This window comes from Peromyscus maniculatus, chromosome 22 (assembly GCF_049852395.1).
Source record: "Peromyscus maniculatus bairdii isolate BWxNUB_F1_BW_parent chromosome 22, HU_Pman_BW_mat_3.1, whole genome shotgun sequence".
Lineage (NCBI taxonomy): Eukaryota > Metazoa > Chordata > Mammalia > Rodentia > Cricetidae > Peromyscus > Peromyscus maniculatus.
In genome coordinates, this window is record NC_134873.1 from 51,319,835 (window position 1) to 51,391,923 (window position 72,089).

A 72,089-nucleotide genomic window follows, 5' to 3' on the forward strand; every position below is an offset into this window, starting at 1 on the left:
ATAGACATAGAGGCCAGAAAATGGTGGCACACATGCCTTTAATCCTAGCATTCCAAGGACAGAGATCTGTCTGGATCTCTGTGAGTTCAAAGCCACAATGGAAATAGCCAGGCATGGTGACTCATGCCTTTAATCCCAGGAAGTGATGGCAGAAAGCAGAAAGGTATATAAGACATGAAAACCAGGAACTAAGCTGGTTAAGCTTTCAGGCTCTTAGCAGCAGTTCAGCTGAGATCCATTTGGATGAGAACTCACAGGCTTCCAGTCTGAGGAAACAGGATCAGCTGAGGAATTGGCGAGGTGAGGAAGCTGTGGCTTGTTCTGCTTCTCTGATCTTCCAGCGTTCATTCCCAATACCTGGCACTGGGTCTGATTTTATTAATAAGAACTTTTAAGATTCGTGCTACACAGAGGGGATGGAGGAAACCAAGAAAGCACGGCCCTGTAAATGAGCAGGATGATTACAACATATGAAATCACAGAGACTAGGGCAGCATACACAGGTCTGCACCAGATGGGGTCCTAGAGCTGAAAGGAGAAGTGGACACATGCCCCCATCCCCAACCCAGAAGCTATCTCTGATTGATAACTATTTGCAAGTGAGCATTTAGTTTTCTCCAAGAGAATCGCACCGGAGAAACAAACTACTCATCAGGGAAGGCTGTGAGCCCACCAGTAGATGGCCAACAGAAAATGAACTCAACAGCATCTTTGGAGGCTCCTCATCTCATAATGTGTCAGTGTTTTTCCTTTTTTTGTTATTTTTTATGTTTTATTTTTATTTTATTTATATTTTTCTTATCTCTTTTTTAACCTGAAGGTTCTTTGTATATATATATATATTGACTCTGAGATGTGCTCTTTGAACAGGGCTCCCAGGAGATGCTTTTCCCTTTTGTAATAAGTACCTGTCCATCTTATGAACAAGTAGATGATTTTCAATTATCTTTGGAGCAATTGAATTACTTAGCTTATCCTATTCCCTCCTGCATTGGCCAGCAGAGCATCTAAGTCTGACCTGTGGCCACCCAACAGACTTAAGCAGGTGTGTTCCTCTTAGATGCAATCTTATTTCTTTATGATCCTTCTCTCTCTCTCTCTCTCTCTCTCTCTCTCTCTCTCTCTCTCTCTCTCTCTCTCTCTTATCATGTTCGCCTTTTTCACCTACTTCAATTTATGTTATCTTTCTGCCTTTTCTATCTGTGCAAACTACTGTATAATACTTTCTGGAACAAAGCATGATCTAGGTAGAGAAAAAGATAAATCCTTATGGGCCTCTTTTTCCTTGCCTCTAAAGTGACAATTCAGACTAGGTGATCGCTAATGTATGATCTAGTCAAAATCCTGAATGGCTAGCATAGATTTTCGGTACAACAATGCAGTGTCCTCCTAAACATGTCATAGTTTTGAGACATTATTGCAACATTTTTCTAACCAAGAGCTTAGTCATAAAAGTGAAGAAATATCAATTTCAAAAAGCATTTGTTTCTAGAACATGTAATTGCTTTTCCCTCCATCGGGTTTTAGGATAGTATTTTATGACTTCATAAAACCAATATAAAAACAGAGTCCACATAAAACAAAACTGAACAAAAAAGTCTACTTGAACTTTAATCAATTTTGTTTATTTTTTTACTCTTCCACTCAGGTCTGTTTGGGTTTTTAATCTAACTCATCATCTACTCCTTTCACCAATAAATGAGTACATGAGATTTTTATTGTAGTCAACAGTTAGTTTCCAAGTTCTAATAGTATGAAAACACTGTGAGTGTATTTAAAGCCACTAAATCATACATTTGCAAATTACTAAAATTATATTGCACCACAAAATTAACAATGACAACCACAAGAAGGGGCTACCTTTTTCCTGACCCAACTAATTAACAATTTTGTCCTCTTTTTCACAACTATTCTTGTGCATACACAGGAAGCTATACAATTATAAAGTTGATTTATAGATTATACTCTTCTTTCAATATCACTGCAATTTAAGAAATATAAATAGCATTTTACAAAATGCAGATGCCAATGAAATACTCCTAAAAATGTATGAAGTTTTCTTCCTCATTTGTTATGCATAACTATTAAAGTTATTTAGGGTTTGTTGTCTAGGCTATGCATTCATTCTTAAAACATTCAAGCATCCCTGCTGCCTGAACAACATGGAAAATATTTTGCATCCTCCCTGTCCAAAAACAAAGCCCAATTGCACTCCTAAGAACATGCATTCTTCATCCTACCTCTAAAGAAACAATGAACATAGATGTAGAAATATAAACTGTTAGTGCCAAATTGAAAAGCTGATCATGTAGGAGAGCTTGAAGAAGAGAAAGGAATTTAACTGCTATTTACCAAGAATTCTAGTTTTTGTAATGATTTTGAAAGTCTCGTTGAATTCTCATCCCTCTCAAAAACACTATGGCATGGGAAATGAAGACTTGCATGCCGCTCTCCTTGTCCCCTTCCCACTTTATTTAACTTTGCTACCATCTTGCTAGTTGTAAATTCTTGGTTGCACGTCTTTCCTTCAGGCCTCGCATTTGGTCTCTGCTGGTAGGGAATGGGAACCTTCTCTGTAGTGCAGAGAAGGCATCACAATTAAGTCTCGTTCCCGCTTCTTGCTGACACTCAATGATTGGGCGCATTGCACTTCCCAGGCAAAGTGTTCATGTGTGGATGCTAGGAGAAGAAGCACTCTGGTCCTGGTCCAGACAGCACTGATGGACATAAAACTAAAGCCTCTCTGTAACAAGCCCTGGTCTGATGGGACATTTTTTGGGGAAACCATAGAACCAGAGGAAGTAGCCACTAGTTTCTGTCACAGTGTGTTCAAGGGTCATAGGAAGTTTTGCAGATTTGACCTAGTTCATCCCAAGTATATGGTACATATGGAAAGGGTGAAGAGGCTCTTTAGAGAGTACAACAGCACAAAACCCTTTATGCACATAATCAAGTCTTCTCCTAGCTTCTCATCTTTCCTAGACAACTGCTGGACAAATTCATTGAATATCTCACTAGCCTAGTTTAAATGTGGGCACTTTACAAACCCACAGCCTACACTCTGAATAAATTTAACCAGCTGTCAAAGTTTACTTTATCAAGTATCACAGTCAGAGAATTCATTTTAAATAACTTGTAATTATTACTAAGTCCTAATAATAAAGCAACTCTCCAAGCCAGGAAAGACAAATGGCAAAGATGGACAGCTTTCACCAGTTTATAAAAGCATTTATACTGATACATTAATCAATACAATCTAATTTAAATCACTAACATAGTACAATTAAAAGCTGTTGCAAATAAGAAAGATGGAAAAACTATCGTTTTTAGAAATGTTTATTGTTTCCCATTTTCATGATTTTGAAATGCAAGACTGAACACAGTAATTTAATGCCTTTTACACTGTCACCTAAATATCATGTTTCCTTTAAAATTATAACTCCTCTTGATCCTAATGAGTCATGTGTCCACTGCTGTTAAACCATGATGCTAATTTCAGGTTAAAGAGCACCGCATAACTGATATACATTTTTGTGTGCTCCATTCAGTTGCTTTTGCTGTGGGTTTTTGTTTCCACTTAACATTCAGCTGTTTTATATAGTTAGAAAAGTGAGTCAACTCTTTTAAATAAAAGGGTTTTTGTTTCAGAATGTCCACAGCTCGCCTTAGTCATCATCATGAAGTTAGTGCCTAGCACAGAGCCTGGCAGTGGCTAGCATCCAGTAAGCACTGTTTTTAGTAAATAAAAAAAGTAGTAAGGTACACAGCCAGTTCATCTCTATGTGTGAGCTGATACTGTGCTGGGGTTTCTGATGGGTTTTTTCCCCTCTCCCACCCACAAAGGTTTTGGCATTTTAAAATGGTCCGTTTGTGTTTGTTTTTGCTGGTTTCTGGCCTCTAATCCTTTGCATCCTTCAGTTTAACGTTAGTGGACAAGTAATAATTATGCATATTGATGGGGAGTAGTCTGATAATTCACTATGTGTTATCCTGTGTAATGTTCAAACCAGAGTAAGTAGCATTTCTCTGTATCGAGAATTCCTCTGTGCTAAGGACCTCAAAGTATGGGTTGAATCATAGTCACCCTTCTAGGCTGGAGAGAATTACAGCTCACTCTCATTATTTTAGTACATGTTACATCATGTTACATAACTCCTCTCTCCCTTCCTCCTCCCATCTTCCTCACCCTCTAGCCGTCACTATTGCATCCCCTGATTCTATGAGACCAACGTTTTCTCTTCTCATGAGTGAGAATGTGTGGCATTTGATTTCTTCCACCTGGCTTATTTCACTTAACACAATGTCTCCAGTTCTATGAATGTTGCCACAAATGGAAGATTTTACTTGGTCGTGCCGGAAAAAAAAAAATATTCCATTGTGTATGTTCACCACACCTTCTTTGTCTGCTCCTGCACATTTTAATTCTGTATCTTGGCCCTTGAGTAGTATGAAAATAAGCCCAACAGTGTAGATATCTCTTTTGCTGCCCTTACTTACTTGAATACATGCACAGTGGAGGGATTTATGGATTATTTTTATTCTAAAGATAACATATTTTTTCAATCTCATAGCCTACAGATAACAAAGAAAACACTCATTTGACAAATATTTCTTGAATGCAAAAAAAAATGTGAACTGCAAGAGCAAATGCATATACCAATTCATGGTGTATCTCAGTCTTACAAAGTATCAGAAAGTTAGCAACTAATGTCTTGGAAAAGGTGAGCAATGGAAAATGGTAGTGACTTGTCTTGTTGTTATGATTTCTCTTTGCAGATTTCTCAGTCCTTGAAATAGACTCAAGACAGGATGTGTGCTGTGATGTACTGAGGTTGGTGTTCATTCTCCTAATTCTGTCTGGAAAAAAGTCTGAACAGTGTAAGATCATCCGCAGTATTTTTCCAATGGCCACTGCTCTGTGGATTCTTAAAAACAAAAAATAATAGCAAACCTCAAGTGTCTCATGTAAAGGATGAAATGTTTTCCCAGTGTAGGTAGTAAGTACCCCTATAGAAAGGGTCCTGGAATGTTAACACTGGAAATGTATATTTTATATAACATAATCTTTTTATCTGAGTAATTTTGGAACAACTTAATTTTAAATCATTCAGATTTCTGCTTTTCTATAGCCTAGTCTTAGAGACTCTTTTGAAAGCATAAATGATTCAAACAATCACTAGGTTTATAAAGACAGGTAAAATGGCCTGAGAATAAAAGAGATGGCTCTGTCAGTAAAGATGCCTTTTGCCAGCCTAATGACCTTAGTTGGACACACATGCCTCAACCCTGGACCCACATCATAGAATAAGGAGAGAACTGACTCCTGAAAGTTGTTCTCCAAAATCCATCCCATGCCATGACACACACATGTACACATTATTAATTAATTAGTTAGCTAATTAATTAATGAAAAACTTGTAAATACTTGCCTGAAGCTCATCTGGAATCGAAGATCACAGAAAGAGGAACAAAGGGTTAAATACAAACCAAAGGCCTTCTATGCATTCATTTCTGGAACCTTCAATGTCCTAAAATTAACATCTTAACCAGGCACACAAAGACAGCTCAAAATTCTGTCACTGATTCTCCCAAGCAAAAGGCTTGATTTATGCCCAGATGATGGTTAATTCAGCCTTCAATTCTTCTCTGTCACATATGAGACTTCTGAATTCTATCTCCCTAATGAGAGTGCTCATATATCAAGGAAGTGCACGTTAATTTTAATTTTTTGGCTAAGCAAATCAAAGAAGAAGATAAATATAACTCTGCAAATAACTTAGGGTATTTCAAATTTTCTCAATTGTGTAGAGTTGCCACTGTTCTTATTAGTAAATATGAGTAGGAAAACTATAGCAGTTGGAAGAAATAGATACATTTTATCACCCATCATATATTTATTTAATTCTGTTGTTTATATTTCAAACTGATCAGTTAAAATGATTATGTTTGCAATAAAAAATAATTATCAAATGCTTGTTGTGGTGGTTTGAATAAGAATGACCCCCATAGGCTCATAGATTTGAAGGTTTGGTCATTAGGGAGTGGCACTACTTGAAAGGGATTAGGAGTTGTTGCCATGCTGAAGTAGGTGTGGCCTTATTGGAGGAAGTGTGTCACTGGGGGGTGGGATTTGGGGTTTCAAATGCTCAAGCCAGGCTCAGTGTCTCTCTGCTTGCTACATGCAGATCTTCATTTAAAACCTCAACTCCTTCTCCAGCCCATGTCTGCCTGCATATTTTTTGTGTATCAGTTTATAAGGAAGGCTATGGTGTACAATTGCACAGTCTCTGTATCCCATGAGCATGCAGAAATAAGTATTCACAGAATATTTATATTCTATTTTTTTCAGAGATTCTTCTATTTAGAAATGATTTTTGAATGCCATGAGTATCCCTGCTAAGAAGTAAACATGGAAAGAGATAACGAACACTTAACTCTATTGTGACATTTCAAGTAAGTCAGGTGAAAAGTCGGGGCACTTGGAGTGGGTCGCTCCATCACTAGTATCCACAGGGTTTTTTGGTTTTTTTAAAGAAATTAACATCTATAACTGGAAAACAATTAGCCAGGAATTGGAGAATAGATTAAAACTTCTTTGGAAGCAGAAGGCAGGTTATTTCCTGTTGTGGAAGAAATGCACATCCAGAACTAAGCAGTAAAGCCTCTTGAGAGCAAAGATTACTAGATAGAAAGGAAAAGGGAGAATAGCAGGATGGGTATAGGCACTTGCTGCCAAGCCTGATGACCCGAGTTCAATCTCTGGAATCCACACAGTAGAAGAAGAAAACTGACTCTTGAAAGTTGCCCTCTGACCTTCCTACACATACCATGGCAACTGTGCAATGTACATACACACACCACACACAGGCATAATTATTTTTAGAAAATTTTAAAAATGAAGGAAAAGAGTGAGCTTTTAATACACATGTTAAAAACTCAAGGAGAAAAAGGAGTACGAAACACTCCATGAGAAAGAATTTCTGTATGAGAAACTGATTTGACTCAATGGTTTGCTCTAAAAGAGATAAAATTTTAGAATTTATTCATTCTCTGACTTAGTAGCAATTTTAAGAAAGTCAGTGTAACTTTCACTGTACACTGTGGTCAATTCTTATCTCAATATGTGTCAGTGAGAAAAACCAACTGAAGTATTCCGTCACCACAGGGACACTGAACCTGTACAATAGTAATGACACCCACATAAGAAAATTCACCCATTAAGTTAGATAAACTAGAAGAAAGCTCATAACATGGATAGTGGGCTTAATAACTGTTCGAGGCATTTTGCAGAAAATTGGTTATCATAAGAATATGTATGTACATGTATGTACTCTGCATGAATATGTATATATAATATGAATGCAGCAATATATTCTATATATGCATGTATATAAAATCAATATGCATATATAAAAACACATATCACAAATCAAATCATTTACTAAGGCACACTTAAATTAAATAAATACCATATGCTGTTCCCACTCACTACATTCTGGCTTACCATCAGGATCATTTAAAAATATTCACACAAACATAACCAAAACAGTGTGAAAACTTCTCTTTCATGAAACATGAAAAGAAGTTGTTATTCAAAAATTTTGGTCGACATTTATTTTACGATGTTTGTACACCTAAGTTTTTAACTCATGTTTTGATAATCTATTCTGTATGTAATTCTGCTATAAAAATGTGATTTTTGCTTAGTATAAGAATTTATTAGTTTTTTGTTTTATTAATTGTAGTATGAATCATTCTTTCAAATACAGAATCTCCTAATCTCACTTTATTTCTTTTTAAACCATTTTGCTTTATTTCCTCAAAACCTCAAGACTTTGGAGGAAAGAGTAAAAACCATTCACAAAGTGAGGTGATGTTCTTCTTGGCCTGGGGAAAATGTATCAAGTCTGGACTTGAAATGAAGCTGCCAGTCAATTGTTAAGTTTTTCATTCATCCACCAAGTTTGTCTGAAGGGCTTCACCAAAACATTAAAATGATGTTAAAGCAAAGTTCTAGAATAAAATGATGATGTTTGGTAAGAGTGATGTTAGGGTTGCATTAGTTACTTCCAGGTCATCGTGATGAAAAACCCGATATGAATGACATGAAAGAGGAAAGGTCACTTATTTTGGTGCATGGTTTCTGTGCATCATGACAGGAAGGGCCGGGGAGGAGAACAGCTCACATCATGGCAACCAGGAAGCAGGGAGAAAGCATGTCTGTGCTCTATGACTTTCCTCTTTTTCCCCTCTTGTTCTATCTGAACACCCACACCATGAGTTTGCACACACACACACACACACACACACACACACACACACACACACACACACAATCAATCAATCAATCAATTCTCTCTGGAAGTAGCCTTACAAGCATGAGTTGCAGTTCCCTATTCTCCTAAGTACTTTTTCAACCCAACCAAGTTAATAACCGATATTAACTAGTACAGACTTTTTTATTTCTTTCTGAGCTGCCTGCAAACGTCGATGAACTTCTGTGAGAAAATTACTCCACCTAAATTTCTTCATGCAAACCTTAGAAATGTATAATAAACTACATACTCCTATTAGTATAAAAGCAGTCTCTAACGGATTTTGTTGTCTCAAACATCTTAGCACACAGATTTTTGCTTTGATTCCAGCATCTCTCATCCAGTCAACACTAAGACCATGCAAATCCCCAAACCTCCAGCTTAATCTACATAAACTTACCTTAATAACAAAATGAGACTATAAAATGCTTTGAAATAAAGAGAGTGGACATTCATGCAAAGCCTCACAAAAGCATAATCTCCTAGAGAGAAAAAGAGAGGTTTGCCTCCCAGTGTCTGCTCCACATAACATCATGTCTCACTTTTCATCCATTAGCAGAGAAGGCAGGGTCTCATTTCTTAGTCAGCTACTCAATGATTCATCTGTATGTCTACTCTCACAAGAGTATCTTGTACACTGAGACACATACCCCCATCCGGGTACCCTTACATTTATTACAGAGACTCATTCTATCTACCCCAAATCAAACTGTTCAGCTTTCAAAGCACGGTGGAAGTAGCCAACTCGGACTGTGCTATAGTTCATCATGACCATCTGATAAAATGGGCCTCAGAACTGTAAGAATTTGACCTTGGTTGCTGCTCTCTAGTTCAGAATATCTAATATTTCTATCTTTTTTATTGCTTTTTTAGATAGAAATGTGTGGCACAGACCATCCCTCCTTCCCTTCTTCATTTTTCTCAAGAGAACACTGCAGCAGTGTGAGCAAGTATTGCCAGATTCCTTTCACTTGGTGTCATGTGGGAATAAATATTGAATGTTGGCATGTAGGATGTGCTATATGAACTTGCCTGGAGGGGAAGCTCCTTCAAAGGCCATGAATGAGATAGAGGGTAAAGCTCTCTGTACTCCTGTTGCCTAGGCTGTAAACATGACGGCTGGCACACCTGCTACCGTCCTAATCTATGACTTAAGAACAGAAACCAAGCTCCAGATGGTAAACATGCAGGCATGCGCATGCCTGGCTCCCCGGAGGTGGTACAATAGCTACTCAGGTCTTGAATGGCATACCTCCAGACATCTGTCACTAGAAAGAAAGTTCTATTGTATATCTCTCTGGTGCTTTGATTTTTCTCTCCTGCATAACTGAAGCTGTGCTGTACTTTTTATTCACTTATATTAAAATTATATTAAGCCCACTAAATGCTAGCTGTACTTGATAAAACTATTGTCCAACTAAAAGGTACATTCACATAAAAGACTGGAGAGTGATTTCTGCAAAGCTGTATGGGACTGCAATATTGACTTAAGACACATGATTTATAGTTCCTTAGAAAAATTGCTCACAGAAAATATTAATGCAAAAGGCAGAGATTCAGACTCCAGATCCTCATCTGACAATGCTGAAATGAAGCTAATTCATTTCCTGATCATCGTCCATACCTTCCTTCTTGTTTTAGTAATTACATATTTTCATTTTAGCAGTGAACCGACACACTGTTATCTCTCGATCCTCTTTCTTCTTTGCGGATGCTACTCCAGCTAAATTCTCAAATGACTCCTGAGTCACATAGACCTAACTTAACCCAGCTACAGCAAAGAAGCAGGAACACACTGCTCACTTACCAATTTGCTTACATGAATTTAAGCTCTGTGTCCTCCTCCAGAACATTTTCCTCCTAGACAAAGGGGCACGGTGAGAAGTCCTTTTATACAAGGGATGTGAGGGAAGGCAGGGACCCAGCCAGAAAACAAAACACTGGAAAACCAAAGTAGTTTGTTCAGAAGTGACTTGACCTTTGGAAGCAGGAGTTGCCATTTCCCTCAGAGGCACTTGACTTCCAAACAAAGCTTCCAGGATGAGAACAATGAAGATCCACAGTCTTTACAGAGTGACCTCACACCTTGAAGGTGTGTGATTGCCTCGCATTTTCTTCTTAACATCCAATACTAGAAAATGAGGCTGGTTGAATTTGAGTGGCATAAGCTATTGATGCATGAGAACTAGCAAATGTACATCATTCTGGGTACTTGGAACATGGGACATGTCAATTTAATGTCATTGTTATTCAGGGAGCCAAGAGACCACTTTGTCTCAAGTAGGAACTCTTCAGTCTGATTTTATAAAAGATCTAGTATCCAGGGCATCTATTTCTCCTGCCTCATAATTCAGCCCTAATGTGTTCAAAATGCCAGAATTCAGGTACTTCTCCACTCTCCTCTATCCATCAATGTTGGGGGAGACAAGAAAAGCAGAAAAGATGGAGCAGAAAAATGGAGGGTATGTATGGTCATACTTCATTGCATACAGGCATTAAATTCTGAAGAATAAAAATAAGTTTTAAAAATGAAAAAAAAGCTGGGTGATGGTAGTACATGCCTTTAACCCCATTACTTGGGAGGCAGAGGCAGGTGAATCTCAGTGAGTTCGAGGCCAACCTGATCTGTACAGCGAGATCGAAAACTCCAAAGCTATACAGAGAAACTCTGTCTTAAAAAAAGAAAAAAGAAAAGAAAAAGGAACAACTCAGGAGGATGGATGGTAGACAACAGACAGACTTACTACAGGGAAGTCTTGGATATGTTCTTAAGTCTTTCTGAATGACAAAATCAGACTCAAACATGTTGAGGGATATTGGATCACACTGTGACACTCAAAGACTGTTAAATAAAGTTTACCTTGAATCGGAGAGTGGAGCTAGTGACTAGCTGACTGGAACTGACCAGAGAGGAGCCAGCAATTTGGGTAGAGAAGATGCACAGGAAGGAAAGGGTGGGGGGTTAGGTTTGGCCCTTCCTTTTGGTTTTGGGACAAGTGAAGAGATGCGTCTCTTGCTGGTTCTCCAGCCAAAAAGCAAGGTCAGCTGGTTGCTTCTCAACTTCTCTGATCTTGCAGGCTTTCAACCCCACATCTGACTTCTGAATCTTTGTTGGTGACTTACTTTAAGCCTACATATTCATGGCCGCAGGACTGGAAGGCCCTCCAAGCGGCAGCCTGAGTGACAGAAGAACTACACACACAAATTATCTGGAATAATTTAAAGTCAACTGAAAATATACTTAAATGGCAAAAAATAAAAATCTATGCAGAAGTGAAGTAAGGAACACACAGTCTTATGAAGACCAAGCATTCAGAATCTACTGTGCATTATAGAAATAAAAAGATAGGTGATAATGTTGGGTGGATTTCATTTAGTATGCTAGCATTATTAAAAAAAAAAAAGATTAAAATGCTATCTCACTCAAAAAAAACCCAGATAAGTATTTGGACGACTGGGCACTATAGACACACCAAGGTGGTGGGTTTTAGAAGCCATCATGCCTGCCCTTCACAAGCTCCTTGACACCATCTCTGAAGCAGTAATGTGAAGATTTCTACCCCTGTCAACAAATTTTGACAGTACAGACAGCTCAAAACTATTAGAAAGTTTTGACCTCTCCTCCCTGTCTTTCATGTTGCGGACTTTCAGGAACTTAATGTGCAACTCATCTCTCATCCTTTCACCCTTTCATGCTTCACCCTCCATCATTCAAGTGGAAACCTGGGACGTATATGTCTGGTACCTCACCACACTCATTAAACCCAAGGCAAAGGGAAGAAGGTTCCCCAAGTCTTCTGGTAGAATTTTCTCAACTGTCACTTAAAAGCAAATAGGAAGAAGAAGAATAGTGAGAAGGAGAAGGAGAAGGAGGAGGAGGAGGAGGAGGAGGAGGAGGAGGAGGAGGAGGAGGAGGAGGAGGAGGAGAAGAAGAAGAAGAAGAAGAAGAAGAAGAAGAAGAAGAAGAAGAAGAAGAAGAAGAAGAAGAAGAAGAAGAAGAAGAAGGTACAGATTCATCTAACTGGGTTGATTTCCCCAAAAATAAATGTCACATAGAGATGGAATATAGCTTCCTTCTTACTCCTTCTTTGACATTTATCACAGGTAAACAATGCTCCTTCCCTGGTACCAGAGGTCCTTGAGGCTCTTACTCTGTCTTTCCATGATATCCCAGTGGTATTTTTAGCCCAAAGTTTGCATCTTGAAGCACAGACAAAATCCCTAAAGAAATAGGACTTTACTATCAATAAAAATACATCATGTTAAAGGTTTGGGTATTTAATTATATGTCTGAGATTGAAGAGGTGTGGAGGAAGAAAGGTTCAAAAATTAATAAAGGAGACTAAAGTAGCAACGTGTGTCTTCCAAGACACAGGCTCAGATCTAATTTGTTTCATTTATTAATTTCCTAATCTTTAACAAATGTTTTAATCCTCCTCTGTGCTCAGCTTCCCTACCTGTAATGACAGATTTCGAAGTTACTGAATTCACTTACAGTTCCATTTTCTGACCCTGTGAACATGGATCAAATTATGTTCATGGATGAATAAGCATGGGTGAGAATACAGCTGTAGTTCTGATCATAAATGTCACTCAAAGCCCAACATTTTGATGGTTTGGTTCCATCCTGTGAAGTTATTGGAAGGTGATGGGGCCTTTAGGATGTGGGCGAGTAGAAAGAGTCCAGATCGTTATGGGTGTGGCCTTGAAGATGTTGAGATGCCATCTGCCTCTCAATGTTGAGCTCCCTGCCAATGTGAGGTAAGCATCCTCCTTTCCATTAATTCCAGCCATGCTATTCTCTCTCACCACAGCCCCAAAGCAAAGAGACAATCAAGCATTATGTCCAAAGCAGCAAAAAGCAAACTCAGTCTTCTGGGGTGTTGTTGTTGTTGTTTTTGGGTTTTTCACCTATTAAATTTTGTACTTTATTTATTTATTTATTTATTTGGGGGTGTGTATACACAAGCTTGTTGCAGGTGTGCATGCCACATGTGAAGGCCAGCAGAGAGCATCAGTGTCCTCCATTATAACCCTCTGCCTGTTCCTTTATGACAAGGTCTCTCTCAGTCTGCCCCCCCCCCACCTTCTTAGCTGAGCTGGAATCCAGCAAGCTTCAGTGATTTTCCAATCTCCGCCATTCAGTCTACCCTGTGTTCTCCAGAAATGAATTTACAAGTGTTTGCAGGGATTCCTGGCTTGGATGGGAGTTGGGATCTGAATTCCAACCCTCACAATTCTGAAACAATCACTGTCGACTGCTGAGACGTATTTCCAGTTCAATATTTTAAATGTTTTGTTTTATTTTTAATATAAAGCATTAGCTTTTTAGTATAAAATAAACTCCTATAGACTTTATCCACTCTCTCCAGCTCTCCATATATATGTTTGTTTGTTTCCTACTTTTCTTGCTTCCTTACAGATTTCACACGGTACATCCTGATCCCGGTCTTCTTCCCATCCCCCCCCCCACACACACACACATCTGCACTCTGCCGTTGCAACCACCCCCCAAAAAAAAAAATTAAAAGAAAAACCAAACATAGCAAAACAAACAAAAAATAAAAATGGGCTCTCATGGGGCTCCTATTGTATATCCTATTGTCGGCCTGAATTGTGGGCATCCTGCAGTTTGGGGTTCATCCCCTCCGCTTGCTCCGACAGTCCCTGCCTGATTTCTCTCATCTCTCATCGTAGGGTGAGCGCTCTAACACTGCTTCAGCTAGCTCACCCAATGCAGCCTGCAGCAAGGAGCAGGGCCACTTCTTTTGCTCTCAGGCCCTAGGGTCCGGCTCACCCACACTCACACCACCAGGGCCAACTCCACTGTCTTATCCTGGCAAGGTGCAGGGCTCGGTTCTCTCGGTTCTCTCTCTCTCTCTCTCTCTCTCTCTCTCTCTCTCTCTCTCTCTCTCTCTCTCTCTCTCTCTCTCTCTCTCTCTCCCTCTCTCTCTAGCATATGGAGGAGGTCAGCTCTCCTGCTCTTATGCCCTCAGGGCTGGCTACAACCCCAACAACAGAGTTGACTATAGCATGTGTGCTGCAACTTGTGAGGGGCGGGAATAGGCCTCCCACTCCCGTCATGCATCAAGTGGTGGGATGGGGAGGGCATCTTTTTCCCTCACCGATGCCACCGCATGGCGTTGTCAGCTCTGCTGTTCTCACACCCTCACGGCCGGTTTCACCTGTGTTCCCAAGGACTGGGTCAGTTTTAGTGTACTGCCCAGGTGAGATGCATGCCCGAGATGAAGGGGTGTGGCCTTCGGTGGCAACAGGGCCGTGGACATCAATACAGACCCTGGCTGTGGTAGAATCACAGACCCAGACATGGTCTTAGGCCACAGCCAGGGCTCAGATATCACCATGGCCCCAGGTAATGGCAGTCCACCCCATTCAGCTTGACCCCTGCAGCATGGCCCTCGGACACCAGGTAACAGCCCAGACCCCTGACATCGGCACAGCCTTCAATGGTCTCAGGAGCTATGGACATCAACTCAGACCCTGGGCATCCATGTGGCCTTTGGTGGCACCGTGGGCCACCGGACATCAACACAGCCCCCAGCTGTGGTAGAACCACGGACCCAGACATGGTCCTCAGCAGCAGCCTGGGCCCAGATGTCCCCATAGCCCCAGGTGGCAGTACAGGCCACTCAGAACAGCATGGTCCCCGCTGCAGCGTGGCCTTCAGACACCAACCTGGCCCCAGGTGGCAGCCTAGACTACAGGACTCTGCATGGCCCTCATTGGCAACAGGAGCTACAGACATCAACTCATGCCCCCTCAGCTGCTTCAGAGCCTCAGACCAAGATAGTCCCTAGGCAAGAGCCCAGACCCGAACTTCACCTTGGACTCAGGTGGCAAGCAGGCCATTCACATTAGCCTGTGTCTGAGCACCCTCACCTCTTCAGACCTGCCTCTCTCCCCACCCCATGAGCTGCTCCACCTCTCTCTTCCACCTCCACACCATGTACTAGCTCACCATAATGGTGTCTGACTGCCCGGCACCATAGGCGCTTGGGTGAGTCATGCGCTGGCCAGAAGCATGGCATGGCCCGGAGCTGTTGCCATTACTGTATCCTGGCCCTGGGCTAGAGTCCCCAGGCAGCTTCTACTTGAGTCCTGCCCCCGCCAGTCACATGGTATGGTGGGGAGCTGTTGCTGTATCCTGGCCCACGCCTAGAGTCCCCCGGTGCAGCTCTGGATTAGTCCTGCTCCTGCCAGTCACATGGCATGACGGGAAGCTGTTGTTGTTGCTGTGTCCGTACTGTGAGTAATTTAAAGGATAAAGTAAAGTTCAATGGGAGGAAAGGAGAGAGGAAAGGTGGAGAGAAAATGAAACCAATGAGGAATGAGAAAAGACAGAGACGAAACAGACGGGTAAAATGCAAGCAGGCTAATGTGAAACGGTAGAAACGCTGGCAAGCTGGGAAGTTCATACAGCGCAGCCACAAAGGGCAGCCACCACCCACCCCTGGCCTGCTGCTGCCACAGGCACTACTGTGCTGTTACCAGGTTTCCATTTTTCCCAGAGAACGCTGAAATCGGGATTTTTGTATGACTTTTTCCAATTTCTCAACGTGAGCCCGGAAATTCAAATGCAAAAAGACAATATGCAGAGCAAGCATACTGTGTCTGCAGGAGCATCACCATTTCAGTAGGGGGCAAGTTAGACGCTGCCCTTATGCGGTGTTTGAGGGGGCTCCCAGAATCTCAGCAATCAAGAGCAATGCAGATTAAATTCTTTATTTTTGAAGGGGGAAATGCAAAATGACTAAAAGCTAAATATCAAAAGTTTAACTCAAGACAAAATCCCACCCTCCATCAACACAATACACATCTCCAATTCAGTTTACACAATCCAGCTCTGTCCTGTAAAGTCTCCACATTGTAGACTTGCTGGTAGGAAGTGTGAAGGTGTGCAAGCCCCAGTCCTTAATCACAGGCCCAAGGTTATCTTCTATAGCCTATGAGAAACAAAATCCAGGCTCAGATTGAGGGGTTTCAACAAGACTGAGCCTGTGACAACTTTATTGTAAGCAATCAGATTTTTTATACCTTTATCAAAAACAGGATACGATGAGGTTGCCAGGATCAATACAACTGGAGTTGCTAGGATACAATGACATTTGTAGGCTATACAGGATACACAAGAGCAGTGTCTAATTGTCTAGGCAAGCTGCTGTATGCGTCACTGACTTTGAAGGAACACAGAGAAACATGGGTAGCCTAAATGCTTCACTGCCTGAGGGCATCTTGGTTTCTCAGGAACAGAAAGGCACACAATGCCCAGGGAGCCAAGGACTTTAACCTGAAAAACCTATAACACAAACTTCTCAAGGCAGCTATGTAGCAGGAATCTTAGAAAATCTTATTAATAAAAACAAACCCAGGGCCAGGTTTTGGGGTGAATGCTGGAAGATCAGAGAAGCAGAACAAGCCACAGCTTCCTGGCCTCGCCCCTCAGCTGATCCTGTTTCCTCAGACTGGAAGCCTCTGAGTTCTCATCCAAATGGATCTCACCTGAACTGTGCTGCTAAAAGCCTAAAAGCTTAACCAACCTAGTTCCTGGTTTTCACGCCTTACATACCTTTCTGCCATTACTTCCTGGGATTAAAGGCGTGAGTCACCATGCCTGGCTATTTCTAGTGTGGCTTTGAACTCACCGAGATCTGGATGGATCTCTGCCTCCAGAAGGCTAGGATTAAAGGTGTGAGTGCCACCATTTTCTGACCTCTATGTCTGTCTAGTGGCTGTTCTGTTCTCTGACCCCAGATAAATTTGTTAGGGTGCATGATATATTGGGGAACACAATATCACCACACAGCTAGACCAAGACCAGGCCAACTCCATAATTTCCCGCAATGGTGTCATAACTTCAAAGAGCAAACAGGACAAAAGCAGATTTAAGGGTAGAGATGATGGCTTCATTAGCAGCCATTCCATTTGAGATGCTCTGGGGCCACCAAGGCAGAGGAGCATTTAAGTGCATCACAAAGGGGAAGCGATATCAGTAAAAGGAAGAATGACTAAGACTTTTTCCCTGTCTAGTATATGCCAGACAGGATCCAAAAACCATCTCTTTACCAATAATTCTCAGTATGACTCTTTAATGAGGAGGCAAAATCTCAACTTTCTAAATGAGCACTGCAGTCACTGCTTCAAGGTCCTACAACAAGTCAATGTTCCATCTGACTTGGATCTCCACATGACTCTTAAGTCCATTCTTTCCAATAAACTATGCTGCCTAGAGTTTATCACATGTATTTGAGCATCGTCCATAAGAGAGAATGTTGGAAGCCCCGAGGTTAGATGAGATAGATTCATGGAGAGCTTAAGTGACCCTTGCTATCAATCAAGGCTGTAACACTATCCTAGTGACCCCTCCAGGTATAAAGATCCTACTAAAACTTGTCTTCAGAGTGGAATTTTACTTTGTATTGGAGCCTTTCCACCAACCATAAAAACTCCCCCTCGACCCACCTGCTCCAGAGCGGGAATCTATGCTCCATCTACATCTGAAGTCTCTAAGCTTCCTTTCACACTCGCTCAGCATTGCAATGCCGCTAAAATACAACTAGTATCCACACTTTGGGAGCCTGCTCACTGACCACACCATTGGTTATAATTAATTATAAATTACAAATTGCTAACACAATGTGTCACTAGTGCCCAGTGCTGCCACCTGCTGAACAGAGCACATATTGCAGGTTTTAATCTCCCAATATACCCTTTACAGAAACCTGTGAATCAGGTCAAAGCTAGCGGTGTATCAGGACACTGCTTGGCTAATCTTATTTTCACAGTATCCATTACATAGATGATTTTCTTTAAAAAATATATACCTAACACTGAGCAAGTGAGATGGCTCATCAGATAAAGGTGTTTGCTGCCAAACTTGATTTGAATTTGATTCCCCCAAGACTCCACATGGTAGAATGAAAGGACTGACTCCACAAAGCTGTCCTCTGACTTCTACATGCATGTTGTGGTGCGCGCGCACACACACACACACACACACACACACACACACACACACGCACACGCACGCGCACACGCACGCACATGCACACACACACAATTATGTTTTGTAATTTTTTTAAAGATTGTTTCAGAGAGATGACAAGTAATGTTGCAGTGTACACACACACACACACACACACACACACACACTAATTTTTTTTAAAGATTGTTTCAGAGAGAAGACAAGTGATCCTGCAGTAGACTCCTAACAGAGAGATCATCCAGGGAAATGAGAAAATACATCTCAGGGTGTTTCAGATAAACCTACCAACAAGGATCGAATGCAAGGCTTGGACATCATGGGAGATCTTTGAACCAACCTGGAAGAGGACCACAATTCTATCATGACCATGTCAGAGAACAAATCAAGAATCCCACCAGCCATCTACCAGAAACAGCGTGGGGTAGTCCACAAGGACAAGTGATGTGGCCTGGAAACCTAAACATACCCAAAGTGGAAACTGACAAATGCCTCTGGCACTCCCCCTTTTATTCCTTGGCACAGTGGGCTCTTTTTCCAGGGCTGACAGCTTTGGATGAATGATATAGAACTAAGAAAAGCCTTTGATGACAAGCCATTCCCAAACATTATGTAGGCATGAGAAAATTAATTCTTCTTTAACCCAGTTTTTCTTTCCTTGGGTGAATGTAAAGGCTTGAAGACAAAAGATATGTCCTAAAATAAAGGAAGTTGGATGGTTTTCCTTACACATCTGAGTGATGTTCTAGTATTGATGCATATCTATCCCCTTAGTAAGTTTACAGTGAATATTTGCCCATGACTTTAGGAAGTGGCTTCTGATACAAAACTAAGGGGACTGACCCACAACTCACTCCTTCATCACTTTGTTTTCCTGTCTGTTCAAAAGTAGGTTAAAAAAAATAACTAAGTAAAAGAGAGAGATAACTCTGACATGCGTCTCACTGCTATTCTGCACTGCTCAGCTTTGCTAGGGAGAGGGAAAGTGCCAGATGAGGGGATTTCAGACGTGAGTTATTAGATTTGCAAATTGGTATAATGAAAATTACCAAGGCAGCTCCGCGGATGTAAATGAACTGTCTATTATTTTCTTGAATCTTAATAGAAAATAACTTCATTTCCTCAAAGAAATAGTTAAGATTGCTTATTCTTTTGCATAAATCAATATGATCTGCACAATAAAGCTAATAACCCAGGGAAGTCTATAAAACGTAGCTCTGTAGCTTTGTTCCAGGGCTTTGTTCCAGGAGCTAAATAGTGGTTTCTATTTCTAGTCGACTGCCATCTTTATCAAGTTACTTCCTTGACTCAGTGACAGTTTTTAAACAGCATCTTCTAGAGTAAAGATGTAGTTCTGCTCTTTGCTCCTTGGGTTTAAGAAAGTGGTTGTTAAAATTATAGGAGCAATTGACCACTGTTCTATTTTTGAGTTATTTCATAATATTGTGGTTAATTACATGTACATAAAATTAGTTCTGAAAAAAACACTCTTACTATCTTTTATCATAGAAACATCCATTTATCTCCCATAAGTTATCATACTTCCTTATCTGTCAGGCTAAGTTCTAAGATATGCAAGAAAGTAGTTTCGTCTACTGATGAGGGATTTGTATTTTAGCATCATGCTCTTACTCACGTAATCTTTCCAACATGAGATGCAAAGATACAAACACAGTAGAGTGTAATTAGAGAAAAAGTTTCTATGAAGCAGGGAGGATGGCAGTCCAGCAATTTTAGATCATTATGTGAAATGTATTTTATTAAATGTAAGATGAATGCTAATGGACATTCACCCCTTAGTTTCTATACTGAAGCAATTTTTTAAAATGTGTTTTTAATGAATCTAGCATAGTGGTTTGCTTATCTGACATCTATTTGAAATCAAAATGGTTTAGCATATTACATAACAAGTTTTAACTTTAATAACTCACAAAGACTTTAATGTTTAATGAGATAGACATGTTTTCTATTTAATTACAGTAAAATACTGTTTACTTTATTTGAACTAAAGATCAGCAGAACAAATTGATCACTGTGTATTCTGATGCTGTCGAGTCCTGTAAAACTTATGCAAGATTTGTTGTATTGTTGCCTAAGTAAAGAAATTGAACTCACTGGGTCCCATGATTTCCAGCATTCTCCAACTAGCAACTCCATTTTTCCTAAGTTTGAATGCTATAATTTAGTCATACAGCTATTTGTCTTGAAGTTTTCTTAAAATATTGAACACTCTGGCCTGTGAAATGGGTTGGCTACCAATCTACCAAGCAAGACACGCCTGCTGTAGTACAAATAGAAGAATTGTTTGTGAGGGTACCCAGCTGCTCCCTAATTGGACTTGAGGCCCATCTCCACAAGAGGAACTTCGTATCTAGCAATGTAAATCTGGTCAAAACTTATAAAGAAAGAGGTTGTAGGCCTTAGGAGAACCCTACCCCTGCTGCTTAGCTAACTTGACATAGCATTAAGTGCCTCCAAGATGCCTGTTTAAACCTCGGACAAAAGCTCCTCTCAAATTCAATCAGAGAAGTGTCTCTTTGCAATGAACAGAGATGAATATGGCAAATTGTGTCTACACAGGAGGCTGAGATTTAAGGATGGCTGATGCTTTAAATAAGACATTCATAAGACCACCCCCTTAAGGCTCAGGGAACATTCCAGAAGAGGGAGTAGAAAGACGATACATGTAAGAGCTGGAAGATAGGAAGAAGGGCTGTAAAATGCCATCATGTAAGCATGACCGTCAATGACAGTCATGAACTCACAGCATTTGCACCTACATGTGCTAAGTCCACATACACTGAGACAATCAGCTGTGGATAGGGAAGGGGCTCGCAGAAGTCTACCTCTTACTGCTGAACTATTAGCAACAAACAGATTCTGGGAGAGGGGGAGGCATAGCATCCGGTTATGTACCCACTGGCTAGCCCATCAAACCCCAGGCCACACAGAAAATTCTGTGGAACACTCAACAACACAGAACAAGGCAAAATATGTTTCTAAGGGAGAGGGAAGACTAGCGAGGGTAGGGGAGAAATAAGAGAAGGGGGAAGTAACTGGAGTGCATTATAAACATGTATAAAGTTGTCAATGAAAAAATATATATATTAACAGAAAGAGAAAGAAGGAATTATAAAGAAAACTAGCGTGAAAATACTTACGGAATAGACATAAAATATTTCAACAAAAATGAGTCCAATTTTGTAAGTATGGATAGAAGGTTAAAACTCTAAATGGAAAAAATGGGATGTACAGTAGGCCTAAAGTGTAAAGGACCTATTGCCATTAGCTGTCCAAATGGATCTATCCAATGTGAACTCAAAGCCTTAAATAGAAACACTTCCTTCTACTTCTATCATTAGAAATAATTCACCTCAAAATGCCTTCTCATCATCAAAACTCATTTGAATCCTCTTCTGTCAAAAGGAACAAGGAGAGGTAGAACATAATTAATCCCATGTAAACTCTCAGGAAATGAATGCAACATCTTTTCATCAGAACATAATGATGCTTGTAAATCCCATGTAATATTGAGGTCATCAAAGAAGCAGCTAACAGAACACTCCTTAACCACCTTGCAGTAGATGAGTATCAAAAACAGACAAAAAAAAATACTATAATAGATCCATCAAAATTGAGCCAGTAAGTGTCCATTATAGTGTTCCCAAAAAAGAAAGAAATTTAACATAAAACTGTAATGTAATTCTGTAGGAAGGAGTCACTTGGAATTAATTTTAATATAGAGAGGAAGGTTGGTTTATGTGAGCATTCTGTCCTGCTAAATATATAAAGTGTGTACTCATACCATTTTCTTCCTGTATAAATGCAACAGAGATAAAGAACTAGAATAAGTCACATGGTCTCAGTAATACCAGGAACTGTCCCCAAAGAGGAAGCACTAATGGTCAGCAGTGGTCACCCACAAAAACCAAATAAGAAGACGACTCAGAGGTAATGAGCATAGCTGGATGTACTCAGCACAATGGGGTTCCAAAACAATGGAAGTTGAAAAATCCCAAAATGGTAATGCTTGGAGCTGGGGCTACCACTCTGGGCGAATGTTCTTGGCTAGTAATCATGAGACCATAGGTTCAATCCCTAGAGCCCAAATGGAGATGGGGGTGGGGGAATTTTCTTACAAATGCTTTATCTCCCGACTCTTTGAGGATAGAATTTCAATGAGTTGGTTCACTTAATTAAATTGTTAATGTATAAGGGGTATATTGCACAGCATGTCAAAACACAATGTTTTGGGGCTGGAGAGATGGCTCAGTAGTTAAGAGCACTGGCATGTTCCTCCACAGGTCCTGAATTCAATTCCCAGCTACTATATGGCAGTTCACAACCATCCATAATGGGGTCTGATGCTCTCTTCTGGCATGCAAGCACACATGCAGATAGAGTACTCATAAAATACATACATAAATAAAAAAATTTAAACGCACAATGTTTCAAAACGTGTACACTCGGTAAGGAGACCTTATCCTACCATTGGGAATAACTGAAGCCTAAATAAGGCACACATGGTGAGTTTAAAAGGTTCCATCATAAAGCAGATTTTTGCCTGCAAATGAAGCCCAACGCAGAGTTAACTATGCAGAAGACTTCAATTGCCAATGATTCAACATCCCAATGCAAAGCAATTACCTGGTAATCAAGAATCTGTGACTTGAAAATGTTCAAGAAAAGTCCTAACGCTAAGAAGGAAGATATAATAACATTACATGATAAGGTGAAAGCTGTACTTAAATGCAGAGTCAAGACTTCCATATTGCTTTGAATACACTTAACAGGGAGTACAGTGGATCTTAAACTAATTTTTATAGTATATGTTTGCCCTAATTTTAATATTTTGAAACAGATATTCAACAACTTCAATAAAATGTAAAATATAAAACATAAAACGGGCACTGTGGCACACAGTTATAATCCTGGCAACTGTAAGAGGCAAGGGGAAACCAAAGTTCAAGGTCATCCTCAGCTACACATCAAGCTCAAGGTCAGCCTGGGTGACATGAGACCCTACCTCAAACATGAAAATCTAATATACAATCTTTTCTACAAAAGGGTTTTCTTTTTGGTTGTGAGCTTCATCCCATAATAGCTGAGCTATCTCTCCAGCCCTATTCAGGCCACTCTCAAGACTAACTAGGAAGTACAAACAGACTCAACAGAAGAAAACAAAGACAACTCAAGGTTGAGGAGTAGTGGGATAAGAGTGGACAAGAGAGAAATGGGGCATAAATAGACTCAAAGCACAGTGAATGAAATTCTGAAAGAATTAATACAAATATTATTGACATTGCTAAGTTTTAATTTTTTGTTTTTGAAAATGTCTCATATGTGTATAATAAAATATTATCATAACCAACTACCATTTCTCCCTCCAACTACTTCCCCAGATCTTCCCCAACACCTCATCCTCTCAACATCATCTCTCTCTTTTTTTTCTTTTTGATAGCCCATTAAGTACAATTTGTCTGATTCCATGATGTCTCCAAGACCCCGGGCCCTTTTTTCTCAGTTTCTTTCCCTTTGGGGTCTATTCTAGTCTACACGATTACAGCATCCTCTGGAACATTTTAGCTTTTTTCCTGATTCTTGGAAAGAGACAAAGTAATGAAAGACAAGGAATTTCCTCAACAGAGAACACAACCAGAGGACCACACACATCACTTCTTCTAACACCTTTTTGTCTAAAAGATGGCTACAGTCTACACCTGGCTATCAAGGAGTCTAGGAAAGAGAATTAAGTTGCATAGCTCTTGTGCCCAGCTGCAAATAGGTATAGGGACGGATGTTATTCCTGAAAATAAGACTAAGGGAACGGTAAATGGAGAATAATTACCAACTTCTGCCACAGAAGAATACTGTTCGATGAATTTATGAAAAAGTATTGAAGATTAAAAATGTTGAAACAATGGGGAGTTTTCTCCATCATCAGCATCCCTCCCATGGGCACATAAGTTCCAATGCCAGTGCATTCTGTCCTGGCTGAGGCAGTAAATCAGTAACAGGCAGCAAAATTCAGTTACAAGAAAATTCTGTTCCCTTGGCTATTTTTAAATAAACATTAGCTTTTATTTTTAATTCACTTAAGTTCCTAATAAGGAAAAAAATATTTAAAAGAGACCAATGAAACCTGCAAAATAACCTCCTTGAGTCAACACTTCACAATTATTAGGCTATTATAGTCCTCGGGAAAAATAGTTTAAATGAGTAATAAATTTTATAGTACTTCAGGGATGTGTTATAAATTAAGCTTAAGACACAAAACAAATGTTTAATTTTTTATTTTGTGTGCAGGAACAAAATGAAATGTTACTAAACTATACTGATGAATTCTTCTTTTAAAAAAAATTATTTGCTTTTGAGCTTCAAGACAAAGCATTATTAGCCTGTCAGTGAGTGATATTAACTAATAAAGTATATTTTTACCTTCCACGTATACAAAATCATTTCCTCAAAAACACATATATTATATATTTAATATTTAAGTTTTATATTTTAAGCAGTGGAAATCACTAAAACTTTAATGAAATTTAAATCACAAAATATCCCAAAATGTGCTTCTTAATTGTTGGCAATAATCTCTCTGACAGGCTTTTTGTTCACACCAAAATGCATGAAGGGTTTTCTCTACCTATAAAAGGGCTACACAATGCCAAGAAAGGGGAGCACTCATTGCTCATCTACACCAACCTGCTCTTTATGGTGCTCTTTAAACAAACAGGCCACAGTATGAGAAGAATCTGGGGCACAGAAGTTTGAAAGACTAAAGCTGAGGGCGGGAGAAGGGAGAGAAATGTCCAAAGAAGAGTCTGGAAGGATCAGAATGAAAGAAGAGACAACATCCCGTGAGGTCTAAGAACAGCAGGTGTATCCTGGAGAGAACTGCACCAGAGTATGAAAGCTCAGAGCTAGGGGAGGTTTGCGTTTTAGAAATACCACTTGATAAAAGTGGGTGAAAGGCAGTGTGGCAAAGGGAACTCGAGCTTAGATGTCCGTAGTGGTAGAAAGAAAGGAAGGAAGGATGGCCGGGCGGTGGTAGCACACGCTTTTAATGCCAGCACTCGCAGGCAGATCTCTGTGAGTTCGAGGCCAGCATGGTCTACAGAGCGAGATCTGGGACAGGTACCAAAACAACACAGAGAAACCCTGTCTCAAAAAAAAAAGGAAGGAAGGAAGGAAAGATAGCTCAGGACAATGGAGTTTACTAAAGAATTTTATTTCTTTATAATCATCCTCTTCAAGGGAATAAGAAATTTCACCCGGTGCCTGAAAACCCAAAGATGATCATTTCAAAAAAGAATCAAAGTTTCCCAGATAAATTTCTATGGAGTATTAAATTTTTACATAGTTGGGATCTATTGTAGCACAACATGTTAGTCAACAGTGTCGGCAAAACAAATGTGTACATTTTATTATCTACTAAATATCCTTTAAATAATATGCTAAACATACCATATCAAAAAAATGATTTCCATTCTAATATCTCAGGTCATCAAATTTAACCAGGCAGTTTGTGAAATCGCTTGCAGGTACAAATGTTTTCCCTCTCTCTCCCCCTTGTCAATATCTATGAGGTAACCATGAAAATGAAGGGCGGGCCTCCTACCTGACCCCTCTCCCTATTTATTAATAGTTCTCACATGTTTTTTCCTCCAATCCACATCCCTTACTTAAACTTGCATGCACATTTTCAACATCCAAATCATTTCTAGTCCATTCAAGAAATACATAAAATAAAATGATGTGGTATTCTAAAACAATTACCAATTTATCTATCATCTATTCTGTACCTTACTTAAGAAAAACAAAATATCTCCTTTTCTAGCATATGACACATGGTATCTCAGAAAATCCTGGTGGACAGAATGATTTAAAAATACAGGGTGTATTTGGCAGAGGACAGAGGGGGTAGAAAGATAGACCAAAAAAGAAAGTACCTCTGTAACTTCATAGAGGTACTGAGGAAAAAAAATGACAGCGATTCTCAGAAGCCAAACAAATGGCAAGAAGTAGACTCCAGGGAGATATGATGAAAATATATACCGATGCAGGAATTTGCCATGGAATAACCGTGAGTCCCTGGAGGCCTTAGCGTCATGTTTGCCGCAGGCTGAGTGACTAAGTGACAAGGATAACCTTGATGCCACAGAAGATTGGAAGTTGAAGCAAAGACTGCCACAAAATGATAAAAAAAAAAAAAAAAAACCCTGGGAGCTGACACCACAGTTAGAGAAAGGAGTAGAAGTTTTTATACAAGGACGAAATAATGAAGAATGACCAATTTTTGTTGTTGTTGTTGTTGTTGTTGTTGTTGTTGTTGTTGTTGTCATAGCTGTAAAATGAGATGTTTGTGTCTTCTAAGAACTCTGTGGAAGTCTGATTTGAAATGAATTTGAAATTGTGCCCTTCCCCACAGGCTTTAGCCAGTACTTTGAAGTGGGCTGTACTCCAGAAGAAAAGACTTTTACATAAATTTCTGAGGCACATTAAACCCCCCACCAGAAAACTCACAAACAGATGAGAAATCAACCTAGGTATACTAAATCAAATTAGGTATAAAATTCAGTTAAAACTAACAAAAGGCAATGTCAGAGCCACAGACTGTAGGAGGTAGAATAATCAGATGCACAATTGAAATAAATGTGTTTATTCTATTTAAAGACAAAAACCTGACACAGATTCTATAACGATGAACTTGAACTATCTCCATTTTTAAAAACTTCTAGAAACCAACTCTTTTCAAGTTCACTCAAACTTTTGTAGGTTTTATCTGTTTGTTCATTCGTTTGCTTGCTTTAGTGGGCAAGGTTTAAACAACTACTCCATGGGGGGGGGGGGGCGCGTAGGGGGGGATGAGAAAGAAGAACATGAACGCCAATGGAATATAACAGAAGATGCACAATTTTATTAGAACTAAGGGAAAATAATATTAGACTATGATGCAACTATACATGTGACATGTGAGTTAGTTGTTATATCTACTGTTCATTGTCTCCCTCGATGGAATGTAACTTTTATGAGTGTCTTAGTTTATTTCAAATAAGCACTGAAATAAAGACAGGCATGCAAAGTAGCCCATCAGAAAGCTAACACTAAGAGTCTCGGTGAGGATTCAACAAAGAAAAGAAAACCAATAAAGTATTTGCTACTGATCACTTAGCTGTAGGGAAACAAAAGTCCATCCCACTGGAAAAAACCTACAAGTGCTATATCAAATTTACCCAAGAATCATTTCTTACCTCACTTGTTAGCAGTCATTTCTGAGACATTAGTGCAATAGTTGGTTTGAATTGACCAGGTAGTTAAGCTTCCATCAGGGGACCAGAGAACAACTTTGATCAGAGACATGAAGGAAGATTCTGGATATATGCAAAACTGCCCACCAGGGACTTTGTGAACAGAAAGGATACAGACAGCTACCAACAGCACGCTATTGTGCATATGTTGTGTACTTATTCTCATTTAAATGTTCTAGGGTACTGGAAAAGACCCTGGCACATGGTAGGCATACAAAAATAAACCGTGTTGAACACTGTGAATGAATAAAAGATCAAAAACACTATAAAGAGCAGGTTGGTGTAGATGAGCAATGAGTGCTCAATTAGCATACATTAGGCCCTTGGTTTAATCACTAATGTAAAGAAGAGGAAAGAGAAAGAGAAGAACAAAGTCAAGGAGGAAGAAGAATCCATCACAAGGAAGTTGTAAAATGTCTAAAACTAAATATTCTGAGAAGTTCGGCATATGGTCACTTGAAGACATACCTAAGATGCCATGGTGACAGAAATTAAGTCAGAAGTGCTTATATCACTAAATAGTAAACACTGATCATCTATGTATTCAATTTAAGACCCTGAGACCAAAAAAAAGGCACTACAAATAAAATTAAAGAAAAACAAAAGACAAGAATAAGAAATACAACAATATACATTTTAAGAAAAGATCTTGTTATATAGCCCAGGTTAGCCTTTAACTTGTGACCCCCCCCCACCTTATCCCGATAAGGAATGGAATTGTGGGTGTGTACATCACAGCTGACAAAAAGAAAGAGTAGATAATAAAAGTATTGTGGGAAAAACTAAATCTAAAGTTAATTTTTTTAAGTATATTAAATTGAAAGCCATCTTTGCAAAAACAAAGGATAAGGGAAACAGAAAAAAAACTGATTATGAGAGAACATAACTGCATTACAATAGAGAGTGAAAGATTAAAAAGACAGCACAGATATAACAGTAGAACAACCTGAAAAATCCCTTTACAAAATGAAACAATCAAGTTATTTAGAACTCTTATATAAAGAAAAACACCACACTTAAATGGCTTGATGGGCAAGTTGCTGCCAAACAGTCAAAGAATAAACCATTTCAATTTTGCACAAACTTTTTCAAAGATTATGAAAGCCAGGGATGGGATGTCTTTAGCTACTGCTGTGATGATGCTCTGTGTTTTACAATCACAAGTGATTATATGGCCTTGGCAAAGGAAGAGAAAACTAGATGAATAGAAGCGGGCAGAAAATCCATTAGCAGAATTATGCACATGTACAAACATCATCCATTAACACAGGTTTGGTGGAGGAAAATCTGCAGAAGCAAAAGGTACTTCTAATGAGCAAAGATAAAATCAAACGAAGAAAAAAGAGAAAAATTTGAAAATATGTCAGAGGAAAATAATGGAAAATTATTTTATGATGTCCAAATAAGGAAGAGTATTTTAACATGACAGGCATAAATGCTAAAAGTAAATAAGTAAGTAATGGTTGAGAAATTCAACTATTTCAGATTTAAAAATTAACAGAAGTCATTTGTGACATGAATAATCCACTATAGAGCTAAAAATGGAAACCTACAAATATTTTTAAAGAAATACCTACTACAAAAAAAAAAAATGAGCAGAGTAGAGATTTCCCAAAAGCAGAAACACAGGTAGCCAAAAATGCAAAGGTGCCGGGCATGTTTAGCTACCTGCGTTTCTCCTTTTGGGAAATCTCTGCCGCTCTCAGAGGGGACTGGACCTGCCTCAACTGAATCTACCAGGCTGGGCTGAATCCCAGGGGAGACCTTGCCTTGGAGGAGGTGGGAATGGGGGTTGCATTGGGGCGGGGAAGGCTGGGGAATGGGAGGAGGGAGGACAGGGGAATCCACGGCTGATATGTAAAATTAAATTAATTATAAAATAAAAATATTGATTTAAAAAAATCAAATCAGGGAGCCCCTTTCAAACTCACCAAACTTGACAAAAGCTAAAGAAACCAAAAGCTTGAATTAATTGCATTAAGAGAATTTCAGCACACTGCTGATGAGAGCATGAGCTGGTAAAGCTATTTTTGTCATACAAGGCTAGCCCGAATCCATTGTGGAAGAAGAGCACTGACTCACAAGAGTTGGCCTCTACCCTCCCTGTGTGCTTATACACACACACACACACACACACACACACACACACACACACACACACACACACTATATATATATATATATATATATATATATATATATATATATATATATATTAAAAATAATAAATAACAATGAAATTTAAAACTTTTGTATGTTGTTTTTACAGCTTGCTAATAACTGTAATAATAGCAAGTATTTATTAGTTGCCTTAGTCACGTTTATGACGCTGTGTTAAAATAACCTGGCGAAAGCAACTCAACGAGAAAGGGTTCGTTTGATAGGACCCCACAGGAAGGGGCAGGTAGGACAGCAGCAGCATGAGGCTAGCCTGTCTGGAACTAGAGAGTAAAGAAAATGAGATATGGCCATAAAGGCCTGCACCAGTGATGTATTTCCTCAAGCACCTAAAGGTCCCATCACCTTCCTAAATAGCTCCACCACCTTGGGACTAAGTTTTTTAACCCATGAGCCAATGGGAGTTCTGTCACATTCAAACCACATTGGTGCTGATGGATTTCTGGTAGAATCCTAAAGGACTATTATTCGCAGATTCAAACTGCTTACAAACAGGGATAATTGGACACCTTTGCATTTGCAGCCCTTGTATCTCTTTCGATTGTCTTAGTAACTAGACATTTTATGGGAGCATCCATTGTATTAAGTATTACCAATTACATCTACACACCAAAAATTATTTACTTCATTTTACATTTTACTTGAATTGATATTTAGATCTGTTACGAAACAGCACATCAACAGATTGACTCTACCTTTAGATTAACTCAAAGAACTGAAACTCGGATTGAAAGTCTTTAATTGAGGAAACAAAAATGTCTACAAGGTCCAGTGGAGCATGCAACTGGGAAGTTCTCAAATTCATATGGTAATTACGAGAAATTGGGTTTGAAATTTCTTATAACGTTTGGTAGTTACTTACAGAATGTATGAATAGCTGAAAAGCAGAAAATACATATCCTCCTAGTCACTTCAGATAAATGAAAACACGTGTCCTCGAAGTGTTTCTTCAAATAGCTCTTCACACAATAGTCAAAACCTGAAAACAGCTCTCTTTCTATCGAAAGAAGTCTAGAAGAACAAACTGTAGCATGGACACACAATGAAATAATATTTTTCATTTCTTGCTATTGATAGATGTTATCTAATGATGTAAATTAATCTCAAAGCATTATACTTAGCAAGAAAAGCTAGACATAGGGTTATCATGCAATTCCATCTACATACATGCAAAACAGCTGTAAGTCTATAGTGATTTAAATAGAGCAAGGTTCCTGTGGGCTTGGGAATTAATTGGAAATTGGCACAAAGGGGAAGAACTACTAAGCATCTTGATTGAAATTGTGAACATACAGGAGTATGCGTTTTGCAAAACCTATCAGAATATGCACTGAAGTGTACAGTTCCTTTCTCCACAAGCTACCTCGGGAGGATATTAAGGTTTGAATGAGACATACCCAATGAAACTATTTACTTTGCTAAATGAACTTTTCTCCTTCCCTGATCTCCGGAATGAAAAGTAATTTTGGTTCTGCCTGATTTGATGCATTCCATGAATATTTTTTGGGCAACCTTTTAATAAAGAAGGCACCAGGGGAAAATATATGCTGAAATACCTATTGTTTATTTCAAAACACATGTGGCAATCTTGTGGATTCAAATGTATGGTAAATCATAGATTTGAGAATGTCTCTTGCTGTGATAAACTATTGGGAATGATCTGTGGTCATGAATGTCCTCAGCTAGTTGAGAAACTGAAATAGACAGGCAATCTTCACTCTGTAAAATAAGATAACGGTTCCCTTAAGAGTGAAGGCTAGGAGGGACATAAAATAAAATCAGGGTAAGAGAATGAAAGCAGGCCTCGATCATTTTAGAGAGGCCGGCGAGCCCAAATCAATCAGTAAGTGGGAGGGGAGATTGGCTCTTCTTGTCACTGCCTTTTCCTTGCACCATGAGGCTAAATTCTAATTCCAATAAAGATTTATTACTCCTGGGCCAGAGAGATGGCTCAGCAGGCAGTGGTGCCTGCTGCCAAACTTGAATTCTCTCCCCTGGACCCACATGCAAAGAGGAAAGAATCGACTCTCCTGAAAGTTCCATGTGTCCAAAGAGGCACAGTTTAGCGTGTACACGTGCAAATAAATCAATAGCAATAGAAATGTTTACAAAAAGATTTATAACTCTGTGTTGGCTTCTTGTTGGCTTTGTACACCTGTAATCTCAGCACTTGGGAAGGAGAGGCAGGAAGATTTCAAGATTTTCCTGAGCTACATAGGAAGATTCTCTCTCTCTCTCTCTCTCTCTCTCTCTCTCTCTCTCTCTCTCTCTCTCTCTCTCTCTCTCTCTCTCTCTTAAAGTTTTAAAACCATCTTCTCTGGTTTCCATTTCTACACTGCTCATTCCTCCTAAGACCTCCAATACACTGGGAATCTAGAGCCAACCTGCAGCCCTTTCTACCAACCTTCTTTTTTTTAATGTTAATATTTTGTTTTTCCAAGACAGAGCTTTTCTGTGTACCCCTGGCTATCCCGGAACTTGTTCTATAGACCAGGTTGGCCATGAACCTAGAGATCCACTTGCCTTTGTCTCCTTCGAGCTGGGATTGAAGTCTTGTGCCACCATTGCCCAGTTCTCTTTTTTTTAAGATTTATTTATCTTTATGTGCATTTATTTGTGCTTTGCCTGAATATATGTCTGTGTGAGGGTGCCAGATCTTTTTGTTATATTTTTATTTAATTTTTTCATATAATACACTTCGATCATGCTTCCATTTCCCCAGTTCCTACCACATCCTACCTACCTCCTGACCCATCCAACTGTATGAGCTCGCTCTCTCTCTCTCTCTCTCTCTCTCTCTCTCTCTCTCTCTCTCTCTCTCTCTCTCTCTCTCTCTCTCTCTCTCCCCTTCTCTCACTCTCTTACTCTGCACCCACCCTCTTGACATAAGCCTCCCATTCTACTCTGAAATTCTGTCACCTGAAAGTCAAGTGTTTATTCCCAGGAAAATGCCCTAAGCTTTTTTGCCCCAATTTCCTGATTCTATTTCTTGAAGTCATAAAAAAAAAACCAGAATAACAAGACATCTGCTATGAAAAGCTCAGAATCTGCCTCATTCTAACACAAACATACAATGCCACTCTTGCCCACAGGGACTCCATATGTTCAAAGTCTACTCATGACCTTGCAAAGGGGGCATTCATGCTAAAAGTGTTTTTTTTTTCCGTTTTGTAAATCTTAGGAGCTTTGCCCTGTGCCATAGAGCAGTGAAGTTAATAGGTTCTTCTCCTTTCCCTTGAAACTAGTTTAATTTTTGAAGATTTTGCTTAAACTTGTTAATAAAGATTTTTTTATTGAAAATAGATTCTTCTCTCATAAAACACATCCCGACCACAGCTTTCCCTCCCTCCACTCCTCTCAGGTCCTCCCCAAACCCTTCCCCAGATCCACTTACTTAAAATATTAATAAATGGTTTGACAAGATCAGCTCACATAGGGTGGTAACTCACCAATCCTGTTAGATAGTAGACTTGTATTTACTTCATTGTCAATCATAAGGTAAAGCCATAAACCTTTTTAAACTGCTTTTTCCTAGAGAATACTGATACCTACAGCTGAATTACATGTCTGAAAATATGAAGAAAATTGATTTTTCCTTATGTCAAATGAGTTCAGAAACGGTGCCAAATTACAGTAATATTTATACATCAACACCCCAGGTGGTTTATTACTATCTCTTGCAACGACTAATTCCGCAGTGACATTTAGGAAAGAGATTACTTCTTTAAAACACTCTGGCATATTTAATTTGGAGGAATTCAAAAAGAAATGTAACCATCTTATCAGTGAGTTGCTTTCATTTATTACAGCACAATGTACTCAAGAGTTTAATTCCAAAATTCTCTCTAAAGTGTTCAGGACCACCAGGGTCAGGAGTGCGCTACACTGAAAGTTAGGCTTATTAAAAACAATCTGAGTGGTCCAGTTCACAAATAGTCAAAATGTTTTGCAAGTGTTTTACAAAAGAGAGACCACACACACACCAAACAAGATATGTTCTAGGAGTTCCCATGGGGGAAAATATCTATATATTTATATGATGCTAACATAAAATCTTTTAGACAATCACACTCACTTTAAAATACCCTGCGTTTCAATGTCTCCTCAGCATTTCTAATTAGATTGGGAATCAAATATTAGCATCCTCTTAGATCACTTTTATCAAAGAAAATATAATCTCAGAGTGATGTATTTGAGAAATATAGAATGCTAATGAGGAATAGAAGCATGTGGGAAATCCTGCTCTAAAACTTGGAGAATTTTCTACATTGACATTGGTATTAAAAACAAGTAGGAAGGTAGGTGTGTAGGTAGGTAGGTAGAGAGCTAGACAAATGGATATATAAAAACAGATCATAGGTAGACAGTAGGCAGACAGAAAATTAGTCATATGATTCTGCTCATTTACTCAGTTAATAAATATTTATTGTATTTTTATAATATAAATATATAAACAGTATCATAAGCCTTTGGAATATTTCAGTGAAGCATATTTTAGAAGGGATGAGCAGATAACAAACAATAAACCGAACAAATGGGTAAGCCATGTGTGAGAAGATGCCCAGATCTTGACGGAAGCAACAGAAGAAAGCATCAGTGATGGAGAGGAGGCTGATGAAAATTCTGAGGTAGATACTTGATTATAAATATATCTTTTTTTTTTTTTTTTGGTTTTTCAAGACAGGGTTTCTCTGTGTAGCTTTGCGCCCTTCCTAGAACTCACTCTGTAGCCCAGGCTGGCCTCAAACTCACGTAGATTAGCCTGCCTCTGCCTCCTGAGTGCTGGGATTAAAGGCATGCACCACCACTGCCTGGCTATAAATATAAATTTATCTGTGTTATTTAATTTCTCTCAATAGAAATGGCTTTTTAATTTATTTTTATTAGTATATATTAATTATAAACAATAATTGGTTTTATTGTGGTATTTTCATACATACATAAAATATACTTTTATCACATTCACTCCTCATTACCTTCTCCTGATCCCCTCTGGCTCCACAGATCCCCTTCCTCTTTCCTCCAAGTCCCTCTTCTACTTTCATGTCATTATTTTTAATTAATTTTTATGTACTCAATGTTCTAATGAGTTTCATTAGAGTTGCTTACAGCATCCTGGCTAAGGGATTATTTACAGAAGCATGGGCTCTTTACCAGGAGCTATACCACTGGTGAGGGGACCTTTTCTTCCCCCAATGGTCATTAACTGCCTATATATCCTTAAGAAGAGGTAGGGCCTCATCAGTTACTCCTCTCTAGCTATGATTATCTGCCTATCTGTCCTGGGATGGATGAGGTCTCTTCTTCATGATGGGATGTTGACAAGCCCAGTCTTGCAAGAGTCTTGTGCTGCTAACTCAACTGAGAACAAGAGTGTAGCCACAAACATTGAGCTGTCTTCCCCAATGTTTGCTGATCCTTGTAGGGGATGACATAAAAGACCCACTTATGGATAAACATCCAATAGTCCCATATTCTCAGCACTTTGACAATTTTAAAACTCTGCTATTACCACTGCCAGCTACAAAAAGAAGTTTCTATGACCAAAGCAAATGATAACACTAACTTAAGGGTATAAACATAATTATATAAACTGCAATTTGATTGGCACATCATGTTCATTTAGCAAAATAATAGCATTAGTTTCTCTACTAAGGCCAATAACCTCCCAGCCATGGGCGTCTGGTCAGTTTTATAATACCAGTCTACCATAAATGAATTTCTTCCTACGGAATGGGCCTCAAGTTCAACCATTAAGCGGTTAGTTGGCCCGGTTACTGACTTGCCAATTATTGGATCACTGGGCACTTTTGCTTGGCTGGCTGATAATTATAGCACACACGGTCCACTGAGCAAGACTTTGGATAGCAGTTCTCCCCCAGCACCCGGCAGAGCATCCTCTGGCACTATGGAAGCTAGGCAGCATGAGGGAGGCTTCTATTCCGGTTCCATAGGTCTGTATTCTGTGATCAAAGAATGTGGTATCTTAGAAATGTAGCTTTACCAATCTAGTTCTGTTGGGCAACCAATAGCAATGGCCAATTGTATTTTTGGGGGGTGGAGCATAGCCCCCCCCCCCCCCGACCAACCACTTCCAGGAAGGCACCTCACTACTGGTATCTGGATTTTCATTTAATAACATAAAACTTCTGAGCTGAGCATTAGCCATCCACATCCAGGGTGCTTCTGAGAAACAGATTAAATGTAAATGCTTTAACATCAACACACTTTAGAGGGCATGTTTTCAGTCTGATCTTTCAAGCTGACCTTTTATTAACATCTACTTGATACATCACAGAATACCAGGAAATTCAGCATTTTAGTATCAGCTGTATAGGTCTGATTTTTAGGAAAAAATACTGTGCAGAAATAGGTGATGCACACACATCTTCATGCTTCTCACTGAACTGTGTGGCAGGCATCCTCCTAGAAAGCATGGATGTAGAAATTTTAAATGTATATTAAGTGACCTCAGAGAATCTACCATCTAGTCCTGCTAATTGCTAATGGTTCTTATTACGCTAAATTTGTTACAGTATCAGGAACTGATCCAGACGTCTTACACATATTAACTCACCTAGCCTTTGTAGCAAGATGATGTTTGAACTACCATTATCTCTTGTGTAGATAACAAGAACCTGAAAACCAGCATGGCTCACAGAGTTGCTCAGAGCAAATAATAATAATAATAATAATAATAATAATAATAATAATAATAATCATCTAGCTAAAGAATCAGGGTTTGAACGCTGCTCAGTGTGACAGCAGAATAAACTTTGCAGATGAAGATCTGCATAGGCAAGTGTCAGCATCATCTCTGAGTGCATGTGTACTGGCCGGTGAAAGACATAACAGCAGACAACCTAAGGAAGGCATAAGGATGCTTGCTCACAGGGCACTGAGAGTCTACTCTACAACCAGCCTGCCAGACAAGCTTCCCACAGGCCAGGTCCAGGGAATTCTAGTGTCTTCCAGTGCACAAGAGGCCGGTTGCTCCAGAACTTGCTTTCTATTGTGAGCATATTTAGGCTATGAAATTATGTTTCCCTGAGTAATAAAAATTGCTTTCTTTGCATATTAACTGGTTTTTATGTTCTTTTTAAAACGTTTTCATTTGAAGTTCTCCTAGGCATTGTGACTACTTTATCTAAGGAACTCTCTCATATAAAGCTAAAAATTTCCCCAATATTGTTTCAATGTTTTTAATAATGACAAGTAAAGCCAGTGTCAAGTTTTAACAGCTCCAGAAGGATGAAATCCAATGCATTAAAAGGTGCATCTCAAGATTAATATATAAATACTATTGATCTTTTCAAAAATAAAAAGAACTTTTTAATAATGGCCAACAAGAGCATTATTGGAGATTTGAAGACTCTGGCAAGGAATAAATTATACAATTTACTCAGTTGACCTTATGTTCTTTTCAACAACCTGCTATTTAAACTTGGTGATTTGTTGCTGCTCTGCAGGGGAAAAGAATCCCATATGAGGACAGACTCCAAAGTGACACACTCGTTCCATATATTTGTGTTTTATTCCATATTTTTCATTCGTTTGCTGGAAGATATTATATATATATATATATATATATATATATATATATATATATATATAATTTATCTTTATTTTATGTGCATTGGTGTTTTGGCTGCATGTATGTCTGTGTGAAGATGTCAGATCTTGGAGTTACAGACAGTTGTTAGCTGCCATGTGGGTGCTGGGAATTGAACTCAGGACCTCTGGAAGAACAACCAGTGCTCTTAACCTCTGAGCCATCTCTCCAGCCCCGGGTGGAAGAGTTTAAGGAGGGTATTCTAAAATTGACTTACATCTTTAAGTGAGCACTATTTCCATTTTCATAGTGATATGCAATGTGTTTAGGAGTCTCCTTAATAGGTGTGACTCAAAAAGGAAGGATGCCATGGATCTGCGTCCTCCTAACAACCTCTTCAGAAGGAAACAATGAAATACTAGAAGTCCCCAAATGCTGAAAGTAGAAGAGACAGGACAATCCCCTATCCCACCCCCACCCCAAAAAAACTCAGAAGGGTTAGCTGTGTCAATCACATTGTGGTCAATAATCCTAATATGTGAGTCCTTAGAATCCATGCTAAAACACATCCAACCACCCAGAAGTGGTTATAACATATTCATTCTTCTGTGGTTACCAAGGAGAGGGAATATCTATTTGAATGTTTAAATGGTTGGAAATGGTTAAGAGGAACACTCAATGTACCAATGTTAGTAAACTCAGAGGGATCTCACACATGCTCGTGTACACACACACACACACACACACACACACACACAATGGTTATCACACAAATAAGAGGATGTTTATGATGTCGGAGAAGAGATGAAATTGCTGATTTGACAATGGGCTCTAGCTTCTGCTGCTTGCTTTAGGATGTTCAGTAACCCCCCAGAATTTCTTGCTTGTCTTCTTCATAAGAATTCACTAACATCTGCCCACCCACCACCACCAAAAACAATGTATATGAATATTTTCATAGGAGAACACTGTCAACGTTATAAACAACTTCCCCAATCGAAGACATTATTACTGAGTAAATTATGAGTAATTTATCTTTAAAATCCATTAGACCAAGAAGATGATAAATACAATCTATAATGCATTTTTTCTACTGGAGGACCATCTGGCCAGTGGGCATTTAAAGAACACCAATCCAGCCAGTGGGGACAAAACACAAAGGAATCAGCTCCAACATTGCCTGAATATTTATAGGATTCATTAAATGTTGTTTGCTCAGCCCCACATTTGAAGTTGGAAAATTAAGCCATTGTCCTTTGTTATGACAACCCTGGAATGAATTAATCACCAACTTTCATCATTTGGTGGCAGCAGCTATGAGATAATCCACCTGTTTTAGCATTTTAATGAAAATAAACAAGCTCCTTTAATGAAATGAACTAATTGCAATCCACCCTCAAGCTCAATTCTACTCTGTAGATTTCCTCAGCCTCGTTTTATATCCCTTTTGGACAACAAATAAGATCTCAGGTTGAGTGTGCAATGATGCTAATCATCCCTACTGGGAATAATTGGAAAGAGAGCCTGAAAATTCCAAATGGAAACCAGACATCGAGTTGATAGAAAGAAAGAATGGAGTTGTCTGTGTTGGTATCATGAGGCAGTAAGAACAATTACGTAAACTGGAACTAGGCAGCTGACAAGGTCTATGAGGAAAGATAAAGAGAGATTCAAATGCAAAATGCTTGCATCAGTTTTCTATTGCTGCTATAACAAACTATAGAAGCTTTTTTACACACACACACACACACACACACACACACACACACACACATTTATCATCTTGCCATTGTACGGTTCAGAACTATGTTCTGAACTTGGTAACAGATGTTACCAAGGCAAAGTCAGTGTTAAGGAGTTGATGTTTCCTTCTGTAAGCTCTAGGGTCCATTTCCTTGAATTCTCCACCTCTGAGCAGCCACTCACATCCATTAGCTCATGGCCCCTTTCTCTGTCTACAGAGCCAGTTATGGTGAGACAAGAGTTTCTCACGCCACATTCACTCTGATCACCTTCTTTCATCTTCTCACACATTTAAGGATCTGTGATGGGATTGGACTGGATGACCTTGAAAAAAAGATCTCCTCTGAGGTGTCAGCTATAATCATGTCAGCAAAGTGTCTTTCACCATGGGACATAACTTAGTTACAGGTTCCATGAATTAGTACATGGGGTTTGGGGTATAGGAGGTAAGCAGTCACATTATTCTGCCAGTCATGACGCTGTAGATGAGAAGTAATCACATTTATTTTATTCTTGATCATTCAGTCACCTTGTCATACATCCATCAAAGGACATGAAAGCAATGACCACATATATCACTTCCCTGCCCAGACTCATTCCCTGGCTTCTTGACCTTCAGATTAAAGCACATAATCCTTATAACTACCTACAATATTCCACCTCACTCAGCCCAGTATATTTGAGTCATTTGTCTATAGCAAGAAATGTGTTTTTAAACCAGAACCTACAACCTATACACAATTGTGTTCATTTCTTGAGCTTGCTCGCTACCAGTACTCCCCTGGCAATAAACCATGAACTCCGATTTTTTAAACTCTGACTTACAATACACACAACAAAACCAGTCAAAGGATACTTGAAAGCAATTAACCTCAACAAAGGAAAAAGACATGGTAAGGACACTCAGGCAGTCATTGAACCCCAAAGTGGATCAAACCTTACCCTTCTTTCAAACTGTAACTCCCACTGATGCCCATGATTGAAGGAACTCTAATGTAAATGCTTCCCTAGAAGTTCTATGGGCCTGTTGACTCACCTCCTTCGGGTACCTAATCGTTGTCCCTTTCTCCAAATCTCCTCGGACAGCCCGTCTGTCACAACCTCTCTCCCTGGCCCAGCCACACATCCCAGTCTTTAGCTTACTCCAGTTTCCTTTACAACACTAAACGCTGTTAAGGTGTTTCTCTTCTCCCACTAGGACAAAGGCTGTACTAGGACTGTCTTGTTTATTGGAGGGAACCCAATGCCTGAGTCAGACTTCCTAACACATATGGGGGGAAAGTCTCAAAAAAAAGTCACTGAATGAATGAAATAGGAGTAAGTGCATCTGAGCAAATGAACTGGCACAATTTCAATAATATCCTTTTTAAAAAATGTTAGTATTACCTCACAGTAAGTTGTATAGTTGACTGTAGCTGTTGATAATTATCAATACTGGTTTACTATACTACTATACCACTGTGTACAACTTATATTTTTCTAATTATTAAAACATGTCTGGGAGGAAGTTATTTTTACAAAAAGGGACAAATTGAAATTCAGAAAGATTTGGCTCCTAGTTGACATGGACTGTAAAATTGCAAATTTTTATAACAGTTAACATTTATTGTCAGGTATTGTATTAAGCATTTTACATGAAATGTCCTATGGCTTACTCAGTGTTCTACTGCTGTGAGGAGACACCATGACCACGGCAACTCTTATAAAAGAAAGCATCTAAATGGGGCTGGTTTAGAGTTTCAGAGGCTTAGTCCATTATCCTCATGGCAGGAAACAGTGGCGTGCAAGCAGACATGGTGCTGGAGAAGAAACTGAGAGTTCTACATCTGGATCCTCAGGCAGCAAGAAGAAAGAAACACTAGGTCGGATTGGGCTTTTGAAAACTCAAAGCCCACCCGCAGTGAGTGACACACTTCCTCCACCAAGGCCACACCTCCTAATCCTTCTCAAGTAGTGCCACTGCCTAAGGACTAAGCTTTCAAATACATGAGCCTAAGAGAAACATCTTTATTCAAACCACCACACCCTGACATAAGCTTCTCAAGATAGTAAGGATGTATTTAATTCACAATTCCAGGTTATAGTCCAACAGTGCCAGGAAGTCAAAGCAGCAGGAACTAGAAGCAGCTGGTCATGTTACATCCACAGCCAAGAGCAGAGAGCAATGAATTATAGCAACTCCCTACTTCATTTTAATTCCATCCTCACCCTTGTCCAGTGAGTGAAACAGTAACACATTCAAGATGAGTCTTCCCACGTCAACCAACCCAATCAAGAAAATCTCTCATCAACATGCCCATTGGCCAACATAATCCAGACAGAACCTCAATGAGACTCCCATCCTAGGTGATTCTACACAGCGTACGGTGGACAATTCAATTTAACCACATCAGGCTCAGTCATTAGTCCCCCATTTATAGATAAAGAAGGCCAGGTGTGGAACTTGCTCTAAGTCATAAAACCATTAAATAATGGCACCAGAAGTCTAACACCGGGGATCTAGGACTAGAGTGACCTTATAGCTGTCATACTCTTGCTGCTGAAGTTGACGTCCAGGGGCCAGAAGCAACAACACCAAAAGGCGTATTAGAAATGTGGTCTCTTGCCCCATCTCAGGCCTATATTCTAATGAGATCCTTGAGGGATTGCTATATGCAAATACTGCACAAAGCTTGGCTCTGAACTATACTGCCTTTGGGGCAGTCAAGCAGAGATGAGCAGAAATAAGTCTGTGTCACTAAAATGACACGATGAATAATATTTTAACTAGAAAGATTTAATTTCACATGATTTTAACAGAAGTTAGGCAATTGCTGACCTTCAGATAAATGCTTATTCACCCCCAAAATATTGCATTCCTCTTAAGCAAAAGAGAAAAAGATTTTGAAAGTCATTAAGGTCTTGGAGTCATTGTTTTTCTTACAACTCCATTTTTTTCTTATACCTCCGTGCATAAGTCTTAGAATCTGTCAACTGATTTCTTGCTATATAAACTATGTCATACTCTTGTGTGTTCATCTCCCTCCTCACCTTTCCTGTTCTTCTATATTTACCTTGGTATTTCACCTTTTTGGTCACTAAGAAACACAAGATTTCCATTCTACTTTACCACCACACATCCCTGGCGTTAGTTTCGTACTTCTTTGGACACTAATTCTCCTTTGATGAGATCAGTGTTTTTAACTCCCCCATGGTCAGCTCTTGTTGTTTTTATAAAGGATTACAGAAATTATATCCTATTAATACTTTTATCTTGAAGAATATTTGCCTTTAAAAAAGTACAGGAGCTAGAAGAATGACTGATTATTTGGTGTTGAGATTCATTCAGAACTCTATAGAAAGGACTTCATGCCTCCCACTGCTGAATGCTGAGAAGATATCTGAAGCTGATTCTAATACTGGCTTCATATATGTCCTTCACTTCTGCCCAGACACACTTTTTTCTTCCATCCTTTTTTCGTCTTTACTATTTCAGCATAATGCTTAGCAGAGTGCATCGTAATCTAGGAGACCATATGTACACACTCCTCTAGCATGCTACATCCTTCCAACGTGATCTTTTACTTCTTTTCCTTTCCTAATCTCACAAGAATCATCTCAGATTCCTGTTCAGAACACATCTTCACATCCTTTTACTGCTTTCTGTAGTTTGAGAACACATTCCCCCATTAGGAATCCCTTGTCCAGCATACAAAGCATGGCTCTGTAATTATTTTAGTTCTTTTCATAACTTTCTTCCTAGTTATAGAAACTACCCCAAGCTATTCATGATGGCACTTGTTTGATTTGAACCTCTGCCTGTTCTGTCACTTGCTCTTTGAGGCACACTTTCAACTGCAACAAAATCGTGTTATGTCGACGGTCATTTCTCGTGTCTAATTCTACTGTTTCATCATGATGCCTTGGGGCTCTGGCTTTATCAAATTCATAATCTTATTAGATTTTTTTTCCACAGCCTAAAACACATTTATAATCTATTTTTCCTTTCTTGGTGCTGTGTTAATTTCAGACTCTCCTTGGCATGTAATGTTCCTATTGTTTCCTTTTGGCTACTTTACAACGGCATGATGTCATCTCTTTTCTTCTCCCTAAATCTCCAAAATTTCAGCAGAGAAAGTTCTTGATACCCACCCCATTATATAGAGAACCTGGGGTTGTTTTATGCCCTCCAAGACAAAAAGTGAAAGGCTGAGTGGCCGAGTGTTTGTGATATCTGTTTTTGGGATGGGCGTGTAGAAATTGAGGGGTGGAGCATGCTCAAACTTAATGCAAAACAAACAGACAACTTGAGAACTTCTACACAAGAGTACCTAAAAAGGGGGTTTCATGTGGTTTAATTATTTCCATTCACATATCCAACTTCTAATTAAAATGGCCTCAAATCCTCATCTGGCTCCATTTCAGATGATTTCTGCATCACACTTTGTGATGAGCAAGTTTGCTTTCATGGCACTGGAATAAATTAAGACTCCACCCTGCCTTGGAGTACCTTAAAAGAATACTAACCAATAGGCATGTTCAGAGGTACCAAAATACCCTGAGCAACCTCATCTCTCTCAAGATGTATAAAAATCAGCTACTTGAAACCAGATTATTGTTCTCAGTAGTTTCTATGAATTTTTGTCTCTTTATGAAATACAAAGTAAAATCCAGTACTAATTCTGGATGCTATTGTAAGTTTTCTTGTTTCCTTACCTCCATCTCCTTGCTAAAAACAAAACCTCTAGGGACATAATTCCCTGTGCTTTCAACTGAAGCTCACCTTCTTCATCTCTGTTACTCCAGCAAGGAGTCTTCCTGCAGTCAAACATGCGCTTGATAGAATAACTATGAAGCTTATATGAAATAACACAGGTAAAGCATTTGCAGCAGTTTATCTTACTGCATCTTCACATGATGAGAGAGAGGGGTCTGAAAGGCCCTCATCTCATCATGGGTACCTCACCCTTATCACCTCATCAAATCTCAATTCTTCCCTAAAGTGTTTCACAGACTGTTTTAGTTTGCATTTGGTTGTTGTGACAAAGTACTGGCCAAAAGCAACTTGGGGCAATGTGATTTGTTCTCATTTGCAGGTGATAGTCCAGCATTGAGGTAGGACTCAGCAGGAACTTGAGGGATGAACCTGGAGACCCTGGAGAAACACTGCTTTGAGCCTTGTCTCAAGGCTCACAATCCACTACCTTTCATGTTCAACCCAAGACCACCCCTGCTAAAGGAATGGCACCACTCACAGTGGACTAGGTCATCCTCCATCAGTTATTACTCAAGGACATGACCTCACAGACTTGCTCACAGCCCAATATGATGGAGACAATTCTTCAACTGAGGCTCCACCTTTCTAGATGACTCTAACTTGTGTTAAGCTGACAAAAATGAGCCAGCACACCTACAAATAACATCCTCTCAGGAATTTGGGGGTTCATTGTAGGTATCTTTGAAAGATGCAAAGGTTCACAATACAGAATCACCTGATACGCAGGTTGAGTCATTATAGAGCAACACCTTACACAGATCTAATGAGAGCCATGTTGCAACAGCGGCGGCTTTAAGATAGAGCTAACTCCTAAACTGAAAAATTATTTGTTACAGAAGGGCAAACCAGAGAAAAAGAAAGGAATTCCAGATAGAGGACACAGCTTCCATTCGCTTCTCTACTTATTTATTCAATATATGTTCATTAAACACCTGCTGTGTGCCAGGTCCTGTTCTATACACTGGGAAATACACACCTGCAAGGAAGACGGACTACCAATCCTGCTAGTGGAGACAAATAACAAAGACAAGAATTGCAGTATAATGGCAGATAGCAGGAAGCATGTAAAAGAAAATCCAATAAAGCAAGAGGGTATAATAATGGAAGGCCTGCTTAGATAGCGTGGTATAAGATGAACCTCTCTAATGAAGCATCATTTTAGCAGAAGTCAAAATAAATGATGACTAAGAAGGGCTTGGGGTGAGCTATGACATGGAACGAGGAAACCTCAGAACTTCAGGAACCACAGAAATTCAATATTGCTACATTTTCGGAGGAAAAACTGGGAGAGGGGCAGGTGTCACATACACTAAGCTGTTTGACATTTACCCTGTGCAGTTAGAAGTCACTGAAACACTTTAAGAAAATGGATGTCACAGTCTAACTCGTGCTTTAAATAGATTACCCTGGAAACAGTGAAACTGTGTACGGAACAGATCCACAACAGAGCTGGTGGAGGGATAGGAAACCTGATGGGAGAGGACACAAAGAATTCTGAAACTATTTAGAGGGAGAACAGTGAGGTTAGGCAGACAAGGTCACTCTGACTATCAGGATCCTAACTCTAAAAGCCAATGACTAGGATCAGAATTCGGGCCATTGCCAGGGAATGAAACTGGAGTAGAACATGTGGGTCCCAGGAGTTCGTTTTGTATGTGAATGGCAGGATGGAAAGCGTGAGGGCCAGACAGTAATGCCTATGATTTCAAGTCAAGAGAATGTTGACTCCAAACCCTGCCAAAGTACATCTCACAATCACTAACCGGGAGTCGGCCTTTCAGACCTGGTAGGGACTGGAGCTGCTCTTAGCTTGTCTATCTAATTGATTTTGTCTCCACACTGTTGGGAAGGCAGAGGTGATAAGACAATTAGGGGGAAAAAAAACAACCTTTCCCTCACAATCCTCTAAAAATGAACCCTTTAAAAGTGCACCCTTTTGTCTGGTATCTACTCTCTCTATGAATATGACATCATATTAGTGACTTAGTGACTCTGTGATAGATTCCTGTCTTCCTCAAAAGACTCTCTGTTCTCCTTGCTGGCAACACACCAGCGAGAGAACAGGGGGGAAATGAGGGTCGGCCTCAGAAGGGCTGGCTTTTCCCTCTATGTCTCTGCTCTGAAGTTATGTATGAGATACTATGTAGGACAGAGGTTTATCCATCATATATATTCTATAAATATTTGTTCAGTTTAGCTAAAGTTTGAAAATCATAGCGTGCTGGTTATCTGTATGTCAACTTGGTTCAAGCTGGACTCACTTGGGAAGAGAGAATCACAATTGAGTAATTGCCCTGCCAGATTGGCTGATGGGGCAAACTTGTAGGGAATTTTCTTGATTGCTGGTTGATGTAGGAGCTCATTATGGGCAGTGCCACACATAATGGCTGATGGTCCTGGATGCTATAGCAAGGCAGACTGAGAAAGCTGTGTAAGCAGCAACCCCCCGTGACTTCTGCATCACTTCCTGCCACCAGGTTCCTGCCCTGACTTCCCTGGATGATAAACTACAAGACGTAAGCTAAAATAAAACCTTTCTTCTTTTAGTCATGGTGTTCATAATAGCAATGGACACACGTGGAATAGGGGAGGGGGAGAAATTGAGGAAGGCACACCAGAATCTGCAGATGTCAAACCAAGACGTCGAGGCTATCCAAGGATTTTCAAGAGAGGGAGAATATGATCAGAGCAGCTAACAAAAGCCAAGCTAGAGCAAGGAAATTGGTTAGGAAACGTGTGTGATCATTCGGGAAAAAAATAATGAGATCAGACTGCACTGGGCAGAGAGGACAATGTTCTTTTAGGATGAAGATCAGTGGCATAAAGGAAAGAAGAAGGACACTAGGATGACTGAGAGACAGATTGTGTTCAAGAGACAAGAACACAGGAGGCAAAGCAAGAAAGGAAGGGAAGAGAATCAGGGGAGGAGGGTGAAGAGAGAAGAAAGGGAGAGAAGGAGGAGGGTGGAGGGCAGAATGAAGAGGAAAAGAGAAGGGAAGTAAGAACTAGAGAAAAGAGAAGGTCACCCATTGTACATTCTCTCTTGAATGGTTCCAATTATTTAACAAGTGTTTGTGAAGTACCACTTAGTCTAAGAGCATAGAGTACTCAGCACTGCATACGCATGGATGATTCTGGCCCTCATGAGAGTTGATTCCAGCACAAGAGGTAATTAGACAAAAGAACTTGAGAATTTTGATCCAAGTGGACCATGCACATGTATGGAAATGCCATAATGAAACCCATCATTCATTTACTATGTGCTAATAAAAAACTTTGAAGAAAATGATTCAGGAAAAGAGAATATTTTATTCAAAAGCCTTGAAAAAAACCTACAACACCAACCTGCTGGGCAAGACACGCCCATTTATGCAATAGCAACAGAACTGCTGTGAGGATTGCCAGCCACTCTCTGGTTGGCTTTGAGGCCCATTTGCAAAGAAGAAACCCACACTTGTTACCATAAATCACTCACAAGTTTTTTATAGGGGAGGTCATAGGCCTTTGCAGGAACTTAATTCTGTTGTTTAGTTAAATTGACATAGTGTCAACTGACTGTCTAAATGTATATGTTTATCCCATAGACAACTACCACTCTCAGTCAAATAGAGGAGGCATTCTTTCCTGTGAACTATAGAAAAAGTGCTTCTTGCTAAAAACATGGAATCTCTGGCCTGGGTGGAAAGCTAACATTCCAGTTGGGATGGGTCAATCTCTTGGCCAAGAGACCGCCCTTAGGAAGCCAGTCCCATCTCTAGCCATGCTGAGATGGGCAAGATAATTAGCCCTTAATGGGGTGATGTGATTTTCCTTCCCTGTATCCACACCCTTGTCATAATAGCTTATGGAATTACAGCTGTACAGCTTCATACATCAACCTGCTTTTAGAAATGTCTAACTACTCCTTTTCTTCCTGATGCTTTCCTCAATACTTTGGGCTTCTTGACTCTTCCAAAGCTTTCTTTCTAGTCACATGGCTGCTTGTCTGAGCACCATGCTCTGACTTCATGGCATAACTTTTATTTTTCCTCCTCTCTTTCATTCTCTTCCAAGCATTTGATGAGATTTCTGGAGGCGGCATTGAGATTTCATTTTTTTATATGTTATGCGTATAAGTGATTGCCGGCACATATTTCTATGCACAACATGCATGCAGTGTTGGTGGAGGCCAGAAGAAGATATCAGATCCCCCAGGACAGGAGTTATAGACATTTGTGAGCTACCATGTGGGTGCTGAAAATTGAGCTCAGACCACAGACCCATCTCTCCAGTCCCAGATTTTTCCTTTAAAGTAATAAAATTACCCTTGAATTTGAGTTTATTCCTAAATTATTTTATTAATGAGAAAACCCAATTTCCCCTGTATCACTCAGCAACCACAAAAAGAACCTAAAACTGCAGTAACAATAGAGACTCATTGCTGTAAAAGGTGTTAATAGATTGCCAGGCAGTGTTGGTGTACTCCTTTAATCCCAGCACTCGGAGGCAGAGGCAGGTGGGTCCCTGAGTTCAAGGCAAACCTGGTCTACAGAGCAAGTTCCAGGACAGCCAGGGCTACACAGAGAAACCCTGACTCAAATAAATAAATAAATAAATAAATAAATAAATAAATAAATAAATAAATAAATAAATAAATAAATCAACAAATAAATGACAATTGAGTGCTCAGACCTACACAAGACATTTGTACCATCCTTTCCAAGGCTCAAGGAATGTTTCAGAAAGGAGGTTAGAAAAAATGTAAGAACTGGAAGACAGAGAAATGGGCTGCAAAATGCCATTTCTGGGCAACAAATAGCCATTGCCACCATGAATCTCAACAACTACAATGATTACATTGGTTCTACACAAGAAATAGCCTATTAACAAGTATGCACAGATGGAGGAGGGACTCAGGGGACCCTATCCCTCACTGTTGAACTATCTCCCACTGATTGATTCATAGGAAGGAGGAGTCATTGCTTCATTTGTGTGCTTACTTGTCTTTACACCAGACTCCAATCATTAGTCCCAATATCACGGTCACACAGACACCCCTGGCTAAACTATAGGGGTCATTGTAGTAGGACAGGCCCATAGGGTTGAGGAAATTGCCTCAAACCAGTTACCAAAGCATGCACATAAACATACTACCTTATGAGCCAACCTGGGGTCTGCCTAAGGGCCTAGCAACAGGTGCTGTCAGAGCTCCTGATTATGCCTGGCCAATGAGGGGTGACCATGCATTATCATCAGATTGGGATACAGCCTGGGTGCTGGGAGGAGTATATAAGACTTTGCCCATCACTGAGTAAAAGAGTGTGTTATTTGCCTCTCACCTGACTCCCAGGGTCTGTGTCATTGACTCCGCAGCTTCTCACCCCCTCCCCCAAGGGAGCTGTTAGGACCCAGAAACAGTTCACAAGACAAAACCAAAAGTAATGAATATGGGAAAGGGCCAGGTATGGAGTACATTGAGTTAATAGTGGGGGAAGGGAGGTAAAAGACAGTGCAGAGGGGCAGTAACCACAGCACACTATGTACACTTAAGAAACAATCAAAAACTAACTGAATTAAGAAAAAAGAAAGAAATGCCTCCTTCAAGGATGTATAAGGGGTTGCTGCTAAACAAAAGACACAAGGCCAGAAATGGGCCTGTGCCAACAAAGTCATTGCAGTCTTTCTTCAGGATCCTGACTTTGGTTATTTGAAGGTTTCACAGAAGGGACAGCTGGATCATCTGGTAATTGTCTTTGTAATTTTTTTCCATTCTCCTTTCCATAACTTCTACTTTCTCACATTTCTACAACAATCTTCAAGTTTCCACCTCTTCCTTTCTCTCCAACACTTTTCTTTTGCGATCTCTCTCATGTGTGGGTTTGGTTTGCCTTTCTCTCATGCTGAGTCATGATGCGAATTTTCTCTATCCGTTGTTCCTTGGGGCATCTTCAAGTGTTTGTCCATTTTTAAATTGAGTTATTTGGACTTTTTGCTGCCAGGTTCCTTACATATTTTGCATATGAATTTCTTAGGTAGTGTGGGGTTTGCAGACATTTTCTCCAGCCCGTAGGTTGCCTTTCACTGTTGTGTGTTCCCTTCATTCGTCTGAGGGAGTCTCTGTCGCTATGCCTTCCTTGGTAGTGTCTTTGTTGTCATGCAAAAAAAATCACAATAATATAAGGGACCTTTCCCATTTGTTTTCTTCTTGAAACTTTATAGTTTAGAGTCTTTAATCCACACTGAGTTGATTTTTATATATAATATAAAGTAAGAGTCCAATTTCATCAGTTTGAATAACTTTGTAAAAATTTAGTAGTACTAATTGTAGGCTTCTTGAGAATTCAGAATCTAATGCTTTGTTTTTTCCTTCCAGATCTGAACTCAATTTCCAGCCACCTTCACTGTGTTAACTCAAGCTGAGAAATCAAAGTAACTCCAGGTTAGCTGACACAGTGGGGTGGCAGAAACCACATAAATTCTTGAAGTTTGATGTGTCCTGCCTTGTATTATTCTCTAGTCTAGAGGCAGGGTGGGTGAGGATTGCTTAGTAATTTTATGTTATTTTTTATTGTAAGCGATCTTAAAATTTATTACTAAAAAAAAGAAAAATCTGGGTTTTTTCCAGAAAAGCTCTGAGAAGCACAAGGACTTCCAGGCAATATATAATATCTGTATTATATAATGTGTATAATATATAATATCTATGATAATACCTAGTCATTGTTATATGATTTGTGCTTTGTAAAATGTGTAAGGGGGGGGGGGTCAAAGAGATGGCTCATATGGAAAATGTTTGTACCTGAAGATCTGAATCAATGTCCCTAGAACCAAGATTTCAAAGCTGGGTGCAGCTTAGCTCTAAGCCTAGCCACATAAGTCAACTCCAGGGTCAATGAGAGTCACTGTTTCCAAAATTGACCTCTGGCCTCCAAGTTTATCTATACACATGGACATGCATCTATGTGCGCGCGCGCGCACACACACACACACACACACACACACACGCACATGCACACGCACATGCACACGAATACATACACACAAACAAAAATAATTAACTAATTAATTAATTAATTAGATTAAAATACTGGAGAAAACAAGGAGTGGAACTATTCTTACTTCTCAGACAGACTGATCCTCTAACATCATCCCTTTAACGTGATGCTTGTGGTCTGCTCTTAGATTTCTCATAGAGGCAAGAACTTAATCTCCTCTTTAGAGGACCTACCCTTTTCTTTAACATGTGTGCATGTGTGTCAGGTAAAAGAAAACGTTTGTGAATTCCAGCTCCACACCTTATAAGCTGTGTGACTCTGCAAGTTTCTTCACCCTCTGGCCTTCACTTACAGAATAGAGACATCAACCTCATGATTCCTGGAAGGGGTAAATAACATGGTTGCTTTTAAGCAGATTTTATTAGCTCTCTGTGTGTCTCCATATCTTTGACTTTATCCATTATTCAAAAAAAAAAAAAAGCCCTTCCGTGTCGGGATTAGCATTTTAAGTTTAGGAATGCTGCTTTTGTGGTTTCCTCACAAAGGGGATTGTTGCCTTGAGTGTTTGTTAATTGCTGTTTTGATTTTGTTGCTGTTGTTAGTACCAAATACTATTCTATCATAGTCAGAGGATGAGAGCTTTGTGAAAGCCAGTCTTTGGAATATATTAAGACAATTTTTTTTACTTAAAATTAGGTTAAAATTTAAAATAGATTTTCTAGGCTTGATGAGAATAGTCTATAGTTTCAAGGGACAGAAGCCCACTCATAGCTCTACATCTTTACGTCTATCTGCATACCAAATCAATCCTGCTTAATGCGTAATTCAAATTCCTCCTCGCCTGAATTTATTTTGTGTTTACTTCAGAGAAGCATATTAGATATCCTATTATGATTCAAAGTTTTATAAGTTTGTCCTTGTGTCCTGTCCTCTTTGTAAGTCTATGTATTTTTAGCCATGTCATTAAGCATATCTTAGAAATAGTGTTCTTGCTGCATCACTACACATAGCCATCAGCCCCCAATGTTGTTTTTACATTTCTATTACATTTATTTTTGTGTTCGTGTGAATGTGCATATGTGTGTGCGTGCACACACCTGTGTCACATTATCTGTGTGGAAACCAGAGAACAACTTGTGGGAGTCAGTTCTCTGTTTCTAGTATGTGGTCTAGGAGACTGAACTCAGATCAACAGCCTGGAGGCAAGAATCTTTACCCACTGAGCCATCTTCTGCACCCCAGCATTATTTATAAATAAGTTCTGTTCATGTGGCTGTATTAACATGTGTATGTATGTACATGTGCATGCGTGTGTGCTCGTGTGTGTGTGTGTGTGTGTGTGTGTGTGTGTGCTTATCCTAGATAGTGTGTATCATTTTATATTAGTACTTTTTATTTAGATATTCCCCAACATTGGGACCTCTACTTTTTCCTGCATTTTCCACTTCCATAAACAAGACTATGAGGAATACTCATATACATTCCTTTTTTAATTAAAATATAATTACATCGTTTTCCCCCTCCCTTTCCTCTCTCAAAACCCTCCCATGTAGCCTATCTGTTCTCTCTCAGATTCATGGTGTCTATTTCCTTAATTGTTGTTACATGTATATATGTATATTTTTAATATATAAAGACAACCTGTTCAATCCCCATAAAGTTACTGTGTGTAGTGTGTATATGATTTCAAGGCTGACCACTTCATATTAGACAACCACTTTGGGAGCTCTTCCCTAGGGAAGACAATATTCCCACTCTCAAGATTCCTTCGTTCCCTGAAGTTCTCTGTTTAGGGTTGAGGCCTTGTGAGAATTCCCCTTTCCATGTCCACATGTCCATTGTTGTTATCCTTGTTCAGGTCTTCTTTAGGCAGCCATGTTGATGAGACTTCACAGTGTGGCTTCTCTGACATTCTCTTGTGATTTAGAGTAAGATTTTTTCTTCCTGAGAAGTGACGCTGCAGAGTGATGGAATATTCCTGTGTTTAGTTTCAGTGACTTGTCAGCTTATCTCCTGCATTCTTATCCACGCTGTGCTGGCCGTCCCTGGCTTTGCAAGCTGTCTGCTGTAAAGGATGACTCCATGTTGTCTTGCTCCCATTTCTCCAGCTGCTAACAACTGTGCATTCTTTCTTCGCATGCTTATTCAGAGTTCTTCTCCTACGGCTTGATTATTCATGTTTTCTCCGAGATTTGAGGTTTTCTTATCTATTCCAGATACTAAGATATTGGTAATTTTAGACATTGCAAACAATTTTTCCACTCTCTTTTCTGACTTTGAGCTTTGTCTGTCATCCTTGGTGAAATAATCCATCTGTCTTTGTCTTAGTTTTTACCTTCAGAAACTTTTCTACAGCATCTTTTTACACGAAACCATAGAGACGTGCTCCACAGTTTCCATCCATTGGCTTTACAGCTATGTTCTCCCACTGAGGTCTTTACACCTTCTAAAGGGCAGGAATTTCACTTATTTTTCTTAAGGTCCATTACTGAAAACAGCTTTCCTAACATATCTACAAAACCAGTAGGAACTTTGCCAGAGATCTGATTAAGTTTGTTCTGGATATACAAGATACCTTTAGGAAACTGGACAACACCTGCTCTCCACTCACATCTCTCTTGTGTCTTTTGACTTGGGTATTTTCCCTGCAGAAAATCTTACACATAGTCTGCAAGTTCATCTTTACATGTTTAACCAACCATCTGCTCTATCGAATAGTATGTTTCCTTGGCTATTGCTGTCATATAGGAATAGTGTTGGTATTTGTAAGTTTGATTCAACATACAGTAACCTCACTAAACTGTATTTTTTTGTTGTCTTTTTTTTTTTTGGAGGAGATTTATCTTCACAGAAAAACTGAAAGAATTCCAAGTGCATGGAGACTCTACAGATGCTCCTCCATCCTCACGTGTGCATGGCCTGATCCTTACCAACTCCCACCAGAAATAATATTTCCTCAATTCAAGGATGTAAGTCAGCACATGGTTACCAACAACATCCCAGACCTTGTGTTAGGGAGTTCTGCTGGTACAGAACATCTGTGGGTTTGAACAGTATCTAGCAACAAACATCTGTCTACGATTGCAGCATCACACTGTCTTTTCACTGCCCTAAATGACCTTGCACGATGCCTTTCCCCTCTCCCTCCCTCTCTCCCCTGGCAACCACCGACCTTTCAACTGTCACCACAGGGCTGCCTTTTCCAGATGGTGACAGTGTGGGGTTTGCTTTTCTGGAATCTTTTTTGGACACTATCTTCTTTTCCACCAGTCCACTCACTGCGGTTTCTACCCCATGAAGCTCTACAAGCTCTTAAGATACATTTATTATGTAAAAAATCTTTCTAAGACTTCTCTTCTCTCCCGTTAATGGACACTAACTCTTACCCATTAATTATGGGAATTAGGTAATTTTTCCTCTAATGCATAATTTTCTTATATAACCTGTTTTCATTATGAGCTCATTTTCAGGAGGGGTCATGTGATCTAGAATTTCTCAAGGGCTTTGATTTATATAAATATCTATGTAGAGAAGTTCAGTGTCGTTTCCCAGAGGATCTCAAATGTGCCTGAAGTAGTTTAACCTATGAGTTTTCAACATGCTTTTACTATTGCAAGAGTAAAACAAGTTACATTCTGGAATTCTCTCATCAATGACTCTATTAACCTCATTTGGAGCCTGCAATGCCCAAGAAAGTCATTGATTCACCTCAATCCTTTCTATGAATGAGGCAGCTACTCAGATCTGTGTGTTCTATGCCAAAGCAAGCCTGAAAATCCCAGCAGCCTAAGACTTTATTTCTAGCTTTGGGCTTCCTCTTTATCTTATACTTACATATTTCATTTTTTTAAGTCCAACTTTTAGTTTTTACTATTTTGGTCCTAAAAGGAGCATTGTACTCAGTAGGCACATTCACCGGTAGCATTTGAGGTTCCTCTGTACATCAATTTGCTCCACTTTGTGGCTATAACTTCAGTCTTGGTGCCTTGTTAACACGGCAGTTAAGAAACGTTAAGAGCTAATTCTCTGGTCCTTCCCTTTAGGTCTCAAATCAAGTCTTGACATAAAATCTCACACTCATTCCTAGCCTTTTCTCATCTTGATTGACAGATCTGAGAATAATGGAAATGACACATCTGTGGCTTTGTCTGTGGGATTGCTTCCAAAGAGGGTTCACTGAGGGAGATCTTCCTTCAAAGCAATCACCCTTCAATGGGTGGCTTAGACTTCAAGAGATCTAAGCAAGCAATGCACACTTGCTTTCCTTAGCTTCTTTCTGAGCAAATCTAATGCCACTGCCAATCTCCATGACATCATACTGTAGATCTTCAGCCTTCCAACATGGACTCAGTATTAGTGACCCTCCAGGGAACTTTCAGCACTGGCTCGGCACACAGAGGCATCTGGATTTGAGGACTGAGCAACTACTGGGTTCTCTGATATGCAAGCTGCCCTTGTTGGACGACTTCACCCCTCTCATGTAAGCCAACCTAAAAAGTCCCCTTTTGTTATCCGTATACATCCTGTTGATTTTATTCCTCTAGGATACCTCCCCGGTCTTGTCAAGCTTAAAGCTACACTTGGAGAAACACAAAGCCATAGTTCAGGTGGCTCTACTTCTAGGCTCCTTGAATTCTGAGAATCTGAATTGCTATGCACCCCTTACTTCCTAAGTTATTCAGAAACTAAAGCTATACACAGAAAGTTACTGTTCTTTGCATCCAAAAATATATCTTCCTTGGCTCACTTAGCGATACTTTCATTAAGTTTTCTACATAATGACTGGATATTTCCATTTCCTTTCTGCAAAGTTACTTGCCTAATTAAAAGCACTTCAGGATCTAAAACTGAGGCACTGTGTTTTACAGAAGACCCAATTAAACCACTGCTTGGGACGTTTTGTCACAAAGATAATCCAAAATAAAAAAGGAAGATGTAACTTCATACAGGCAAGCAAACACCATTGTTTTTCACACTGCTCTGAACTGTGATGCCCTTGGTCCCTACACAGAGGCGCTTATATATAAAGTGATATGTTTTTAGTTGTGTGCATCTCTACATGGGCTTTTTTAGGAAGAAAGCATTTGTTAATCAAGAACAGAATTATATAGCATGCAGACCATATATTAAATACGCTTAATGTACCTTACCTTGAAATTCAAGTTGCAGTGTGTGCTGTCCAAGGACAAAAGTAAACTGGAGTAGGAAGTGAGTTGCATAGGAAAAGGTGAATACAAAGTGGGTAGATCACTCTGTAAATACGAGTCCGTTAGGCTTGAGGATTCGGATAGACTTTCCATACTTCAGAAAAATATCCAGTAGCCTCGCCATTTACTTGATCCCTTATCTTCAGCCTTTCAGGGACTACTAATGGCATCGTTTTAATAAGGAAAATAAGAATTGCATGGGCTCATTATCTCCAAAAAATCACTATGGATGGTGATAAGATCAAATATGATCATTTCATGTGAGTATCTCCTTTGAAAGAGGTAAGGCATCATTTTTTAACATTCAAGTTTTTATCACATCTTGCTGTCGCCCCTCAGTAGAGAAGGTGCACAGGTAAACTGAAGCTTCCTCATTTGAGTAGCTAGGTTCTGAATTGATGTCTTTTCTCTGCCCACCTCCATGCCCTTTAGATAAGAATGTCCATGCTTACCCAGAATGGTATGTTCTTACTAGAGCCGTCAAAGATTTTTGGCGTCAGCTCTGGGTTCATGCTTCCTCCTAGCTGAAATGAAAAAAAAAAAAAAATGCATCATACTGTCAGGGTCATATGCATGTCTTGGTCTGGGAGAAAAAGCTGGTCACCTCTGCATGCCTCACCACTCTATTTTTATTTCCTTTTGTATCTCTCCTATTTCTTATAGTATCACTGGATTAATAATTACCAGAAAGACTAAAAGGAAGACTATGATAGAAATACATTATACATGGGTTGGGAAGTTAGCTCAGTGGTAGAGCACTTGCCTAGCAAGCGCAAGGCCCTGGGTTTGGTCCTCTGCCAGAGGAGGTGGGGGGAATACATTATACAAAATTTCTCAAAGAAAAAATAAAAGTATTATTTTTAAATTCGTTTTTCATTTTAAAAAACAAGGTACATTGTTGTTAATTAGTGTGTTGTGCATGGCAGAATTTCTTACTCTTCTCTAACAATGACTTGATCAGATGAGTGTTTTTGACTTACCAGGGGCCACATCCTTAAAGCCAGTGGATGGCCACACAACCAAGAGTATAATGGCATCACAAATTGGACTTTATTTTTATTTTTTTATTTAAATTTTTTTTCATTTTCATACCAACACCAGTTCCCTTCCCCCCTTCTCCCCCCATCTCCTCCTCATCCCACCCTTCATCCACTCCTCAGAGGGAATAAGGCCTCCCTTGGGGAGTCAACAAAGTTTGGCACACCAAGTTGAGACCGAACTGAGCCCCTGCATCAAGGCTGAGTAAGGCGTCCTTCCACAGAGAATGGGCTCCAAAACCGTCAGTTCATGCACCCTGGATTAGTCCTGGTCCCACTGCCAAGGGCCCCACAAACAGATCAAGCCACACTACTGTCACCCTCATTCAGAAGACCTAGTTCAGTCCCATGCAGGTTCCCACAGGGCCACAGGAAGGGGAAATAGTTAAGATCTCCTGGGTAAACTTGGAGGAGGGAGTAGAAGGAAGGGGTGGAGGATGGGAGCATGAGGGAACTGGAAGGTTGAGTTGGGGAAGAGATGGAGTGGGAGAGCAATGAAAGAGATATCTTGATAGAGGGAGACATTATAGAGTTAGGGAGAAACCTGGTGCTAGAGAATTCCCAGAAATCCGCAAGGATGACCTCAGCTAAGACTACTAGTAATAGTTGAGAGGGTGCCTGAACTGGCCTTCTCCTGTAATCAGATTGGTAACTACCCAAATTGTCCTCATAGAACCTACATCCAGTAACTGATGGAAGCAGATGCAGAGATCCACAACCAAGCACTGGGCTGAGCTCCTGGAGTCCAGTTGAAGAGAGGGTGGAGGGATCATATGAACAAGGCAGGGTCAAGAACATGATGGGGAAAACCACAGAGACAGCTGACCCAAGCTAGTGGGAGCTCACAGACTCTGGATGGACTTTATGTTTTTTAAGAAAAAAAAAAGTATACCAGGAAGGGGAAGTTGATCTGGAAAGAGCTGGAAAGGGGCCGTGAATATGGTCAAAATATACTGTCTGAAGTTCTCAGAGAACTAATAAAAAATGAATGTTTCGACCAGAACAAACTAATGTTTAAGGAGATAGACATTTTTACCTTGAATTCAATAATAAGCAATGAAGACACATGTCTACATGGTACTCATAAACACGCATAATTTTATATCCATAATATAAAAGGCAGACTGTAAAAAAATAAACTTATGTTTAAAAATTAGATTGAATCACGGGCTTTTAGTGCTTACACAGAAAACCCATATTCTTTTACCTAAACAAATGATAAAAACTGTATCACCCTCTACAGCTGGGTTGTTCAATTATTTAACCAGTAGATCATTCCAAAAGAACGACTCCTCACACACAATTTCTGACAGCATAGAAATTCTCGTCGTTGACTTGGCAGGTGAAAAGCATGACAGCTATTATAAATAAAACAAAAATCTTATACACGGATGAAAATGCAAGGCAATAAAACTCCCAGTCTGAGTAACTCGCCGGAGTTCAACATCCAAGTGATTTTTAATCTCCTTCAGAGCTGTCAACTCAGAGGACAAATTCACTTGCTTTTGAAGGCGATGCTGTCTTTCCCCAGAGCACCTGGGAGTTCCTCTTTCAGGGTTGTTTCCAGGCCTGATGTCCTTTTTGTAGCTGCATTTTATTTCACTGAGACAGGGTCTCGCTGGGCATCCCCATTTGGCCTTAAATTCGCAATGCTCCTCCCTCAGCCTCCTAACTGCTATCATTACAGGCATGTATCCCCACCTCTACTACACATTGTTGTTGCTTTTTTAAGTCTGTGTAGCAAATTGTTACCATGAAAGAGTTCTTCTTGTTCCTTTTTAAAAATAACTTTTAATGCAGGTTAAATTTTTAATAATTTCTTTAGGTTTTTGAAATTACATCATTTCTGCCATTCCCTTTCTTCCCTACAACTCCTCACATGTGCTCTCCTCTCTCTCTCTCTCTCTCTCTCTCTCTCTCTCTCTCTCTCTCTCTCTCTCTCTCTCGTTCCCTTCCCCCCTAACTTTCATGATACCAATAAGCTTCATGCAAGCATCCAAAGGAGGGAAGCAGTTTTCCTGCCCCACTATGTTGCCCATGAACCATGGCTTGGGAACCTATGCCAATGACCAAAAGGGCAAGATAGCCCTAGGAACGCAGTAGTGGCACACAGGACTTGGCAGTAACCATTAACTGAACCTTAGACCCATTCGTCAAGAGGGAAATCATGCCTGGTACCGGAAACCCAACCAATTACCCAGAGTTAGTGAAGTCATGGGTCTTGGAGATGAACCTACAACTTCCACTTGACTAAACCAGCACGATTCCTAACTACATTCTAAACATTTATCCTTACGCCCACAGCCATTCTCACCCCTCAGCAAAGAAACGTCTCTTTGCAACAGATGGAGAACGTTACAGAAAACCAAAACTGATAAAAATGCAGAGAACAGAAATCATGTGGTTCCCAGCCCCAACTGATACACCTACAACACAATTAAACTTATTTTTAATGGGTATGTAAAAATTAAACATATTGATAGGCCACATGTCTGCACTGTGTTAAGCTTGGGTAAGCACATCTAGTTCCCCAAATATTTATGGTAAAACATTCAAAATCTTTCCTTCTGGCTTTGTGAGATTTGCAATGTACAGCATTTTCCTACAACCACATGACTACAGATAGCCCAGAAGAACGTCTCACTCCCATCCAACGTACTGAAACAAGTGTTCAAGTTGGGTAGTTATATTTAGTTTTCTCAAATGTTGGTGGTGAGATTGTGAGTTGTTGGGGGTATTTTCCTTATAAACTGACACTAATTCTATAATTAATTTCAAAGTAACTTGAGACAGGACCGTAACAACAAAACCAGATCCTTTCCTACTCACTCCCAAGGCCAGCACTTTCTCAATAACCACTTAGTATTGTTGTGTTTCTTGTGGGAAATTACTTTTTCCTTGTGGCTCATTATTCATTCTCCTCTGACATCTTTAAAGAAATTTTCTGGAAATATTTCTATCTTGGAGTTGTATAAGATAATTTTTAAGATCTGCTTCAAAATAGACTTGAGCACTATTCAATAAAGCTAAATGTTTTAAGGGGATCCTCGAGTATGATTATTTGAGTTTTGTTTGCTTTGGGCGGTTTTCTTGATCTCAGAAAACATTTGAATTTTTAAATGTTTGGCCTTTTATTAAGTTCCTCTGAGGCTTATGAGTATGTTGAAAATTGTGCAGAAATTTCAAAGAATACTGAACATGTTTGTTAAATTCTCCCACTTAAGATGTATAAGTCCATGTGAGTATATTTTGTTTAAATTTCTTATTTCTCATATTTGGGGGACCATATCCACTTTACTCATTTTTGTTAAACTATAATGGATGAAAATTATACATGTTCAAGCTTCACAATATGATGTTTTGATACACACACACACAGACACACACATTGTGAAATTTCAAACAAGTTCATCAACATGTCTGTCCTCACAATCACTTGTGATAAAATACTCCAAACCTACCATAAATCTATAATGCACTACTGTTACTATATCTCCACTGCTGTACATTGAGTCTTCCAAGTTTCCTCATCTTTGTAGCCTTTGACTGTGTAAATATTTACATAACACTCCCTTTCCTTGAGCCAAGAAGTAGAGTGAAGTAACATGAAGAGCAGTGCCTTGGACCTAAGGAGTACCAGCTCCAGCTGCCTGTTAATGCACCAGTGGCGTATGTCAACCTTTAGAGATTATGGGAATTAAGTGAAGTGACTTTCTAAACCCTATGGAATTGGGCTATAGTAGCCAGAAACACATTCCCAGAGCTCTGAAAGGGGAAAGCTAAAAATACCATGTCTAACTAATATTTATAGCCCAACCTTTTTTAGGCTCTGACCCATTCTCTGTGCTCTAAACCTTTTCAGGAAACGTTGGAACACTGGATGAGCAGGAAACCTGATGAGGCATTCAGTTCAAATGGTCATGGCCAGAAACCTGAAGGCAGGAAAGGTTTCTGTAATCATGAAAATAATGGGTGATCACAGCACGCTTTGCCTCTATAACCTCCAGCTACTAACTACAGACGTGTTGTACATTGTAGCATGAAGCTTAACTTATCTCATGGCTATATTTTAATCAGGAAATACAGGCACATACATATACATGGTGGGGGCTGTCTGTGAGGTAGGCTCTTCTCATCCCTCTCGCTCATCTGTATTTTCTAATTATTCTAATGAGAACACATAGAACCATTATGTTAGTCAGCGGGGAGCTGCTGCCATAAATCTCTGAGAGTCAAGTTCAGGGAGGGGAGATAGAAAGGGTTCCTTGACTCACGGTTTCAGATGTTCCTATCTGTAGCTGCTCTGGGACCCTGTGGTGAGGCAGAGCATGATGGTGGAAACAGAAAAGCAGAAGAAACTTATTCACATTGCAACCAGGAGGCAGGGGGTTGGGGCAGGGTCCTCATCTCCCATTCAAGAACAAGCCCATAGTGACCTGACTCCCTCCTTTAGGCCCCTACCTTCTGATGGTTCCACTATCTCCTAATAGCAACACAGATTGGTGACCCAGACATTAGCACATGGGCCTTGGGGGACCATCAAGATCAAACCATAACAACAGGATGACACCAATGCTGGAGAAAATAAAACACTATGAGATCCACATCAGACTGCAGATCTATTCCACTAACCAATCATTCTTTACTGGATGGAACAAAACAGTAAAAAAAAAAAAAAAGTCAGATCAGTCAGCTATTCATATAAAAACTGATTAAAAGACTCATCCATTATTCTGAATCTAAGGACATTTTAATCTGTGAAGCTAGAAAAACAATGCAAATAAAAATACACAGTCTGCATTGCCCTCATCATTCATGTCTGTTTGGGCTCATTAAAAACAGATTTTTTTTTCCTGCTGTTTTGTGCTCAGAAAAATTAAGACTCCTGTTCTCATCATACTGTCAGGAAGTAGCATGGACATGACGTTTGCCAATCTTGAAAAATGGTGCAATAAGTCCCAGAAACAGTAGATGAGAATTTAATTTCTCGTTTTCCCAACCTTATTGTTGTCGTTCAGTGTTACAATGTTCTTTGGAGAGTACACGGAATGAAAGACCACATTCATTCCCAATAACATACAGGAGAGTAGGGCATCTCAGTCAGCTTTTGCAAAGGGCACGATGTAAGAGAAGTACTTTTGAGTGAATTACTTGGGGGAAAAATTGCAGTATGTGAGAACTTCTGTTTGACAGTTTTTGACTTGAAAATTATAAGGTATCCATGTTATTTCTTTTTTTTTTTTTTTTTTTTTTTTTTTTTTTTTTTTTTTTTTTTTTTTTTTTTTTTTGGTTTTTCGAGACAGGGTTTCTCCGTGTAGCTTTGCGCCTTTCCTGGAGCTCACTTGGTAGCCCAGGCTGGCCTCGAACTCACAGAGATCCGCCTGACTCTGCCTCCCAAGTGCTGGGATTAAAGGCGTGCGCCACCAACGCCCGGCCATGTTATTTCTTAAGGCATTCATTTTCTTCAAATTAGACATTGGTTCGAATACACTTTTTAAATGTCATTGCTTGGAGGTATGCATTTTCTAGGTGGGGAAAAAAACACACTAAAGTATGGCCTAGCATTGTCTCTGAGCTTAATGGTGTCCATTAGCCTTATACTCCAGGATTTAATGAAAAGGATTTTAGAAACTTTTCAGAGATTCATGGTGAGAGAGGAGGTGGGAGGGTAGGTGGAGGATAAGGAAGGATAAATAGGACATGCTGTTTCTGGATATTATTTTTTGCAGCTTTTCCAAAAGAAATTATTTTAGTTTATTTTTAGCTTTCAAACCAACATTTGGAAAACGCACACGGTTGTTGAATGAAGCACAGAATTTCAGACCAATATATTATCACTCCTTACATGAGAGTGAAATAAAATCATCTCAGATTCAGGAAATATCAAGTATATCTAAAACTGGTGGGGTTTCGGGCCACTAAGTCCAAGGACAGTAAGGTAGGTAGAATTTGGACTCCTATGGCCTTTGCCCCTAGTGTGATCCCCTAGTGTTGATGGTACATAAGCACATGGTAGAAGTTGAACTTACTCAACTGATCTTAAAATAGTGAGACTGCCCTCTCTTATCCACCAAGAAGAACTTAATCACGTGGTTCTTAGAAGCAGAGATCTTTCTCTAGTTGTTTACGGAACAGCATACTAGAGACTAAAAGAATAAGGACTAGATAACACCAGTTTCAGTTTGAAGTTGAGCGTGAAAAGGAACCAAATTCTGCCACAATGTAAATGGGCTTGGATTAAATTTTTCCAAGAACCTCCAGATCAAATGCCCCTCCCAGCCAACACCTTGATTTTAGTCTCAAGAGAAGAGCAGAAGATGTTGTTGTTGAGTCATACTTCATCTGTATGTCTGACCCACAGAACCACGAGACAATGACTAGATATAAATCCATTTAATCTGTTATAGTCAATAGATACCAAATGCAGCCCCATGGTGGATGAAGCATCCAGCCAGTCACAGGGGACAATCCTAGACTGTGTGAATCCCAAGCTCACACTCCTGAAGACAATGCCTGACATTATTAACCAGCTGCCCACCAAGCAGGTGGACACACAGCACCATTTTATGTCACTGCTCATGGGCACCCCCTCCACCCATGCCACTGTTCCTTGTTATGTGGTCAAGTGCATGGGTGGAGCTAAGTCATTTGAAAGCCCCACAGTGTCACACATCAGAGATACAGTCACATGCTCATAGGCTTCAGGTCTCTGCCACTGGCTACCTGGGGAACCCACAGCACACACTTCATGTTGAATTAACAATTCATGTTAATGTGTTGCACAGAAGCCATTGAAGGTAGCAAAGCATTCTAAAATTTCTCTTTTTGTCAAAAATAGTTCTTTAAAAAAGATATTCCTACTATACTCTCCCCTCTTCCAACTCTTCCTATATCCTTCCCACTTCCCCACCCAACCAAATCCACATCCTCTCTCTCTCTCTCTCTCTCTCTCTCTCTCTCTCTCTCTCTCTCTCATTGTAATACAAACAGGAATCTAAAATAATCATAATAATGATGGTGATGATGATGATAATAATAATAATAAAATTAGGTAAAATAAAAACAAAGCAGAATAGGATAAAACCAGCAAAAAGAAGGAGAGTGAAAGAAAAAGGTCATGACATATATAAACACAGAGACACATCCATTTGCACACACAGAAAATACCATAAGAACGCAAAACCAGAAACCATATATGCAAAGGATCTGTTAAAAAAAAAAAAAACCCTGACAAAGCATTATGAGACAAAGAATCTTCCAAAATACTAATGAGTTCATTTTGTGTTGGCATCTACTGCTGGGCATGGCGCCTGACCTTAAGGGTGGTTTGTATCCAGTAAGACTCCCTTGAAAAAAACAAGTTTTCATTTGAAAGCAATTATCAATTGAAAATAGCTTCTGGGTTAGGGGTGTAGACTTGGGTCCACTTCCCCTCAGATGCAGACCTGATAGGCCCTGTGAATGCTGCCTCAGTCTCCGTGAGCTCCTACGAGCATCAGTCCTGCTGTGCTTAGAGGGCCTTGTTTCCCTGGCACCCTCCATCCCCTCTGGCTCTCATAATCTTTCTATCTTCTTTTCTGCATGGTTTTCTGAGACCTCAGGGGAGGGATTTTATGGCGACATTTTACTTAAGACCGAGTGTTCCAAGGTCTCTCGCTCTCTGCCCATTGTGCAGCTGTGGGTCTCTGTATTAGTTCTCATCCAAGCAGGAGGAAGCTTCTCTGGTGATGGCTGAGCAAGTCACTGATCTATGAGTATAGCAGAATATCATTAGGAGTCATTTTATAGTTACATTCCTTTATCATATTTGGTTTTTCCATAGATTCATGGCCTTTCTCAGGTTCCTGGGTACCTGAGCAATGTTGACTATTTCAACCCAGCCCTGGTATTAAACACTATAGCTTCACTCATATTGGATGGCACTTTAACCACAAAGGAAAAAGCATTGCCTTTCATGTACTGCTGTCCAGGTTCAAATCACAACTCTGTCCTTCACTGGGGTGTAAACTGAGGTTAGCTAGCATACTTGACTCTATGCTCTTATTTCCAAAAGGAAGAGAAGAGTGGTTTTGCATCAAAGATAAAATGTACAGAAGGTACTTAGTGTAATTGTGAGCACATAATAAATGCATAACTATACTGCCTTTTGTTATTTTCTTCCATTATTCTTCCAGCTTCTTCTTCCTATCATCCATATCTAGGCATATTGTGCCCCTTGTTCTGTCCTTATCGTTTGGTGGGAATGCAAACTTGTACAACCAATATGGAAATCAGCATGACAGTTCCCCAGAAATCTGGAAATAGTTCTACCTCAAGTCCAGCTATATCACTAGGGAGTATACCCAAAGGATGCCTCAGCCTACTACAGAAACACTTGTTCAATCATGTTCATTGCTGCTCCATTCATAACAGCCAAAAATTAGAAACAGCTTAGATGCTCATCTATGGAAGAATGATTAAAGAAGAGTATTACTCTGCCATTTAAAAATGGAATTATGAAATTCTCTGGTAAATGGTAGGAGCTAGAAAAAAATCATACTGAGTGATATAACCCTGACCCAGACAGACAAATATTTCTTTGTGAATGTTAGCTGTTAAGTCTTTGATAAGCAAGCTGCAATCCATATAACCACAGAAGTTATGCATGAGAAGTAAGGGAATAGAGTGGAAGAATGGATCTCTCTAGGATGGAGAAATAGAGTAGATACTTATGGATGGACAAGAGTGGGGGACAGGAACAGAAAGATCAAACAGGGAAGAGGATGAAGGGGGTGAGGGAAGCAGTATGGGGAGGAACAGCTAAAACGAATGCCACTTGAAGAGTTTTATGGAAAACTAATAGAGTAGAAACTTCTTAAAATATATACGTGTATGAAGGTGATCTGAATGAAATTGCCAAATAATGGGGAGATGGATCCCCAACTGGGATACCTCTTATCACCAAATGAAGCTTCCAGTGCCAGGAATGGGTTACATATAAATGAATTGTTGGCTAAAGGGGACCCATGAGAACACCCAAACAACCCAGGCTATTGCCAAGGCTATTGTTTGTTCTCCACAATCTGACAGCAAGGACATATTGCTGAAGACAACACCTACACAACTTGTTGAACACAGAGATGCCAAGCTGGTGCCCACCTACAGTCTTCACCCCTATAGCACTATAGTAGTACAGCTACTCTGGGTGCTACTAGGAGAGAAAAGCAAACACCAATCCAGCTGTGAAGTCTTTTATCCACCATGATGCCCTGCCTGTAAAATGAGCTACTGCGATCATGGTGCAAAGCTTGTAGGAGTAGTCAACCAGTATCTGATTGGATTTAAGACACATTCCATGAGATGGAACCACTCCCCAACACTGCTATGGTGGTCAAGAATCAGACCAGATAGGCCAGGGACTTAGGGAAAAGCCAAATACTACAGTTCTGCTAAAGGAGCGTAGCCATAAAATGACTCCTAATGACATTCTGCTATATTCATAGATCAGCGTCTTGCTAAGCCGTCATCAGACATGTTTCCTCCTGCAGGGATGAGAATACAGAGACCCACAGCTGCACAGTGCACAGAGAGTGAAAGAATGTGCAAAATGAAAGAGTCCTACATGGAATGTCTCCATAAATCCCCTCCCCCTGGGGTCTCAGGGAACTATGCAAAAAAGGAGGTGTAAAGATTATAAGAGCCAGAGAGGATGGAGGATGCCAAGGAAAGGTGGCTCTCTAAGCACAGAAGGACTGATGCACATGGGAACTCACACATAAAGACTGTGGCAGCATGCATAGGGCCTGCCAGGTCTGGCCCCAAGGGGGTTCCAGCACTGGGAGGGGAAGTGGACACAAGCCCACACCCTAACCCAGAAGCTATCTCCAACTGACAACCACTTGTTGGTTTTCTGCTATACCCATGCAGACTCCTTTTCATCCCCCCAGGCCTTATGATTTCTCGCATACAGTCTCTCCAGTGTATTGAATCCACTCCTGCCCCATTAAGGGCTCTCAGTCCATGCCCAGCACAGTTGCCATGCTCCTCAATCAGAAGCAGCAAGGTGATGATTTAAAAAAAAAAAAATGTTGCTGTCTTTTGCACTACAAACACTCTGTGGTTAACTTGAAATATTTGTTTTATGTAATTTGTAGATTTTTCATTATTGGACTAAGATAATTCATAGAAACTGACTATAATTTACTGCTGTTTCTCCGTTTTTATTACTGCATAATTAAAACCTACTGTTGACTAGCACTGTGAGGAAACATTGGTGTTACTCAGTGTGCATCCTAATTGGCCACACGAGAAGCATCCCTTCTCCCAGCATCCCCGCTCCTCTGCAGTGATGTGTGTACATAATTCTTAAGATTCCATTAAGTAGCTTTTCAAAGGACCTACACTCTGATTCTCCGGTTATGGGACCTGCAGATGCTTCAGGGTGGAGGACGGTGAACTAAGGGCATGAGGGTTTAGGGAAGTTACATGTGAGTAAAAGCAGAACATAAAAAGGAAGCTTAGATGACATCAGTGTTCTTTCTCCTCTGACTGTATTCCCTACAGCCACAGTAGCTAAGGAGTCTATTGCGAAGCTGGAGACCCACGCTCTTCCCTTTCTTACAGGAAAAGACACAGCACTCTAGTGGACAGTGAAATGAAAGTAGACTTTAGGTTCTTAATAGAAGAACTACCATTCCTTTCTTTAACAAAAGGGTTTAATTAACAACATCTTTACACACACCAAAAAAATGAAGAAACAAACAATACATAGTCACTGCCCTCAATAAATTCACATTCTAATAGGAGAATAAATGTTCATATAAATAAATGCATTGCCCCTCATAGACTTTATTGGCAGCAAGTAGCTCTTTAATAGGACGTTGTGGTGGTTTGAATGAGAATGTCCCCCATAGACTCAAATATTTGAACACTGGGTCCATGGTTAGTGGCACTGCTTGAGGAGTTTGTAGAACCTTTGGTAGAAGTGAAGTACATCACTGGGGGGGTGTTTATAGCCTGGCCCCATTTTCTGTTAGCTCTCTGCTGCTTGCTTGCATTTGAAGATATGTGCTCCCAGCTCCTTGCTTCTGCTACCACGTTTGCTACTCAGTGCTAAGCCTCCCTGCCACCAGATACTCCTATCCCCCTGGAACCATAAGCCACCATAAACCCCTTCTTCCACACGATGCTTTTTAGTCATGATGTTCTATCACATCAACAGACAATTAACCAATACAGATGGAAGAATGGACGTGAATTTTAGAACCAGAGAGATGATCATTCAAATCTCGCTTTTGCCACGCGTTCCGCTCCATCTCCTCTAGAACAGCAAGCTCACTGAAAGAACTCCAGTTTCTTCCTCTAAAAATAGCAACAAGATACTCCCCTGCAGGAAAGTAAAAGGATCAATGGCTGCAAGTAGAGGTGGCTGTGGAAAGGCCCCCAGATCCTTCTGTGGTCCTGTTGGTACAAATCCTCCCTCTGGGAAGGTGTAGAGGAGAATCGAGAGAGTAGATTATAAATGACATGTCAAGTGCCTGACAGAGCGAAATCCATTCAAAGCATTTGGTAAATAGCAGTTATCATTGTTGACGGTACTATGGAAACACCATCTTTTCATGTCCCTGATGCTTAAATAACTCCAGGCCTTACCACTCTCCGGGTGTCATCGGTTGCCCAAAGAACTGACTCCTTACAGTATGGAGCAGATCTCTTTTGACTCCTCCTTGAGCACATACAGCTCAAACTTTGGGGGCAGCCCCTGTACCTGCAACCCCACATCCCTTCTCTAGATTGCCTGCCAGCACTTGCCCATACTTCTCTGTTCTCTTCTGAGAGCCAGTCCATGCCACCTGACATGTCTGCCTCCTGACTGTGGACATTCTGTCCCTGCCACAGTCCTCTATACCAACCAGGGCTGTGTTTTCCAGTCCATCCAAGGAGCCACACACCACCCACTCAGTACAGTATAATTTCTCTGCTTTCCCATTTGCCCCTCTCCAAAGCACTCTCCAAACTGTAATCAGGCTGAATTTTCCACACGAGTTCATGGTGACACTCTCAAAACCTTCAGTGGCTCTCTTTCTGTCACCTTTTAGAAAAGTCCAATCCTGAGCATGACCTTGGAGATCCTTCACCATCCCACCCTTCACTCTGTTCTCCAGGCTCGCTTTGTACCAGCCACATTTATCAGTCTGGGGCTCCATGAAACCTAAGATCATTTTCCCTACACCAGCCCCTGCTGTGCAGAATGCTGCCCACCAATCCTCTACAGGCTTCACCCACCTTTTCATGCCCATCTTAGCTCTTTCTGGGAGCCCTTTCCTGACCTTCAAATGCAATTATAACCCTATTATTCTCTCTTGCAATAAACTTGCCTTTTAATTCGTGAGATTAATTGCAATTATAATTGTGTTTCTTTATGCATTTGCATATTTTACTTAAGAACATTACTTCTCTTTCAGGGACAGCCTTAGAGGTGTGACCCCCTTTCCTCCATATCCTGTGTGTCAGAAACATATTTCTATAGAAAGGTAGACAAGAGAAAACCAAGACAACTTTATTTGACCAAAGTTTTACATTATGTGGTATCTCCAGAAGAGAAGACACAAAAGACCCAGAGGAGATTATTTTTGTGTTAACATTTCATGTAGCCTGAACAAGCACACAGAAATGCAGTTTGGTTAAAAAAAATGAGCTGCAGCTATTAGGAGCACTTTCTGAGATACCATGAGAACTAGAGTTCAAATCAAAACATCCATGTAATAAGCCCTGTGCATACCTATAATCCCAGCCCCAAAAGGGACAGAGAAGGGAGGATCCCAGAGTTTGCCAATTTCCAGACTAGTTGAGGATACAACAGGGAGAGATCCTTCCTCAAAGGAATAGATGAAGAAAGGGAAGATGTTCAATGGCATCTTCTGACCTCTTTACACATGTGCGCGCACACGCGCGCACACACACACACACACACACACACGGTGGGGGGGGGAATAAACAACTTGGGGGGAGAAAGAGATTGGAAGGAGAAACGAGATTTTTCTTGGTTCTGCCATACACCTCTTCTCCCTCCCAGAGTGTGGGGCAGGAGTCATTCTAAAATGAGTCTTATGATCCATAATCATGCAAGGAAGATCAAAGAATTTCCTTGTGGTAAACACTTATACAAAAAAACTAAAACCATTAAAAAAAGGTTAGAGTAATGTTTCTAGATTAACTTGGTTTGATGAAACATCCTGGTTGCTCTGACTCATCTTGTAGAGAAGGAATCCTCATTTCTGTGGCCTGCCATGATATAGAGCAGGCATCAGGAGAAGAAGGATGGGGAGGTCATGAAGAGACCTTGCTTCTGAGGCCATCCCAACATCCTTCAACTCAAAGAAGTCAGCTGAAGAGCCATAATGTGTAGTCTTGCTTTCTGAGTGCCAACACTCTAGATTCTGAATTCCCCAGAGATGAGACTTGTGTCCCTAGCAGATAGCCCTGAGCTCTGCAAAGTGTCTCTCCAGCAGAGGCCTCCATGAAGGCTTCCTGACACCTCACCACCTCTCCCTCTGCCTGTAGTGTCCTTCCTGCTCATAAAAGTATGAGGCATTGGTTCATAGAATTCCATTCACATGTCAGTGCGTGAGCACGAATGTGAGATACTTGACACCAGAGATACTCAATGTCTTAGTGTATGAAAGCATGTTCCTTCTGCTTCCATGTCTAGTCCAAATAATAGATCTCAAGGTTAAAGTGGCCCTAACCCTTTATATAGAGAATATTAACACACCTACTTTGAGGCAAGCTTGTGGCCAAACCAAGAGAAGCTTCATTCTGCAAAGGGTAGTAGTGAGGGATAGAATGGATGCAAGCATACCAATGGAGGTTGCTAAGACATCCAGAAGAAATGGAGACCACAGAAAACAGAGGTGATGTTGCAGATGAAGATATGTTGGATTTAAAGGAGATAAAGTTGTCAAGATTTGATCGTGAGAAAAGAAGTCAAGAGAAGTAAGGTGTCAAGCATAGGTCATTGGGATATGACTTGCAGAATTGACCCAGTCGTGGACACAGCCACTGAGGTGGCACAGCATGAGACCAGGCTCTCTGGGCCAGTACAAAATGAAACAAAAAGGAAAGGTGGCCCCTCATGTATGGACAAGGCAAGGTCGTGGGATGTCCGTGTTCCTCCCTTAAAGAAGCCATTTGACCGCATACCTATGATAAGAAGGACACCTCATCCAAAGTCATGTGTGGGTCTAAAAGGCAATAATGTGAAAAGGAAGTAGATTCCCTCCGCTCTTTCTTTTCAGATTCTTCTCCACCTCTGACCCTCTCTGAGACCAGCAAGGGGAGAGAAGACAGGGATCTACAGAGATGGTCCCCTGAAGCAGAGAACTGACTGTGTTTTCAAATGGCAAAACCCATTCTTCCTGTGTACAAGCAAACTATCCCAGAAATAGTCAATGGGTATGAACATTATGCCCAGGTACTTTCAGGCACGTTGTCCATCGGCTTCAAGGACGGGGATTTTAACCCGACTGCACGACGCTAAGGCTGAACTTTTTCCCTAGTCCTAGCGAATGTCTTTGACCATGCAACAAGGCTGACCTCTTACATGCAAAGCAGGCATCTCCAGGTCGTTCAACACATTGGCAGCGAAGTCTTTGACCACACAATAGAACAAAGTAATTGGCCTCCACGGAGATCAAAACCACAACCTTGTCCTTATTTGATCATCCTGTCGATGGAGTGCTTAAGGCAAACACTTGCCCTCACCAGGTTGCAAAACATTTTATTTCCCTTCAGACTTGGAGGGTTGCTGATTTATTAAAACATGCTCAGCCTTTCAAAATAAGCCTCTAGATAGAAGGGAAACAAGTGATGTCCCTATATATTATCAAACGGAAAAGCTCTTACAAGATCTGCCGAGGGCTTGAGCGGCGGAGGCAGGTACCAGGTCTTGGAACCGCTTTGGAGATGAGCAAAAAACAGCTCCCAGCGCTGGTCCTCGGGTCTGGGGCGCCGCTCTTAGCCTAGCCACGTACTCTCACTG